Raw genomic sequence first — 72089 nt, 5'->3', positions numbered from 1 at the left:
TGTGATTATATGTTATATGTGCACATGGTTGTTTGATTGGGGGTTGGGTTGAGGCGGGTCCTGCTTTGTGCTGTAGGCCAACATACCCAGGGCGGACCGGATAAGCTACAGACCCGGGAGGGCACATAGCCAGGCCGAAGGCCCGGCGACCGGTCCGGATAGGCTGAAGGCCCCGAGAGGGCGGTCCAGATGATTTTTAGGTTCAGCGGATGGCCGCGGGAAGGCGAAGGCGTGACCGTACACTTCCTCGATTTATGATTATGGTTTCTGGGAACTCTGATGTTTAGACTATTTTGAATACAAATTGTAATAACTGAATGGTTTTATATGATTTAAAAAGTTTTAAATTGGCTCGAATTTTATGGATGTTACAAGTTGGTATCAGAGCCTTGGTTTTGAGTGAATTGGAGGAACACTCGTGTGAATCTAGTCTCAAATTAAGGAAAGATTTTCAAAATGATTTTTAAATGGTTTTCGAATTAAATAAAAGAGGATGTGAAGCGTATGATCAGCCGAAGCCAGTAAGTAAACCCCAAAATATCATGCATTTATTTGATTATGTGATATGTTAGAACAACATGCTAGTACTAGGCTAGGGATCTTCAGGAATTGCATGATAGAATTGCCTGATTACATTATGCCTGATAGCCTAGAGTTTTCCTTATATGAAATTGACATCATTACTGTAGTTGCTTAGTGTATGCATCACAACTGTACATAATTAAGATCTTATAGCCTGAGAATGTTTGGTTTGGCCTTGTTTCCTGTTCGTGTATGATGAAGGGCTTAGGGTAGGATCAGGTATTCAAAATTCTATAGGGTCCAGCGTTATGTATGGCTAGCATACACTAGTGCTGCAGGGTTGGTGGAAGTTTCATGGATGGGTGGGTAGTGAGAGGCTGGAAGGCTAGTTATGAGATATTTAGCTTTCCTCTAGGAGTGAGGATTGAGCGCTCGCTATGATTATGTATATTGTTAGGGCGTTGTGATGATACATGAAACAAATATGGGTAGGTGTGGAAGCTAGTATGGGCCCATACTACTGAAAGCACAGGACCCATACGCGTAGCAAGGAAGTCACAACCCCTAGGGTTGGGTTGGGAGTTAGTCCCCTGTAATTATATGGATTATCATAGATCTTTATGGAGTCTTACCAGAGTGGTGGTTATGAGACGTCTTGAGACCGGATCCAGGTTAGGATCGGGAGCTGGCAGCCAGGATAGGTCAGCATTTTCAGAGGATCGTGTTAGTGAGATCATCCGGGAGGAGGTGATCAAGATTGTCCGGGGACAGTTGCCGAGGATTTTCGGGTCTATTAAGACCTCCATGGTTGAGTAATTCTACGAGCGCTATGCAGCCCTTGCTGAGACGGCTGCCGCCACAGCTGTATCGACGACAGGGGGAGGAGCTGGTCGAGAATTCCAGTGCTGGGACATATTCAGATGAGCAGAGGACTACGGTTACTTGAGATCAGGGAGATATTCTATACTCATTACATTCCGCGGGCTGAGCGGGAGTGGCTCTGAAAGGAGTGTCTGGATTTTAGGTATCAGGGGTTTTGCTCGAGGCTAGAATGCGAGTCGCGGGGACTCCGGAAAGGAGTGATGATTATGTTCAGCTGGAGTTTTGCAACTGAAAGTAGAATGGTTAATTGAAGTATTGGACTGTCGTTTTATCGGGCAAGGATTGTGCCCTTTCAGTTTTCGAGCTCGAAGGAGTGAGCGGGCTTGTGACCCCAGGATCAGGTTGTGTTCCAGCTCGAGGTCAGTTGGTTGCAGGGATTGGCGACATTATTTCAGCGTCAGTGAGCGCAGGTGGGTCGAGGTGGCATAAGTATTTTGTGAGGTCCGATTTGCCTTGGATCTCTTGTATCAGGCGATAAGGATTGATTATGAGACCTATTGCAATGTTTGGATTGTAGACTATGTCTTGGGAATAGTTTCTAGCCCGGCTTAGGGCAGAGGTTGCTTCAGCTACTGCAGCTCAGCTGCGGACGTTTGAGCGGGTGAGTGAGTCAGGGTGCGAACCCTGAATGAAATGATTTCTAGAACCCGAGAGCGAGAGACTTGTTTGGAGCACCTTTGAAAAAATGGGTATTATGCGGGAGGTCTGCGGATAGGGTCCCACGGAAGGGTTAGTCGGAATTGTCATAAATTAGTGGTTTTAGCAACTGTTCGTGATTGACGGACGAAAGCACCAAGGGAAGTAGCTCGTCGCCGAGGTATTAGTTGGAGCATCTATCTTTTGGTCTTCAGGATTTGAGTGTGGGATCATTCAAGCATGAGTGATTGTCGGTTTCTCTGGGATTTAGGAAGTGTTCATTTGGTTCTTAGAAGTGTGTGATCATTTGGGATTGACTAGTAATGGAGCGCTAGATAGAAAGAGTTGGTTGTCATCGGATCAATTGTTTGGAAGTGAGAAGGATTGGGAATCCTCCAATCTTCATGTATTGTGAAGACTTAGTCAAAGCTAAGTGGGGGAGAATCGTCCCGGGATACAGAAGCAGGAGCGGTGTTGAAAATGGGTTAAGTTTCGCATCGTGGTCAGGAAGGAAGACAACCCAAGTGGTTGTTTGGTTTGAGGGTTGTGTGAGTGGGGAGTTCAGTAAAACTCCCTAGCATGTGTATCACGTCTTCTTGGTGCTTGATAGCAGAAGTTGGGGAACCAGGTTGGAGTTCTAGTCATGAATTGAGTTTAGTTCGAATATTCAGTCGAGGGTGTACTCGACTCTGAGGGTTTTTGGATTGATAGATTGAGGGTTTTGTTGGATGCTAGGGCTCCGCGGTACTTTTAACACGGGTGTGTGGGTTATTTAGCATATGTGGTAGACACGCGGATCAGGGAGCAGACCACAGATTTCCGAGAGGGTGGACGATCGACATGAGGCCTAGGGTTAGGCTGGGGTTAGAGTCCATAGAATGGATCAGGAGTTAGGAACCCCAAGTTGGTGAGAACAGTCTGCATGAGAGAGATCACCAGGAGGTGTGGTCCAGGGAGATGCTCAACTGTCTAGAGCGGTCCGGATAGACTAAAGGCCGGTGGGGCTTACCGTTCAGGCCGAAGGCTCGGAGAACGATCCAGACAGGCTGAAGGCCCAGATAGGCGGTCCAGACATGCTGAAGGTTCTGAGAGTGGTCCAGATAGACTAAAGGCCTGGTGAGGCGGTCCAGTCATACTGAAGACTCAATGTGTGCTAGTAGATCTATGTGCAGGTATTAAGTATGCTTCCATGTGATAACAATCAGTAGGTCTGTCCCCAAGTATTGAACATGCTAATGGAGTATGCTGAAGACTTTGTATGGGTTTTGTTAGTTATATGACCAGGTTCTGAGTATATATGTGTTATGGAGTAGCAACTTGTTCTACAAGTGGATAGTGTGGGGTGAGGTTTCAGTATTGTGACGCTTGTTGGTGTTATGAAGGACATTGATTAGGCCCTCTTGGGCAATGGAGGAGATGAGAATCTCCAGGATGGAGCGTTGGGACAACTGAAGTGACGACATCAGTGTCGATAGGTTATCGGGAACATTACAGTCATAGGTTGTGGGCATAGAGATTGTATTGATGATGTCTTTTGTAGGAGCGCGTTCAGGTTAGATCTTTCTCCTGATCGTCTATGGCGATACATTATGTGGATAGGGTTGAAGCGGTCCTGCTCTATGCAGTAGGCCAAGATACCCAGTGCGGGCCGACTGAAAGTCATAGGCACGGAGGCTCAAGAGGAGCGGTAGGGTTGAGGCGGTAGGCTAACAAACCCTGAGATTTTCAACTCGATGGTTGAATTGATTCGACATGTTGGTATTGTTGGATAAGGTGTCTAAGTCCGTAACTATATTTGCTATGTACTTGACCCGACCCGGCATGGTCCATTTGGGTTGCACCTCACCGAAACAATTTGTATGGATAATCTTTTGAGAATAGTATAGTTATGATTTATTAATATATTGTTAGTTATAATATATTAATATGAAATCATATTATTTAATTAGTATTGATCAAGAATTAATTTAGAATTAATTTAGTGATCAAAAGGAACTAATTAAATATGGACTCTTATATATAGATATAGAATGGGCCAAGTTCATTTAGGTTGGGCTAAGCATGCATGGATAGTCCATGGAGTTTTAACCCATGGATCCTATGGAAATGAAAGGTCATGGGTATTAGGGTTTACATGAATGTAACCCTAATCCTCCATACTATATAAAGAGGTCTTTGGCACATGAAATGGCACTAGTGTGTGAGTACAAAGGGTGGGCCGATTTCTACTTGGTGCATACTATTCTCTCAAGTCTTCCAATGTGTTTTGGTGATTTGTGATTCCATTTGAGGCATCCACATTATTGGTGCTAGGCTCTCAAGACTCCAAGCAATCAACCACAAGAAATGGTATGTTATTCTACTAAAGTTTTATATTACAAGTACCCAATAACATGCTAGTTAGGTTGAGAACCTTGGAAAATGAATATTTTCATGTATAATAGAGAAAACATAGATCCAAGGTTTCTAGGGTTGCATGTACACCATAGAGTGTTAGAATGCTCAAAACCCATCAATGGTATCAGAGCCTAGGCTTGTTTTCCTTATACTTGATGCAAACTGCTTGAAAAAGTCAAAATTATGCTAACTGTTCAGTGGACTCGCCGAGTCCATGGGGGGAGTCGACGATTCGAAGTGAAAAATCATCCTACTCGTCGAGTAGGTTCTTGCACTCGACGAGTAGAAGGCCATGTGTGCAGATTTTCGAGTTTTGCTGCTGGAAATGGACTAGAATCACTACCCTAAACTGTTTTGGACTTATAAAACTTGTTTTTGATGTGGTAATGATTATGCTAATCCATTTACAATGGTTATTATCAAAATTTCAAGTTTTATATGTGTTTATATGATTCTTGAAATTGTTGATATGAATGTTCATACTTATGAGTTTTAGTAGATCATATGAATTATTTGCAAATTGTTTGTTAGTATAATTCTTGATCTTAATGCCAATTAATGGACTCCATAACTTGTCCTCAAGTTATGGAATTCCAAAAGTCCTTTTCTTTAAAGTTATTAAAAACTCATAAGTTATTGAATATGAAGAGTCTTGAATAGTTTCAAAAGTTGCCCTCAAGTCTTGGAATTTGTAAAGTCTCACACACACTTTAATTCCAAACCCTAGAGTTTTAAAAGTTAAAATTCAACCCTTTTACTTTATAATATTATAAATTGATATTATATATGTATAAGAGCAAGTCAGTCTTACCGTTAGTAGGCCTCATTCACAAAGTCGGTCTATAAGGGGGGTATAAGGTTGTTGGCTATAAAATGGCAGCTTAATGGGTGTCCATTCTCACACACCGCTTCCTTGACTGGTGGAGGGTCGTTAGCCGAACGGGTAGGACAAGGACTATAATTCTCATTAAAAGTATAATGATGATGATAAAGTGACTAAACCCTTCATAAATTCTCAATCTTAGTTACTTTAGGAAAATGTGAAATTGGTGCTAACCCATGAAATTACACTTTGTACCTTACCAAGTCGTTAGTGGAGCGTGTATGGGTAACCGGCACACTAACATGGACTAGTAAGAGTGGCAAAGGGTGACTTAATATTTATCATAGATCGGTGGAGCGAGTTAATATTAAGGGTACCAAGTTAATTTGCATGGTTATTCACACCTTGTTTGTGATCCTCGGCATCCGAGTCACAAACTTGAGAGGGCACAATTGATATTTAAACATGCCATTGAAAAGTTCAATGAATCTCAAAAGATCTAGTAGTTTCAATCCAATTAAAACCTAATATCTATTTCGTTTTTCATGGTGGAAATTGGTGAATCGTCATTCGCCTACCTTCAAATATCGTATAGCTTGGAATACGGCATCCCTCTTCCAAGTTATAAGATATTGAGCTGGGTCCTAGCCTTAATATTACATTTTTATTAAGGATTTTATATCTAATCTAAACTTGTCTTTCTTCTTTTCAGATGTCTTCCAACAATGCTGCTTCTGGCTCAAACCCTACCGGCTCCTTCTCTCTCATGAACCTTTGTGGGAGAGTCATCTTTGATGGTTCGAACATTAATGATTGGATCGGGAACATCAGGATGGTCACTCGTTACGAGGACACGGAATATGTCCTTGACAAGGAGCTAAAAGAAATTGATGAGTCTACTGCTACTCCAAAGGAGATCGCTGACTTTAGGGTAGATGAGAGAGATGCTACCAAGGTGGCATGTATCATGTTGGCCACAATGAAAGCTAAACTCCAGAAGTCCTATGAGGACTTTTACCCTTTTGAGATGCACATGGACCTGATGGACCGCTACCATCAGAGTGCTCGTCAAGAGAAGTATGAAATCATCTCTTCCATGATAACAACCCGAATGAAGGATGGTGAACCCATCACGGGCCACATGCAGAAAATGCAAAGGTTTGTGGACCATTTGCTCAAGTTGAATGTGAACTTCCCCGAGGAGTTGGCTATTGATATCCTATTGCACTCCTTACTTACTTGTTATGATCAATTCCAAATGACATATCACATGAACAAGGAGGAGGTCACACTTAGCAAACTTCAAGGCCTTTTGAAGACCGTTGAAACTGGTCTTAAAAGGCAAATCGGCTGTTACCACTCCTACTCCTACTACCGCCCTTGTTCTAGAAATCGGGCAAAGTAGAGGGAAGAAGAGGAAGACCTCTTCGAAGGGTACCAAGGGAAAGTCTCTTGATGGCTCCTCTTTAAGTGGAACCAAAGGTGGTTCTGTCACTCCTTCTTCCAACCCAAAGGAAGTTGAATGCTTCTATTGTCATGATAAGGGGCACTGGAAACGAAACTGCCCCAAGTACCTGCAAGATGTTAAGGATGGGAAGGTCATCCTCACTACATTGTCTAATAACTCAGCGTATACTAATTATTGGTTCCTTGATACAGGTTGTGGTATTCATATATGTTCTGATTTGCAGGGCCTAGGAAGAAGTGAGGATGTGGAGCACGGAAAGATAAACTTGATCATGGGGAATAGGAAAGTTTCACCTGTCACCAAGATTGGAGTTTATTCTTGGTTGCTAAGTAGTGGGTTAGTGTTAGATTTGAATAAGTGTTGTTACTCATCTGAAATGGCGAGAAATATTATTTCTTTTCACGGTTTGTACAAACAAGGTTTTACTTTTTCATTTGATAATGAATGTGGTGGTATTAATGCTTTTTATAATAGTGTTCTTTATTTTAAAGCATTACCTTGTGATGGTGTATATGAAACTGTGTCGGTTGTAGACAACTTAGGAAATAATGTGTTGCATATCGATTCTTCCACTAGTTTGGATAAAGCATCCTTGTGGCATTGTCATCTTGGAAATGTCAATAAGAAGCGCATAGGCCAACTCCAAAAGGCTGGAGTCTTGGAGTCATTTGACCTAAAGTCGGATGATAGTTGCGAGTCTTGTTTGCTTGGAAAAATGACAAAGTCACACTTCACAGGTACTTGTGCTAGGGGTGAAGGTTTGTTGGACCTCATACACACAGATGTGTGTGGACCCTTCAGAACCGCCACAAGGGATGCTAACCGCTTCTATGTGACTTTTACTGATGATTACAGTAGATATGGTTATGTCTACTTAATCAAGCATAAGTCGGAAACCTTTGAAAAGTTCAAGGAGTTTAAACAGGAAGTGGAGAATCAGTTGGGCAGGAACATTAAGATGCTTCGATCCGATCGAGGAGGAGAGTATCTTAGTACAGAGTTCCTTGACTATCTTAAGGAATGTGGAATTGTTTCGCAATTAACACCTCCTAGGACACCACAGCTTAATGGTGTGGCTGAGAGGCGCAATCGAACCTTGTTGGACATGGTTCGTTCCATGATGAGTCGAGCTTCCTTACCAATCTCATTCTGCGGGTATGCCTTAGAGAATGTCGCCCATATCCTTAATCTAGTCCCTACCAAGAAGGTTGCCAAAACACCTCACGAGATGTGGACTGGGAAAGTATCAATTTAGACCACATCAAGATTTGGGGTTCGAGGCTTTCGTGAGACATGAGACTCAGGACAAGCTCGAACCTCGTATTGAGCGGTGTATTTTCATCGGCTACCCACAGAAATCCTTTGGTTACCTCTTCTACAGACCCAGTGAGAATGTGGTCTTTATTGCAAGGAGAGGGGTATTTCGAGAGAGATAATTTATAAGCCAAGGAAACAGTGGGAGGCAAACTGATGAGTCTGTACCTCTGAGGCGTTCCACTAGAGTTAGGAATGCACCTGAGCATTACTATGGTTTCCATATTACTGCGGAAGGTGATACATTTATCAGTGATAGTATACTGGTAAATTTGGATGAACCTAACAACTATAGGGAAGCCATGGTAGGCCCTGAGTCTACTAAATGGAAAGAGGCTATAGACAGCGAGATTCAGTCCATGTATGACAATCAAGTTTGGAACTTGGTTGACAATGTACCGGGTCGTAAGACGGTCGGGTGCAAATGGATCTTCAAGAAGAAGACTGACATGGATGGGAAAGTGGACACTTATAAGGCGCGACTGGTTGCGAATGGCTTCACTCAAACTCAGGGGATTGATTATGATGAAACCTTCTCACTAGTAGCGAAAATTAAGTCTATTAGGGTTATGCTAGCCATTGATGCATTTCAGGATTATGAACTATGGAAAATGGATGTCAAAACCGCGTTCCTTAATGGAAAGTTGGCTGAGGATGTTTACATGAGTCAGCCATAGGGTTTTGTCAGTGCAGAGTACCCTGATAGAGTGTGCAAGCTTGAGAAATCCATTTATGGATTGAAACAAGCATCTTGCAGCTGGAATCTTTGTTTTGATGAAAAGATCAAAGAGTTTGGTTTTTCGAGAAGCGAAGATGAGTCATGTGTATATGTCAGAGCTAGTGGGAGTGTAGTTTGCTTTTTGGTACTGTATGTGGATGACATACTACTCATGGGAAATGACATCCCAACTTTGCAGGAGGTTAAGTCCTGGCTTGGGAAGTGTTTCGCTATGAAGGACCTTGGAGAAGCTGCCTATATCCTTAGGATAAGGATATTAAGAGAAAGGAGTAAAAGACTAATTGGACTTAGTCAAAGAACCTATGTGGACAAAGTGTTGAAAAGGTTCAACATGCATAATTCCTAGAAAGGTGACTTACCGATCCAACATAATGCCAAACTGATCAAGGCTCAGAGCCCGAGTACAGAGGCTGAGATAGCTGAGATGAGTCGACTACCATATGTTTCCGTTGTTGGCTCGATCATGTATGCTATGACTTGTACCCGCCCTGATGTGGCCTTTGCTTTGATCATGGTTAGCAGATATCAGGGGAATCCTGGAAAGGCTCACTGGACTGCGTCGAAGAACATTCTCAAGTACCTGCGGAGGACTAAGGACTGGGTCCTTACCCTTGGTGGGAGTAATGACTTGAGAGTAGTAGGGTATAGTGATGCTAGCTTTCAGACTGATAGGGATAATTTCCGCTCTCAGTCGGGCCGGGTCTTTACCGTGAATGGAGGAGCAATTACATGGAAAAGTTCCAAGCAGGAGACAGTAGCTGATTCGACATGTGAATCAGAGTACATAGCAGCGAGTGAAGCGGCAAAGGAGGCGATATGGCTGAGGAACTTCATAGGAGACCTTGGATTTGTACCAGCTATAAAGGAGCCTATGGAGATTTTCTGTGACAGCAATAGTGCGGTTGCCTTAGCCAAGGAACTGAGAGATCATGGCAGATCCAGACAAATTGACATAAAATATCACTTCATAAGACATAAGATAGAAGAAGGACTCCTCGTGGCAAAGAGGGTATCGTCAGAAGAGAACCCGTCAGAACCCCTCACGAAGGGATTGACTAGGGTTAGACATTTGGAGCATGCGAGGCGTATCGGGCTGAAGGATGATATTAGTTTTACAAATTAGATAGCTATTTCTGAAACTTGTAAAATGTAATTGAAATTTGATGATTAAATAAAAGTTGTTGTTTATTTATGAGTAAGGTTTTGCTATCTTGTGTCAAGTGTTTACTATTGTTTCAATTTTGCATGTTTTGACTTCCAGAATAATTACTTTATTCAAACTCTCCACAGTTAGTTATATGTTGGAAGTAGGTATGAATCAAGACTGTCATGAATTGGGCTTGTAGACGTCTAAGGTGGTTAGACATAGCAAGAGTTGCTACAACATTCATGAGTGCTCATAAGTTATGAGTATTGGATTAAACCCACGCTCACTTGTATCACTTCATGGAATTTATCTCGAGTGATCGTGAGACGGTAATATCATATAAGTCTTCAAACCTAGAGATATGAGTTGTTTCCTATGAGTTGGTTATGTATTGATTGTACAAAAACGCATCAGTAAGTTGATGTCATAAAACGTGCCTTTGTGTATGATTCAACAAGTAGTAGAACAAGCATATGAGTCGAAGTTTATCTGTTCCTTTTAGTCCTTAGAGGATTAAAAACGATATTTGGGCCCCTCGATGATTTTGTTTTGACCTATGTCTCGGGCCCGGTCAGAACCAAATTGATGTGTTCAGTTTAGTTCTATGTCAAACAAATCGGAAATCGGGAAACAAACTGCTGGACAATAAGTACGACATTGTTCCATGTATTTGTTCGGCTGATATCTAGAACAGAGGATTATATGATCACTTATCTAAAATGGCACTTCATAGTTCAATGGAGTTTTAAGAGCTACGATTGCTGGTCGGTTCCTGAAGTCATACTTACAACTATAGTTATCAGACTTATCCAAGTGGGAGACTGTTGGATAAGGTATGTAAGTCTGTAACTATATTTGATATGTACTTGACCCGACTCGACATGGTCCATTTGGGTTGCACTTCACCAAAACAATTTGTATGGATAATCTTTTGAGAATAGTATAGTTATGATTTATTAATATATATTATTAGTTATAATATATTAATATGAAATTATATTATTTAATCAGTATTGATCAAGAATTAATTTAGTGATCAAAAGGAACTAATTAAATATGGACTTTTATATATATAGAATGGGCCAAGTTCATTTAGGTTGGGCTAAGCTTGCATGGATAGTCCATGGAGTTTTAACCCATGGATCCTATGGAAATGAAAGGTCATGGGTATTAGGGTTTACATGAATGTAACCCTAATCCTCCATACTATATAAAGAGGTATTTGGCACATGAAATGGCACTAGTGTGTGAGTACAAAGGGTGGGCCGATTTCTACTTGGTGCATACTATTCTCTCAAGTCTTCCAAGGTGTTTTGGTGATTTGTGATTCCATTTGAGGCATCCACATTATTGGTGCTAGGCTCTCAAGACTCCAAGCAATCAACCACAAGAAAAGGTATGTTATTCTACTAAAGTTTTATATTACAAGTACCCCATAACATGCTAGTTAGGTTGAGAACCTTGGAAAATGAATATATGCATGTATAATAGAGAATACATAGATCCAAGGTTTCTAGGGTTGCATGTACACCATACGAGTGTTAGAATGCTCAAAACCCATCAGGTATTTCAATCTAGGGTATTCCATCCCGAGGATGACCGGACCCTATGATCAATTGGACTTGGCATATTGGTATTCCCACCCGAAGGGTGGTATGGGATAGATATGAGTGTCGTACTGGTGGGCTGGTAGTGGTAGGTATGTTGTTGGTGGTAATCGCTTACGGGACTGTATTCTATGGAAGTGGTGGATGGAAAGGAACGACATGGTAAATTATCATCAGTATTAAGTGGACATCTTTTTCTGATGGTCTATTAGATGACATGTTGTGCTTGATCGGGCTGAGGCGATCCTGCTCTATACATTAGGCCAAGATACCCGATGCGGGCCAACGGTGAGTCGTAGGGGCAGAGATTCAGCAGAATATGACCCATGGTTCTATTTAGGATAGGAACTTCAGGTTCCCAGGGCTGAATAGTCTGTTAGTGGTAATGGGAAGAGAGCTACCGATTGATAGTATGAGTTGTCGGCCAGGGAGTCGGACCGAATCCAGGTTTCCAGACTGCAGGTTTTAGGTGGTGAAGGATGGTGTGCCGCATGGGATTGTGGAATTGTCTTCTCTGGAATGAAAAGATTCCCATTGGGTTTAGTCTCCTTCGAAAGTCGTCGGATGTCATGGTTGTGGAGGTGCCCCTTAGGATGTCGGGTTACCAGGGATGGTAAGGAATGATTTCCGAATTTAAGTGGGGGAGAGTTGTAACATCCCAAGTTTTGTCATTTGTAGTCCCTAGGGATGGAAGGGTAAAGCCATGAAGAGCCTAAGGGCTAAATTGTAATTTTGGGATCAGGAGGAGTACGATGCGCGTACATAAGGGTACGCTGAGCGTACTAAGGCGCGCCCTAGTACGCTGGGCGTACTCATAACATAAGGAAACCCTAATATCTCGGGTTGGGGGCTATATAAACATCCTTATGCCTCATTTTCTCTCCTCCTTCTCAGCCTCCATCTTCCAGAAAACATCCCCAAAACCTAATTCTTGTGTGTGAGAGTGAGTTGGTGGGTATTTTGAGCTCTTGAAGGTGAAGCCATTGCAACAAATACTTGAAGAAGGAGATTGGCTTGTAGATCTGAAGTTGTGTTGTGCCGTAGAAGCTCCAGAAGGTAAAAAGCTTCAAACTTTATGCTTGTAGGTCATATATCTAGCCTTTCTAGCATTATGGAACCATTTCTTGTCCCAAAAACCCCCCAATATGGTGCATGATGCATTTTGGACGAGATAAGCTGTCCTTTCTGGACCTTGAAGAGGTCTTAAGTGATAAAAATGAGGTCCCAATGGCTTAAGATGTCCCATGCATGTAGTAGAAGGGTCTTAATGGAATAAGACCTTGGACTAAGAGCTTTCTGGACGTCTAAAGTGATAAATTTCGAGACTTTATAGTCCTATGGCAGATTTGGTCAATGGATCTGGAGTTTGGGCTAAGGTGCTTAAGCCATTAAGCACTTATTAGGGTTTTGGTGAAACCCGGTGTACGCCCAACGTAAATCCAGTACGTCCAGCGTACCGGGTCAACCACCCCGATGGTGGTCAACATCTGGACGAGTATGCCCTGTGTACCAGAGGAGTACGCCCCGCGTACGTCATCTGTTGGGCCTTCCTCAATTAGGCTTCGGGTTTTGGGCTGTTTATGGACTAGTTGGATTTGGCATTTGCTGGACTTTATGAATATTATGTTTTGGGCCAACTTTTGATAATGGATCTGGAAGTGAGGCCCAATTAGGGAGTTGGGCCCAATTTGGTAAATAGGTCCAATAAAGGGTGTTTCTTAAGGGGTTTCAAGGTTATGGAATTGGCATTGGGCCTTGGCCCAATAAATAGAATGGACATGATGGATTGTTTGGACCCCTAGTCAAGATTGTTATGTTGTGTAATGACTTGGTATTATTATGTGATAGTTCGGGATTTTCGGTGAGTTAGCGGTTCGGGAGTTCGGTTCTTCAGTTCAGATCGGCATTGCGAGGTGAGTTATCCTCACTATATCAAACAGGGTCTAAGGCACCAAGGCCGGCCCTTTCTCGGATTGTATACTGCTATTTGTTTGATATGCTTATTGATCTGTTAGATCGGCGTCCTGGTAGTTAGGACGGTATTATGTTTAGTGACCTGGTTTAGGTCGGTATCCTGGTATATAGGATGATGCTATGTTGGTGACCAGTTAGGTCGGTATCCTAGTTGTAGGATGTTGTTATGCTATATGATCTGTTAGATCGGTTTGTTTATCTATAGACTGTTATGTGATTATCTGTTATATGTGCACATGGTTGTTTGATTGGGGGTTGGGTTGAGGCGGGTCCTGCTTTGTGTTGTAGGCCAACATACCCAGGGCGGACCGGATAGGCTGCAGACCCGGGAGGGCACATAGCGAGGTCGAAGGCCCGGCGAGCGGTCTGGATAGGCTGAAGGGCCCGAGAGGGCGGTCCAGATGTGCCGAGGCTCGGAGAGTGGGCCAGATAGACTCAAGGCCAGGCGCGGGCAGTCCAATCAGACTGTAGACTCAAAGAGTGGACCAGGTGGACTGAAGGCCCGGTGCAGGCGGACCAGTTACACTGTAGACTCGAGATGCATGGTTCTTCTGTATTTGTTGATATGATATGATTATGGTTATATGAGGTTGGTATTTTGGGTGTAACTCACTAAGCCTTCGAGCTTACAGTTTCAGTTTATTGTTTTATGTTTAGCGGATGGCCGCGGGAAGGCGAAGGCGTGACCGTACACTTCCTCGATTTATAATTATGGTTTCTGGGAACTCTGATGTTTAGACTATTTTGAATACAAATTGTAATAGCTGAATGGTTTTATATGATTTAAAAAGTTTTAAATTAGCTCGAATTTATGGATGTTACACATATGTTTCCGTTTCAAGAATATAAGATATTATCGTCTCAAAATTACTCGTGATAAAATCCATGAAGTAATTCTTTGAGTGTGGGTTAATCCAATACTCAAATCCCCATTTCAAAAGTACTCGTGAATGTTGCAGCAAACCATTGCTATGTCTAAACCCTTAGACAATCTACAAACCAATTCACGACAGTCTTAATTCACTACTTATCTCCAAAGTATGATCGACTGTGGATGTTTTGAATAATCCAATTATTCGGGAAGTGAAACACAATAATAACTTAATTAACTATGGTCTCAAAACTATTGAATATAAATAAAACACTTATTATTTAATCACCATATTAATTAGACTTTATTAATTGTATAATGTTTTGATTAATCAACTAAACACTTGAATTAGACATCAGTCATGCCATGTTCTAAACAGGCATACCATGTCTCTCTATGGTCCTTCCCTTGTGAATAGATCGATTGGACATTATTCCAATGATGCTCATTTCACAATTTCAAATTCTTATTGGAACTAGTAAGAATTCCAAATTCTTTTCATCACTAAATAGGTTAGAATCGAACCTTGCATGCAATATCCTTTTGTGATGACGTGGCCTAAAAATCACAAAGACTTTACCAACGATGTCACAAAATGCTCCACTGAAACTTTGTTACTTAAAACAATTTCACGGTAATGAAGTATCAAATTCAAGGTAACTCCTTAAACACCTTCCTTGCATTAAGGTTTCTAACTCATATGTAGATTTCAATAACCAACTCCCAACATGGAAACATTTCCATATTCCCATATGACTATCAATTCTGATCAAGAATTATCCCAATCAGAAACATTTCAATATGGTCCGTCCAAATATTACTATACTTCCAACTGTCCACAAGCAACCAATCTTCAGCGAACCTCAGATTGTTCTTGACAATTGTTTAACAAACTTTAGTCATATCTTGTTCTAGTCCTTTTTCTCTCTCAATGCCCTAGGCATTTGAAAAATCAGACCAAGCGAATATTATATCATATGTAATCAATCCTATATCTGAAGCATATGGGATTCGACACATAATGTCTTACATAAAAACACGATACTTGATCAGTCTCTTGCTATAATATTTCCATATATCGAATTTTCCTATGTTGAATCACTTCAACACGATATTCATATATGTTCATGACTAAGTTTCATTAAAATCCTTTAATCTAAACGTTTAGATTTGAAATGAAGTATAAGTGCTCTCTCCCCTATAACTTTCTATAGCGAAACAATTTTCAAACTTTACAACTTGCATATTTGTAACCTTTGTTTCCTACAAATAGTATTGCTAACTTGCAACACTTAACATAATAATTGTGCTCCCACTTAGCATAACAATGATATTCTTGCAAGCATAACAATTATGCTCCCACTAGCTTTGACATGTATCCAGAAATCCACTGGACTTCTAGAAATCAATACTATTAAGTTTCTTACTAAATTTCAGATTTCTGATACGTGATGTTACGATAAGTCTTCAATCAGACTTCTCAAGCTCATACACCTTTCATTAGATAGCATATGTGTGTATTTAAACCCATTTAGAACTTATAGCGATAAGTCCTGAATGTTCAAACTATTACTTGCCATTTCTCATAATTCGGACTATGAAAAGGGATGTTGTAATCATATACGAATTTGAGAACGTAATTATCACCACTGCTAACCATGATATCAATCAGATTTTCTAAAATCTTCTAGAGAAAGTGTTTCCTCATAATCATTTTCATGAATTATAGTGAAAACCTTTTTCACCTAGATTTTAGGGTGTATGTGTTCCTATCCATGTGAATTTATCAATCCCAACCTACAATCATAAGATAAGGTGGAGGACAAACCAAAACCAAATTTTTTTCCTTTCATGGACTGAACTTCGCATATTATTAATTTCTTTCCATCTGGTAACACAAGGGCCTACCATGTGTTCCATGTTGTTTAAGCAGTTCACTTCCATTGACCAATCACTGATCAACGTGATCTGCCTTTTGTAGTCAAATGAGAACCATAACACTCACATGCATTGTCAACTCAACTGGAAGGTGCATAGAAACAAGAATGTGTCAACTGAACACGATAGGTTATCAACCTCAGGACGTGTGCTAGTGATAACTAAAAGGTTTATTCTTGATTGACTCTTGAAACTCTTCAAGATCATTAAGACTCCCACTAACTTCTTGACATATATGTTTTTCTGTTAAGGAACATTCCTTGACAAGCAAAAACAAATATTCAAAAGTTAGTGTGGGTTCTTATCAAGACAACACTTCATTTAATTGGTCTTAGTTTATCTTTGTTTTTACCAAAACAACACTACTATCAATTCCAAATGTGCTAGAGTAAGAAAAAATTTACACTCCACATTTCATAAGGTGTTATAAACCTACTTAGTTTGAAATAAGTTTCTAGATATGATTTGTAGTTACTAGAGTGTGACTCTAAAACATTATTTGATACGAAATATGAATCTTCTCTCGATTAAACCATTTCACCAATATCTGAATCCTCTTCTTAGTTATATAAATACACTAAGATGTCCTTAGAGGATCAATTATGACATGGTTGCATAATCATTAAGATGATCATAAAACATGATACTAGAGTACTCTCCTTTCCTTTCAGATTGAAGAAACCTTTATCTTTCTGCCTAATAGATCCTTCTTATTCGTTCCACTACTCTTTGAAACTTTTCAAAGTATTAGAATTATGCTTAATCTTATAAACACAACCATATTTACTGAACCATCAGTAAATTATGACGAATAGACTTATCGTCCTTTGTGGTGGATCTGACCAGTTCACATCAATATATACTAGATCCTTTAGTCCTTCACTTGTCTCACACAAACATGTGAACAAGGAATTAATCTTAAACTTCCAAAGATCAAGATCCTCATACATCACACAATTCGAATTGTATAACTCCAAGTTTCTATCCAAATGAACCTTGGGTGATGAGAATTCCTTTTCACTTGGTCAATTATGACATTACCACAAATGATATAACAAAGAATCAAATCCATATTTAACATTGCTAATAATGGAAATATAACCACCAAATTTCATAAATACCATTGTAAGGAATTATAAAGTAAATAAGATAAAACGCAAAATTTACTTTATTGATAAGGTGCGGAAAAATTTGTCCTTACAATGTAAATATATATGAAAACTATGTTTCTACATATTTCCTAAGCAATCTATTAATCTATCATGACTAGGATTTGAAAATTATTAAAATGATTTGAAACAATAATCTAAAATTGTATCTAGTGAAAAAATTGTTGTGTTGAGATCTAGGTTGCTAGCGTTGTGTGGGACAATCTGATGCGAGTTTCAATATTTATTTGAGCCAATATATGTTATAGTATATTTGTGGCTTCCCTATCCTAGTGAAATCATGGAACAAAAACACGAGCTTGCTTAGTTTGAGGGCCGCAATATGTTTAGCATCGTGTACCATAAATGTATCCAGGAGAGCTTATGTAGTCATTGCACATTAGACTAATATCTCTAACGAATAAGGGTTGAAGATTAAGTTCCCTTGCTTAAGCATATATTTTTCTTATGTTTTTAGTTTCGAGTGAAAAAGTGAGTTATGAACAAAAGGAAAAAAAAGTGAAAAAAAAAGTTGTGAAAAAAAAAAGTTGAATAAAAAAGTTGTTGAGTGAATAAGAGTTATCAAAGGATGAAGATCTTGAAGAAAGTGAAGAATTAAGGCAATTTTCCAAGTAATTATTTATTGTATTTTTTTCTAGGTTATTTTTCTATAAGTATGTTTGGGAGCTTAATCAAAAATTACCTTGAGGTTAAGAAAGATTTCTAGGGATGGATTCAGAGGGATGCATAAAATGAGCATTGTTCGAAAGAAGTGGGCAAATGTTTATGAAGATTGTGTGTATTAGGATTAGGGAGGTTCTTAGGAAAAATTTAGACACAAATACATGCATTGCGGTCTTGGAGTAATGGAGAGGCTCAAAATGGATTTTCTTGTGCGATGTTGGTAGCTAAAGTCTTGATATGGTAATAATAAAATCAGTTTTGCTTGAGGGCAAGCAAAAGACTAGTGTGGGGTAGTTTGATAACGTCTATTTTATGCATATATTTATGATGATTTTTTGTTATTTTATACTATCCTTTAATGTTATTTAGAACTGAAAGATACTTAATACACTTTGAAATGTTAAATTACAGTTAAAATGGGAGCTAGAATGTAAAAGGGGGAGAAAGGAGCTAAAAAGACGCAAAAAGGATGTTGTTGGACAGCTTGACCCCTCTTCAGTGATTTGGCCATATCTCATGACTCGTAACTCCGATTGATGAGATTCAAAATGTTCTGAAAACTAGACACAATTTCGGACGACTTTCATGTTTTGAGAAAATGATGATTCCCAACGAACTTGTCGATTTTAACAAAAAATCTCCAAGTTGAATAGAAGCTTCGCGATTCTTGACGCTGACTTGGGGAATATGGGATTTTAATGAAGAACTCGTCGAGTTGGTGTCCAAAATCGTCAAGTTGACACTAAAAACTATATATAGAGCCAAAAATTAGCCCTAATGATAGATCTTACACCTTATATTGATTCCTGCGATTATAAACCCCCAATAAACCGTTTTAAGGGTCTAGAGGGCGGCCGGAAGGCCGTTAAGCTGACAAGAGTGAAGATCTGAAGGATTGGAGAGCAGATTCATGCCAATAATCATGTGGTTTGTTTTTCCGACCAAGATTAATGTTCAAACATGATTCTATATGCAATTACTTTCTGACTTGGGTGTTAAAACCTTTTACTTTGTGTTTATGATTAGATGAACCCTTGATTTTGTGGATTAATTGCTATTTGGATTGTTTTATTCATGTTTAATTAATCTTGTTAAGCTTTTTAAAAGTTCCTTATGTGTTAATAACAATTATTTTCTGTTGATGAGTAAGTATATTGAGTTGTATGAACATCTGCTTGATTACTTGAATCTTATGGTTTTGTGAAAACAAGATTGTAAGCCTAGTGTTGTGAACATAACCTAGGGTTAACTAGAAATAAGTAAATTTAATGTGTGAGCATGTGTGATGACCAACCACATATGAGTTAACTGAACCAACCAATTTGGTTAACTATTATTACAAGTCTTGCTTGATTCGAACTGAACACTAGGAAACCTGTTAGTTTAATCAACTGATCACTGCTTGAATTGACTTGTTTGCTAAAGGATTAGTAATAGTGAACATGAACCTAATCATTTTAGAAATTGGTGAACAAGAATAAATAAATTTGTGTGTGCCTTTATCTATGATTTTAAGATGTAATTTGTCTAAACCAAAGTACCTAAAGAGATTTGTCTTCGGTCAGTTTATCGAGATTCATTGTTTAATCAATTTTTTGAGATGTCATTTGCTTTTGTGTGTTTTGTGTAACCTATTATCAAAAATTCTAAATTAATTCACTACCTTTCCCCTTATGTTCGACACCCTTGCTTATCAAAGTGATACTATACTCGATCGGGGTTAACTGCATGTAAGGTGTGGTTTAGATGCGATAAATTAGGAATTATAAATAAAAAATTTGTTCATTAAATATACACATCACATGTCTTGGACTATTAAAATCTTACTGGCTCTTTTGGTCAAAATGATCACTCAATGGATCATAATTATATGTTGTAAATTTCCACCTCCTAATTTATTCCAACCAATGAATTATGCATCCCATACTGCCTAATTCATCATACTCCAACATCTAATGCATCAATCATAATCCTCACTAGTTTGGGTTTTAAACCCTAACTCTCAATGGATAGATTTCACCATCGAAATCGCTTCCAAAGCTTGTTAAAAGATTCTAGACTCTCTCAATAGCATTATACTAAAGCTATAGGTTGATTAATTCAACCATTCTAACTAAACTAACATATTCATCATTAATGCTTAAATCATAATAAAATGGAGAAATATTTACCTTAATGTAGAGAGGATGATAATCCTAGCAATCTACTATCTCTCGCTCCTCTTGGAACCCTCTTAGCTTCAAAATTGCCATTCTCCATCTCCAAATCGATTTGAGGAGAAAATGGATCGAAAATGAGGCTTAAACATATTTAAATTTGTTTCTTACACTGCGGAATCGTGACGTGGTAAAGTGCTTACTGCACCATGGTGTGGGCTATTAAGTCCCGGTCTGCCTCTTGCTGGGTCGCGGTGTCATTCTCACATACCAACTTACTTTGTCAACTGTGTCGTGGCACCCACATACCACGTCGTGGTGCAAAGTACATTGTCTTCTACTTACGAAAAAGGTTTCATCCCATTTTACCGTTCCATCCACCTTGCCATGGTAAAACCCTCACCACGTCATGGAGACAACATCATCGCAATCCCTTAGCTGATTTCATCCCAACTTTAGGGTAACTTTTCATCCAACTTCTAACCTTCATAATTCCTTCATTCCAAACTCGTTTTCAATTATCTTTATATACATGCGAATGTGGGTATGAGTTCTACAACACCATTAAGTCCCTTCTTATAGACTTAATATGAGTCTTAATCTATTAAGTCACAAACTTTCCCAAAAGCATAAAATTCCATTTTTACCATTTTGCTAAAATGCATCTTCTCATACCTTTCTTCTTTTGAACTCGCTAATCTAATCTCACCTAGGTGACTCAAACTTATCTTGGCCAATTTCATGAAGTCACAACTTCATAAACTTATGAAATTCTTCGAAATGATTATTTTTCCGTTTTGGTCAACATTTAACTAATAGTCAAATCTCTATAAATTTGGGTTCTTACACTACTCCCATGGCACAGTGTCTGGGGTGGTTCTAACAGTTTTGTTGTCTAACAACAACTAGGAATCAAGTCGGGAACTTGTTAACGGCATTCGTCTTCGATCTCCAATCAAGATCCGACACCAAGACCCGAAGACTAGGTTACAGTTCCCAACATATATATATATATATATATATATATATATACCATATTATAAAGAGTTTATAATTGTGGGCCCTTCAAAATTTAAGACATTTGTCTTAAAAATCAAGGAAAACCAGTTTTGGACCCTTGGATCTAAAATCAACGGTGATCATTTTTCTACACGTAATCCGTGTGAAACACTGTCAACCAATCAGAATAAAGAGTTCTCAAACACACATAGAAACAAATATAGAGAAGCACGTTGTTGCCCTAATTTACACCTCACCCTAATCTTTCATCGCTTCTCATCATTCCGCCGTTCTACACATTTACCCTAAAACTCCTCCTCTTTTTGGAAGCCATTGAAGCCACATAATTTTACAACACCGCCACCGGTAAACATCACCACTATACTCTACATCACCGCCAACGATTAACGACACCACCTAAATCTCGCTCAAAAACCTCACCATTCCTCACGACTGTCGTTACACCCATCGACATACGAATATGGAACCCCATCTGCGAATCGGTAGTCAAAATCTCTTTCCTTATGTCATGTGTGTTAACCGATTTTTGTGTAGGTTTCGATTTCATGTGCTAGAGCTCAAATAATATTGAAGTAGAGAAAGGTTGGGTTTTTTTAGTTTGTTTGATTTTTGGTTTTATTCTCAAGACTGTTGACCGCACCATGTTTTTTTCAGGTCCAAAGTTCTGGAACATGATGAACGAACCTCCGTTTTTTCTTGGTGTTTTAGAATTTCAAGAGGTTATATTTCTGTTTATCGCATATTTTTTTGTTGAACTAACCATTTCAGCCTATGTTATTTTTAATTACGTTATTTTTATTTATTTTTCTATCACATTCCTTACAGGTTCGATTTCGCACATAAGAAATACTGATTTTGTGATTTTATTCTGTTGTATATTTGAATTGCTAACAGATCAAGCAGGAATGAAGATAAAGGTAAAGATTAAAAAAATATAAATATTGAGGTTATGACAAAGTTGAAAAGTCAAATGCTGATGTCAAATATGAGATGTTGGAGGCAGGTGATGTTGTCGATGTTATATTTTGATAGCATGTGTGTTATTAACTGTGTGCTTTTAACCGTGTATGTGTGTGTTCAACTGATGAAGTATTTGGTTTTAAAAAAATAGTAATAGCTGTCTTCATGGGTTTCAGATCTGTTGTAGTGGGAAGGTCTTCATCTTCGGATGAGAAAAAATTTTCAGATGAAAAAGGGAATTTGGATCTGTTTGAAAAAGGGTTTTCGGATTTTCCTATAGTTATCTACATTATTTTATCATCCTGAAACATAGTTTTTAATATGCTGTTTGTTGCTATATTTGTTTCATTTAATGCCTTAATCTGGTGTTTTATTTGGTTTTCTTAGATTTTGAGTTTTCTGTATTTTGTTTATTTTTCAGGTTTTGATGATTGATTATTTTAAAGTCCATAGAATGAAGAATAGTACCGTGTTTTGTTGTTGATTTCTAGAAAAAAAAAGTGAAGGTGATGTTTGAGTTTCAAATGATGACGGTAAATATTTGCATTTGTGTTGTATTTTAGCATGCCAAATGCATTTTGGTTTCTGAATGTTTTTATATTTGCAGATTTTTGAGCATTTTTTTTGTCTTCAACCTTGTCAATCCGAATCCCATGTGGAAGAGAGGGATTAGTTTTATGTGATTTCCATAACAGAGCAAAGGATTTCGTGGATTTTATTTGTATGTCTTAATCTGTTCAGACTATTATTATCTTTTCTTCCAAATGTTCTACAGAAAACGATATATTCAAAAAAGGTTCAAGGTTTTTGCGATTTTTAGTTTTCTGAAACCGTGCTGAACTTTTAATTTGAAAGCTGAAGTTTCCTTTGAAAGTGAGAGAAAAACATTTTCATTCTTGATAAATTTTAATTGAAAGTAGAAGTGATTTAGTTATTTTTTTTTAGAAAAAGAAATTACAGTTTATTTTAAAGTTCCATTGAAAGTATGGTGTTGTATATATTTTTTTCGAAAGAGGTATGGGGTTGTATATTGATGATGTTATCAAGTGTTTTATTATTTGGATACATGATTTCCATCTAAAATCCATATCCAAGTAAGATTTCCATATGATGTTATGTATGCACTGTGTGATTTGTTTCAGAAACGTGTGTAAGTGAGAAGCATATGTAGAAAATGTGTTTAAATAAGAGTCTTAACAATATTTTCAGTAAACATAAATGAGAAATATCATACATTTTTATGTGTCTTAAAAACATGTTCAGAAGATATAACTGAAAAAAAATCAATAACAGGAAAAACGTGATTAGGTTTGGTTTGTCTCGAAAGCAGAAAATTCCATTTTAAAGGTTAAATACTTGGACCTTTTAAGTCAAAATTCTGCTATCAAGAATCTTTAAATCGATGTTTATATCACTTGAAAAAAAGCTATTGGGAGAACTGTCAACAGATGTCAACAATTGTAAAGCGCCTTCCTATTTCAATTTTTAGTGGCTACGTAAATGTTTGTGTGATCAATGGTGTAAAAGTAAGTCTATTTTTATGATAAAATTGTCCTTCATCGCATCATATCATCATTTTCTTAACGAGCCTAACCGACAACTGCGAGCCAAGAAACAAAGAAGAAAAGAAGGTGGAGTTTTAGTTTGAATTTTTTGTGGCTGATGGCATAAACATACGAAAAGATGAAGGAATTGGGGACAATAAAAATTTAAAAATCATGTTGGCTTATATGTACTCATTTCTTATGGGCTAATTTATTTTGTGGGCTACTAATCATTTTGATTATTGTTTGTCATTTATAAAAGTAAATCAAACTTGAAAAATAAATGACATTTTGTTATGCTATGAAAATAATATTAGTAAATATGGATAATATTTTATGTTACACTACATGAATAAAAAGAGTTAACATGGGACACCTTGTATTATTAATATAAATATTTTGAATACATAAGAGTACATTCGAGCAATTCAAAACTAGAAGTTATATCGTACGTGTTAAAAAGTTATAATGTACATGTTAAAATACAAAATCAAATAATGGGGATTTAATAATCTATGAGAATTGGGTTCAATTGGATTGCGGCAGAGAAGAGGTAGATGAAAAACAAAAAAAAATTACATGGTGAGCTTAGCGATGACTAGAATATTTAAACGAATGTGTCAATAATTTTTTTTTTGGCTAATAACTGGCTTAACAAATAATTAGTTATTTGATATTAAAATGAAAACGAACTTATTTCTACATGTTATCGAACAAACTAAAAATGGAAAGTAGATGTCAAAAGGACAAATCAGGATCAATAAACTATATTTTGTAAAATAAATAAATGAATTATATTGTTAATTTTTGTATTTAGGAAAAATATGATGTCGATTCTATAAAGACATCAAACAAAGGCAAAACTGAAACAATAACAATGTGTGGTATGCATGTCTTTTTGGAATATGAGTGTTTATATGTAACATTGACCAAAAAACACCCAACATACATATATATTATAATGCTAATTATTAAAATTTCAATCAAAAAAACATTGGGCTTGTATTTATCCATTCAAGTTAATAACAAAAATAACCACAATCTGAGAGATTTTTGTTAACCGACTAACATGTTTATAAAGTAAATTAGTTGTCGAATAGATATTATTCGCCGCCTGTTAAAATAAACTATTCGTCGGATGTTGAAAAGAATCTAATCACCGGATGTCGTATTTTCAACCCATGTTTTTTATCCCGAAACAGCCAACGGAAAAACATTAATCGCCGAAAGAAACTATCCCCGCGCCGCCGCATTGCGCGGGTATCCTACTAGTATATATATATATATAGGGAAAGGTTATTTGGAAAACAAAAAAACCCTAAAAAAACCCTAAAATTTATAAAAATGCATAAAAAAATACCAAGACATCACAAGACTTTTTTTTGAATTTTTTTATCAAAAAATCGCAGCATTTTTTACAATTTCGCTAAAAAAAAATAAAAAATCAATTTTTTTTTTTTTTTTTTGTAAAAAAAAAAATTTTTCAAATTTTTTTTTCAGCGATTTTGACTTAAAAGTTGCGATTTTTTTCAAAATTTTTTTTGTGATCTCTAAGTATTTTTTTATGCATTTTAATGATTTTTAGGGTTTTTTGTTTTCCATAGAACCTAAACCTATATATATATATATATATATATATATATATATATATATATATATATATATGTTTGTTTGGCAAATGTGATAATTAAACTATTTTAATGTTTGTTTGGGAAAACAAGTAAATGAATCATTAGACGAGAGAAAAATAATACGAGTTAGAAAAACCTTGCCGAAATAGCGCCTCAACGAGTCATTTTGGTACTAACTCAAGCGATGATTTTCTGTTTGAACAATTTTAGTGAATAATCTTTAACAAATGAATCTTTGAACCGTTTTTTCGATAGATTTTTGTGATTCATTTTATTTTGTATCATCTAAAGATTCATGCATTTGGTTTGTCAAAAAACATGTATTTGAATCATTTCTCATAAGATTTATTTATCTCATAAGATCGTGAGCTTATATATCATTTCTCATAAGATTTATTTATCTCATAAGATTGTGAGCTTATATATATATATATATATATATAACTTAAAACTTTAAGACGTATGAATGATAAAGAACCAAGTACAATTATGCAATACATAATTTCACTCTTATAGCTTAAACATATAAAGATAGCTAAATAAAGGGTTAAGACCTATATTTTTCTAGAGCATGTGAAAGGATGAATGTAAAATATATGTTGGTGTGTAGTTTTGAAAATGAGTAATGTGTACCCTTTCATTTAAGGGATTATAAGTAAAAATATAATCCTTTTTGGCAGAGTCAATGTTAAAGAAAGTTGTATTTGACTCAAATACGGATATGTGGATTAAAAGATCATCAAAATACGAGTTCGTATGAAGAAGTTATGGTCGTTCAAAGTTGAGACAAATTTTCTACGAAAAGCGTGGCACGTCTACAGTAAAAGTACAGCTCGCCTCCATCGTCTTTGAAATAAAATAAAGTCTTTAAGGAGTCGTTTACACCCTAATTCATACCAAAACACCCTCAGAAACAATAGGCATGAAAGAAAGCACAAAAGTTGGGATTTTTACAAGGAAATAACTAAATGAGGGCTCAGACTTCAACTTCTTCGTCTGAGTGCCAAGGGTAAGCATCTAATTTGTTTAAATTACAAACTATGTGTAGATATTATTATGAAACCTCGTAAAACCTATGATTGTTGTATGTGTGATTAAGTAGTAATCACACAGGTTTATGCTTGAAATCATGGTTAATGTATGATTTCATGCTTAAACTCAGAAATCGAGTTTGAAATCAAGCTTTGGTGAAAATGTTGATGATGGGGAGGATAGCCCGAATTTAATGAAATTGTATGATATGTGAAATTGAGCTTTTGTCTTAATCAATTAATTTGTATATATAAGTTATATGTGGAGCATAATTTGTTTTGATATAGAAAGTTCGTTATGTGAGTAAGTCATGGATGAGTTATAACTTTCAATTGGTGAAATCTGATTTAAGTTTATGTCTTAATTGGTTAAGAAACTTGGATAAGTAATTTTTGGAGCTTAATGAGTTTTGCTACATAACTATGTATTACCTATTAGATGGAAAAATTGAGTTAAACACATAAAATAGTGATATTTTGAGTTATGATATTAAAGAATTATGTGTTATTTTTACAACCATTAGAGTTCCTGAAACGAGAGTAGCTATGAGATTTCTAAATCTAGAATTCCTTATACATAAAGCATAACCAGGTGAGTAACCTTATCATTCTCTAGATGATTAATATCTAAATATGTGATATTTGTTGTGTACATGAAGAGTAGAATATAATATTAATTGAATTTGTATTAGGTGAATAATTGCTGTAACTGAGAATTTAGTTGTCTAATGATATCAGTTAATGAGTATAGAATAATTGAGATATATAGCATATTATTGTTATATGATTTGAGGTGCAAGTATAATTGAGATATATAGTACAATATTTTGTATGAATTAATGAACGAGTATTGCCGAGATGTAATTTAGAGTATTGATATACAAGTTAATGAGTTGGTGTATTGATTTATAGTTAAATCTACTTATATGAGATTTATAAATGACTTTATATATATATATATATATATATATATATATATATATATATATATATATATATATATATATATATATATATATATATATATATATGTGTGTGTGTGTGTGTGTGTGTGTGTGTGTGTATCAAGGTTCTAAATAACGTTTGGTGTGACTTTGGCGGCAATGTCAAACTTCAAGCTTTTATGAACCGTGTCGAGACATGTTGTTTGTAAGGCGTTACTTAAGAAGTAAATTTTGTATATAATTAGTATTTTGATATGTATTCTTTACTATTATTCATTTTTATATGCATATATGATTTAATGCAGCATTTTGTTAAAGCTTGGCGTCAAGTACAAGCTTGGAAGCCATGATATGTAGATTGGATGCACATGCACTAGATTATACCAAAAAACAACTTCTTTTTTTAGTTATATTTTTTTAGGTCATTTTTTGTCGAAAAAAACGAATATATCATTTTTCATGATTTTTCATGCTCTTTAAATAGAGATCTATATTGATATATAAAAAACGAATATATACCAAAATGCATAATTTGTTATCCTCTTTCCATAGACATCCAAATTGATATCTAAAAAACAATTTTTTTTTCGAAAAAAAAAACTCACTTTGTTTTGTTGTTGTTTTTTCAATATTTAGGTTTATTTTATCCCAAAAAAACTAAATATACCAAAAATATTAATTTTTTTTATTCTCTATTAATAAACATAGGGATGAGTTTTAGAACCGGACCGGTTCGGAACCGGAACCGGTTTTCCTATATTATAAGAACTGGGAACCATGAAGTAGTAAATATATTTTCGATTTTATTCTGTCAGAACGACAGAATGCCAATCATAAACTACTAAATACATTCTGAAAGAATACACAAAATCGATTCTTGAATTAATAATATATCAAATAATTACATTGTATGATTGTGATTCATTGAATAATAACAACATTCTGAAAGAATAACAAGTGTAATTCCTAAAAAATAACAACATTTTTAATTACATTGTATGAGTGTGGTCATTCTTTAATTCATTCTTCAAGCCTTTCCCATCAGGTCTTCAAGCCATTCTTCAAACCACTTCTATCACAAATTCATTGCCAAATATTTAGTAGTGATACACTTGTAACAACTGCATATTAAACATATAAATAATTAACTACAATTCTATCAGAATACAACAATAAATATTCTTATAGAATAAACTATTCTTGCAGAATGGTTTTGAATATTCTTACATTTACTATTGTAAGATTTTGTTTGCCCAAATTAAAAGTATCAACAAGTACTACCAAAATCGAAAAAAATAAATAAAGAAACAGAGAGGTACCTTAACCAAGAGCGACCGGAGGAAGTTAGGTCTAAGATAACTTCATATTTCTAACATATTATAATTAATTCACGTTACAACCACAAATCCAATTACATATATACGCAAATGTGATTTTATTTGGATGAAATTTCATGAAATCTTTTAGAACATAAACAATTGAAATTAAAAGATTAAAAAAAAAAAAAATCAGAATTTAGGATTTTTACGTACCATTAAAAGAACTTGGGGAAGAAGCGGATGAAATTGAGAATCAACTATATGGTCGGAAGCAAAAGATTCAACGACGGCAGTCGTGCGAGAATGTCGATTAGACAATGCAATGGCGGAGAGTCAATCGCCGGAGGTTGGTGGAAAAGTCTAGGAACACTACATCAGATGCATACACACACAGCCACCAACTGGTGGCCGACAGTGGTAAGAATGCACACCGACAACAAGAGGCTGCCGGTAGTTTGTGGTTATGCTACATCCAGCAGAAAAGAAAGAGGTAGAAGACAGAAGAAGAAATAGGGACATACTAGACTTACCAAACGAGTAATCTGCCTTAGACCTTCCAGCCTTTCTTCTCTCCGGTTGTCTTCTAGAACTCCGACAGCTAGCTCCGGCGAGTTTCCCGATCTCGCCCTCTCTCCTCGCTCGTTGCTAAAGAAGGCCGCAAAAAAGAAAGAGATGTGCTAGGGTTGGAACGGAACAATATGCACGCCTATAAACGAGAACACAAATGACTAGGTCAAATATATTTACTTTATTTCCTTAATTGCAAGATTTCAATTAAATGATTTCCTTAATTAAAAGTACAAAATGTCCAAAATACCCTTTAATGATTTATTATTTCTTGAATTCTCATTGGTGCATTTAGGCACACAATACTTGCTAGAAACATTTGAACCTAGCTCTCTCTCTCTCTCTCTCTCTCTCTCTCTATATATATATATATATATATATATATATATATATATATATATATATATATATGAAAACCGTTTAGGGGAAAAATCCACAAGCCACGTTTTAAAAAAACTCGGCCATAAAGGAGATCGTTACATGGCTAAAAATCGCTTAGGGGAAAAGGAGAAGAGAGTTGATGTAATGAATAACATCGGATATGACTTTATAAAATGGTCTTACAAATATTCATAATGAAACTCAAAAGCCTTAAAAATATAAAATATTTACAATAGATAGTTAACCCAAACAAATAAATTCATAACAAATTGTAGGCATAAATATATAAAAATTGCCGCTAAAGAGTACAAACATCGCCGCTAGAGGCAATATATAGCGGCGACACTATTGCCTATACATTGCCAATCATTGTCGAATTCGTCGCCACTAAAGTTGTCCGTCGCCGTTGGTTCCTGCATGGTTGTGAAAACGACGGGGTTTTAACCGAAAATGGTGGTTCGTAAATCGAAATCGCCAGAGAGAGAGATCGAATGAGTGATTTTTGGTCACGTTATTTGGAAATGAGGGGAAAATGTCTCGATGTAGAAAACGATCTTTAGCGGCGACAGATTTAGAGGCAATTAGCAAATATTAGTGACGAGACATTGTGCTAATTGGAGCCTTGAAGGGATGCTTTCTTGAACTATCACATGGATTGTGGTTTACCACAATTAGCAGCGACGCCACCGATAGTGACAGACATCAAAATACGGAGTTCAGATATCTCCGCTAATGGTGTCGTCGCTAATGGTTGTATTTCTTGTAGTGTAAAATGTCATAGAAACCAAATAAAGCTTCACAATAGGCTAACATAGAATTACTATTATCTTAAGTTTCTTTTTTGAAAAAGAAAATTATAGAATGAATAAAGTTCCTTAAAAGTTATATTTAATATTGATTTTCTCCTAAAGAAAAAAAACATGTTATTCGAAAAAATATTTTTCCCAAAATAAATAAGTACAGAAGTTAAGTGCAAATGTAGCCATCAAAGAAAATGCGTGTCTACAAAAAAGTTGGACTATTAATGATAACATAGATATTTCAAACCGTAGTCTAGCTTCCGTAAACATATATTGTGCATTGAAATCGAAGGGCCAACCCCTTTGGTTTTACTCACACGACTCTTATACTACTTATTACATATTTTGTGGTTATAAATATCATTGTAATCTACTTCTTCTTCCTCACACATATAGAAAGATCAATGGAGGTGAACAATGATCCAGCTGCAATGGCCACGGTGGCACCAATGGCTCCACTCACGACTGAACGACCTATTAGGAGTGATCTTGAGTCATTCATTCCTAAACCCTGTAAGCTCTTGGAACTTCATGACTCATTAATCATTTTTTCTTTAGTTAGACTAACCATGTGTTCTTCAAAAGATATGGCGAGAGCTATGGTTGCACCTGACATGGAACATCCTGAGGGCACACAAGAACACGATGCTCGTCACATGAGTGTGCTCCAGCAACATGTTGCCTTCTTTGATCAAGACAACAACGGTATTGTTTATCCTTGGGAGACTTACACAGGTAAATGCCAAACTATTTATAAAATTTAAATGGTGTTGATCCAAGTTCGAATCTCAAAGGCTTCACCTGACCTGTGGTTCAAAACCAAAAATATCAAATTAAAACAAAAAAACTCTTTTTACATACCATATCTTTGATTTCGTTATATATTCAAGATAAACAAATTCACAAAAAAGTACCAAAATCACTAGAATAGTTAGACTAACCATGTGTTCTTCAAAAGATATGGCGAGAGCTATGGTTGCACCTGACATGGAACATCCTGAGGGCACACAAGAACACGATGCTCGTCACATGAGTGTGCTCCAGCAACATGTTGCCTTCTTTGATCAAGACAACAACGGTATTGTTTATCCTTGGGAGACTTACACAGGTAAATGCCAAACTATTTATAAAATTTAAATGGTGTTGATCCAAGTTCGAATCTCAAAGGCTTCACCTGACCTGTGGTTCAAAACCAAAAATATCAAATTAAAACAAAAAAACTCTTTTTACATACCATATCTTTGATTTCGTTATATATTCAAGATAAACAAATTCACAAAAAAGTACCAAAATCACTAGAATAGTCCTTTATTTAATTATGGAGAACCTGTTCAAAGGTACCCTTAAAGATAAAACTCGCTACAAAAAGCCGCAAGTACACTCAACCTAACTATGTTAATCACAACGATTAACACAATCCAAACGTAGCCTTCAAGAATTTCCAGTTAAGAGATGAATTCAGTAAGCGACAACCCATTTTGTAACCAGGTCGGATTTACGACCCGCACCTTCATAAAGTATGAACGAAACGAGTCGCGGTCCTTGCCCTTTCTTTATCTCAACATTTTAAGCCCTCTCTTTACAATTTCTTCCAAATAGACCACCAACCTTTAAGTTCCAACATGTTTGACCCCTCAACTTCAATTAATAACTGAAACACCAAACTTTCTAAATTAGTTTACAAATATTCCTATATATTTTAGATTGAAAGAGTTAATTGTTTGATTTCTCAACACAAGAGTTATTTCATTAGTATAGCAAATAGAGTGGACGCCAACCAATAAATGAGAAAGAGACCACACGTATTCAACTATTTCATTTTTCTCGCTTCTTAAGTAGCACACCATGTTTTTTTCGAATTATGTTTTACTGAATTGAGGGTATAAGTTTATATATGGGTTTTAATAGATGGGATTTTGAAGATCTGTACACCATGTGTTGATGTGGGTATAAATGAACATAAACAGTGCACGTATATATAGTAACATACTTGACATAAAATGTTAATCTTGTGACCTAATTGGCATACATTAATGTTAGTTTAGTGACATAGTTAACCTAAAGGCTAAAGATTGCATAAATTAACAACCTAATTAATTGAAAAAAATAGTTTGTCACCCAGATTAGTGGTGCGCCTATACCGACTTTAAACTGGTTTCGGTTATTCAAAAACCGATTTTTAAAAAACCAACTTTATATAGATTGTTTTCGAGTTTAATCGGTTTAGTTTTTCTGGAAGTGAAATTTTGTTAAAAACAGGTTTTAATCAATTAAAACCCTGTTTGATTCGGTTATTTTAGAAAAACCAGTTAAATACCGGTTTTAGTTATTTATCAAAATATATGTCAAACCAATGGTTCAATTGTAGTTGAACCGGTTATTTAAAAACGGTTAGGTTTTGTTGGACTGATTAAAAAAAATGGTTTGCTTTGTGCACCTCTACCCAAAATAACAAGAATAAGATAGTTGGTTGATATATATATATATATATATATATATATATATATATATATATATATATATATATATATATATATATATATATATGTTCATGTGAGACGACCTAATTTTGTGAGACCGTGAGACGCAATAGTAACCACTCATTTAGTAGATAAAAAAACATTTTTAAAATGCAAAATAATTGAAAATTTTCGAATTTTTTTTTTCAAATATTATTTTCAAATACATTGCCAATCATTGTCGAATTCGTCGCCACTAAAGTTGTCCGTCGCCGTTGGTTCCTGCATGGTTGTGAAAACGACGGGGTTTTAACCGAAAATGGTGGTTCGTAAATCGAAATCGCCAGAGAGAGAGATCGAATGAGTGATTTTTGGTCACGTTATTTGGAAATGAGGGGAAAATGTCTCGATGTAGAAAACGATCTTTAGCGGCGACAGATTTAGAGGCAATTAGCAAATATTAGTGACGAGACATTGTGCTAATTGGAGCCTTGAAGGGATGCTTTCTTGAACTATCACATGGATTGTGGTTTACCACAATTAGCAGCGACGCCACCGATAGTGACAGACATCAAAATACGGAGTTCAGATATCTCCGCTAATGGTGTCGTCGCTAATGGTTGTATTTCTTGTAGTGTAAAATGTCATAGAAACCAAATAAAGCTTCACAATAGGCTAACATAGAATTACTATTATCTTAAGTTTCTTTTTTGAAAAAGAAAATTATAGAATGAATAAAGTTCCTTAAAAGTTATATTTAATATTGATTTTCTCCTAAAGAAAAAAAACATGTTATTCGAAAAAATATTTTTCCCAAAATAAATAAGTACAGAAGTTAAGTGCAAATGTAGCCATCAAAGAAAATGCGTGTCTACAAAAAAGTTGGACTATTAATGATAACATAGATATTTCAAACCGTAGTCTAGCTTCCGTAAACATATATTGTGCATTGAAATCGAAGGGCCAACCCCTTTGGTTTTACTCACACGACTCTTATACTACTTATTACATATTTTGTGGTTATAAATATCATTGTAATCTACTTCTTCTTCCTCACACATATAGAAAGATCAATGGAGGTGAACAATGATCCAGCTGCAATGGCCACGGTGGCACCAATGGCTCCACTCACGACTGAACGACCTATTAGGAGTGATCTTGAGTCATTCATTCCTAAACCCTGTAAGCTCTTGGAACTTCATGACTCATTAATCATTTTTTCTTTAGTTAGACTAACCATGTGTTCTTCAAAAGATATGGCGAGAGCTATGGTTGCACCTGACATGGAACATCCTGAGGGCACACAAGAACACGATGCTCGTCACATGAGTGTGCTCCAGCAACATGTTGCCTTCTTTGATCAAGACAACAACGGTATTGTTTATCCTTGGGAGACTTACACAGGTAAATGCCAAACTATTTATAAAATTTAAATGGTGTTGATCCAAGTTCGAATCTCAAAGGCTTCACCTGACCTGTGGTTCAAAACCAAAAATATCAAATTAAAACAAAAAAACTCTTTTTACATACCATATCTTTGATTTCGTTATATATTCAAGATAAACAAATTCACAAAAAAGTACCAAAATCACTAGAATAGTCCTTTATTTAATTATGGAGAACCTGTTCAAAGGTACCCTTAAAGATAAAACTCGCTACAAAAAGCCGCAAGTACACTCAACCTAACTATGTTAATCACAACGATTAACACAATCCAAACGTAGCCTTCAAGAATTTCCAGTTAAGAGATGAATTCAGTAAGCGACAACCCATTTTGTAACCAGGTCGGATTTACGACCCGCACCTTCATAAAGTATGAACGAAACGAGTCGCGGTCCTTGCCCTTTCTTTATCTCAACATTTTAAGCCCTCTCTTTACAATTTCTTCCAAATAGACCACCAACCTTTAAGTTCCAACATGTTTGACCCCTCAACTTCAATTAATAACTGAAACACCAAACTTTCTAAATTAGTTTACAAATATTCCTATATATTTTAGATTGAAAGAGTTAATTGTTTGATTTCTCAACACAAGAGTTATTTCATTAGTATAGCAAATAGAGTGGACGCCAACCAATAAATGAGAAAGAGACCACACGTATTCAACTATTTCATTTTTCTCGCTTCTTAAGTAGCACACCATGTTTTTTTCGAATTATGTTTTACTGAATTGAGGGTATAAGTTTATATTGAGGGTATAAGTTTATATATGGGTTTTAATAGATGGGATTTTGAAGATCTGTACACCATGTGTTGATGTGGGTATAAATGAACATAAACAGTGCACGTATATATAGTAACATACTTGACATAAAATGTTAATCTTGTGACCTAATTGGCATACATTAATGTTAGTTTAGTGACATAGTTAACCTAAAGGCTAAAGATTGCATAAATTAACAACCTAATTAATTGAAAAAAATAGTTTGTCACCCAGATTAGTGGTGCGCCTATACCGACTTTAAACTGGTTTCGGTTATTCAAAAACCGATTTTTAAAAAACCAACTTTATATAGATTGTTTTCGAGTTTAATCGGTTTAGTTTTTCTGGAAGTGAAATTTTGTTAAAAACAGGTTTTAATCAATTAAAACCCTGTTTGATTCGGTTATTTTAGAAAAACCAGTTAAATACCGGTTTTAGTTATTTATCAAAATATATGTCAAACCAATGGTTCAATTGTAGTTGAACCGGTTATTTAAAAACGGTTAGGTTTTGTTGGACTGATTAAAAAAAATGGTTTGCTTTGTGCACCTCTACCCAAAATAACAAGAATAAGATAGTTGGTTGATATATATATATATATATATATATATATATATATATATATATATATATATATATATATATATATATATATATGTTCATGTGAGACGACCTAATTTTGTGAGACCGTGAGACGCAATAGTAACCACTCATTTAGTAGATAAAAAAACATTTTTAAAATGCAAAATAATTGAAAATTTTCGAATTTTTTTTTTCAAATATTATTTTCAAATACATTGCCAATCATTGTCGAATTCGTCGCCACTAAAGTTGTCCGTCGCCGTTGGTTCCTGCATGGTTGTGAAAACGACGGGGTTTTAACCGAAAATGGTGGTTCGTAAATCGAAATCGCCAGAGAGAGAGATCGAATGAGTGATTTTTGGTCACGTTATTTGGAAATGAGGGGAAAATGTCTCGATGTAGAAAACGATCTTTAGCGGCGACAGATTTAGAGGCAATTAGCAAATATTAGTGACGAGACATTGTGCTAATTGGAGCCTTGAAGGGATGCTTTCTTGAACTATCACATGGATTGTGGTTTACCACAATTAGCAGCGACGCCACCGATAGTGACAGACATCAAAATACGGAGTTCAGATATCTCCGCTAATGGTGTCGTCGCTAATGGTTGTATTTCTTGTAGTGTAAAATGTCATAGAAACCAAATAAAGCTTCACAATAGGCTAACATAGAATTACTATTATCTTAAGTTTCTTTTTTGAAAAAGAAAATTATAGAATGAATAAAGTTCCTTAAAAGTTATATTTAATATTGATTTTCTCCTAAAGAAAAAAAACATGTTATTCGAAAAAATATTTTTCCCAAAATAAATAAGTACAGAAGTTAAGTGCAAATGTAGCCATCAAAGAAAATGCGTGTCTACAAAAAAGTTGGACTATTAATGATAACATAGATATTTCAAACCGTAGTCTAGCTTCCGTAAACATATATTGTGCATTGAAATCGAAGGGCCAACCCCTTTGGTTTTACTCACACGACTCTTATACTACTTATTACATATTTTGTGGTTATAAATATCATTGTAATCTACTTCTTCTTCCTCACACATATAGAAAGATCAATGGAGGTGAACAATGATCCAGCTGCAATGGCCACGGTGGCACCAATGGCTCCACTCACGACTGAACGACCTATTAGGAGTGATCTTGAGTCATTCATTCCTAAACCCTGTAAGCTCTTGGAACTTCATGACTCATTAATCATTTTTTCTTTAGTTAGACTAACCATGTGTTCTTCAAAAGATATGGCGAGAGCTATGGTTGCACCTGACATGGAACATCCTGAAGGCACACAAGAACACGATGCTCGTCACATGAGTGTGCTCCAGCAACATGTTGCCTTCTTTGATCAAGACAACAACGGTATTGTTTATCCTTGGGAGACTTACACAGGTAAATGCCAAACTATTTATAAAATTTAAATGGTGTTGATCCAAGTTCGAATCTCAAAGGCTTCACCTGACCTGTGGTTCAAAACCAAAAATATCAAATTAAAACAAAAAAACTCTTTTTACATACCATATCTTTGATTTCGTTATATATTCAAGATAAACAAATTCACAAAAAAGTACCAAAATCACTAGAATAGTCCTTTATTTAATTATGGAGAACCTGTTCAAAGGTACCCTTAAAGATAAAACTCGCTACAAAAAGCCGCAAGTACACTCAACCTAACTATGTTAATCACAACGATTAACACAATCCAAACGTAGCCTTCAAGAATTTCCAGTTAAGAGATGAATTCAGTAAGCGACAACCCATTTTGTAACCAGGTCGGATTTACGACCCGCACCTTCATAAAGTATGAACGAAACGAGTCGCGGTCCTTGCCCTTTCTTTATCTCAACATTTTAAGCCCTCTCTTTACAATTTCTTCCAAATAGACCACCAACCTTTAAGTTCCAACATGTTTGACCCCTCAACTTCAATTAATAACTGAAACACCAAACTTTCTAAATTAGTTTACAAATATTCCTATATATTTTAGATTGAAAGAGTTAATTGTTTGATTTCTCAACACAAGAGTTATTTCATTAGTATAGCAAATAGAGTGGACGCCAACCAATAAATGAGAAAGAGACCACACGTATTCAACTATTTCATTTTTCTCGCTTCTTAAGTAGCACACCATGTTTTTTTCGAATTATGTTTTACTGAATTGAGGGTATAAGTTTATATATGGGTTTTAATAGATGGGATTTTGAAGATCTGTACACCATGTGTTGATGTGGGTATAAATGAACATAAACAGTGCACGTATATATAGTAACATACTTGACATAAAATGTTAATCTTGTGACCTAATTGGCATACATTAATGTTAGTTTAGTGACATAGTTAACCTAAAGGCTAAAGATTGCATAAATTAACAACCTAATTAATTGAAAAAAATAGTTTGTCACCCAGATTAGTGGTGCGCCTATACCGACTTTAAACTGGTTTCGGTTATTCAAAAACCGATTTTTAAAAAACCAACTTTATATAGATTGTTTTCGAGTTTAATCGGTTTAGTTTTTCTGGAAGTGAAATTTTGTTAAAAACAGGTTTTAATCAATTAAAACCCTGTTTGATTCGGTTATTTTAGAAAAACCAGTTAAATACCGGTTTTAGTTATTTATCAAAATATATGTCAAACCAATGGTTCAATTGTAGTTGAACCGGTTATTTAAAAACGGTTAGGTTTTGTTGGACTGATTAAAAAAAATGGTTTGCTTTGTGCACCTCTACCCAAAATAACAAGAATAAGATAGTTGGTTGATATATATATATATATATATATATATATATATATATATATATATATATATATATATAGGTTCATGTGAGACGACCTAATTTTGTGAGACCGTGAGACGCAATAGTAACCACTCATTTAGTAGATAAAAAAACATTTTTAAAATGCAAAATAATTGAAAATTTTCGAATTTTTTTTTTCAAATATTATTTTCGGAATTTATATTTTCCAAAAAAAATAAAAAAAATACCAAAAATAAATAAATAAATAAATATATAAATACATTTTTTTTACATATTCTAGTAGAATATTAGAATATTCTATATATCTGAAAAATCTAATACAATATTCTAACATTCTAAAAATCACATTAGAATATTTACAATGTAATATTCTATTAGAATATTTCACGTATTTTTCAAAAAACGGTATTTTTTTTATATTATTTTTTTTAGGTAATTAAAGTTCCGAAAATAATAATTAAAAAAAGAATTTTCGGATTTTTCCTTTATTTTGCATTTTAAAATTATTTTTAGATTTGGTCTCACGGTCTTACAAAATTAGCGTGGTCCCAAATAAACCTGAACCTATATATATATATATATATATATATATATATATATATATATATATATATATATATATATATATATTCGATTAACCTTATTTTTAACCTCCTATGCCTAATAGGAGCTTGTAATGTTTAGGTTGTGTTAATGTTTTTTTTTTGGCAAAAAGTCTTTTTGATCTCTTAAAAGACCGTTTGTTTTTCAAAAGACAAAAGACATAAATATATTTTTGATCTCTTTTTCCAAGAAAAAAATTGATATTGGAAGAAGTTTTGTAAGTTTTAACCTATATGATATTTTTTTCCGCCACTAATGTTGTCATCACTGTTGTCACCGTAATCGTCGCCACAATCACCACCACTGCCATGCCACCTTCATCGTCATCGCTGCCGTATCCACCTCTACCTCCGCCGCCACCACCATCTCTGCCACATCCACCACCAACACCACCACCGGTATTTTTTATGAAAACTTAAAAAAAACAATTTTTTTTACGAAGACTAAAGATATTAAAAAAGACGTTGGATCCATATTTTATTTTATGGACATGAAAAAAAAACGAAAGACATTTTACTTCTTCAAAAACAAACATCACACTTAATGTTTAATATAAAATTATAATATATATTTTTTTACCTAAAAAGAGAGTCGATAATCAACTTGTAACTTTCATCCTATTAACAGGGTTTCGAGCGATTGGATTCAACATATTTATCTCTTTTCTTGCTGCATTTGTGATTAACGTGGCATTTAGTTACCCATCTCTCCCGGTAAGTTGAAGTTTAGTCTATATATAAAAGCTCACACATATGTTCTATTAAAAATTAGTTGTGAGACTCGTATACTATACGAGTTTATTCTAAAAAAAATATGAAGATCTAAAAATTTAGGATGTTTGAATTTTTAAGGAAAAAAAAAGAAGAATATTGAATTTTTGAAATATAATGTTTAATTTGTATTTTTTTTTCTTTTGAATTTAAACAAAATAATTTAAATAAATATACAAATAAAATAATTGGATTCTAATTAGAAATTATTATATATATATTAAAGTTGTGGAAGAAAGGAATAGTAAACTTGGGATACTTTGTCCAAGTTTGGTCCCTTGATTTACATATCCGGTCCCTGTACTTCTTTAATTAATTTATTCATGTCCTTTTGTGTGTGTTCCATTCAACTTTCCATTTTTTTGGCAGAATTGGTCTCTGTATTATTGTTGGAAGTTAGTAATACTAAATTTGGATGTTTTTTGGCAATTTTGGTCATTATTCTTTACCCATTTTGACACTTTTGGTCCTTGCAATCAATATTTTTACACTTTTTTGGAACCTTTTAATATTTAAAGTTTGGCCACAAAACTTTAACGGTTTGACAACTTTGATCCCTTTTCTAAAAAGTTGCTAATTCCTACCCCTTTAATTCTTTAGCCATTTTCACACTTCTGGTCCTTGTAGTCAAAACTTTTACATTTTTTGTTCGGGGCAAAGCCCGGACTTTTCATCCTTGCACTTTCTATGTCTGTCATATTTATCAATTCGAAAACAACATTGAAAGCTTTTGGCCCCCGCGTAGCTTGGGTAACCTTTCTAGTTTAAAAATTAAAAGCAAAGTTGCATTAATAAAATTAATATGCATCTATAGACATTTTTACAGTTGATTATTATATAGCATGTAATAAAATGAAAAAAAAACAATAAAATGATAAGTGGAAAAAAAAATAAATCAAAAAATCTTAAAAAAAGACATGTGTCAAATGTAATTAGAACATGACATACCACAAAAAAGATCTTTATTTATTACGATTAGATAAAGACAAAACTGCACAAATGGTCCATATGGTATGTCAACAATTGTCATTTTGGTCCAAAAAAGTTTGGAATAGTACTAAGAGGTCCAAAGTTTTTATTTTGTTGCAAGTTTTGGTCCAATTTATTTTGAATTTTTTTAAAATACCGATCTTGCACTTCTATTTTCTTTTTTCAATTTTTTTTATTACAAAACTCAAAAAAGAAAAAGAAAATACCCACTAGACTCTGCCACCACCACCACTGGAATATCAGAACGTTACCAACACCACCGTCAGCCACCACTCTCAAGAAATATCACCAACATTTGATGAATTCAAATATAATTTTTCCAAATCTGAAGAACAAAACATTCCATTTTTCTGATGTTCAAACTCAATCTCAAGAACAACCAGTTTACAATTTTCTAATTTGCAAACTCAAACTCAAGAACAACCAGATCTATAAACCATAACAACAATTAGATTTTTAACAACAATACATTGCTAGATTTGTAAACCACAAGAACAACCCGAATTGTAAAAGCACAAAAACTATTTACATAAAATCGTTCCAACTCTAACCAAACGAGAACCTCTTTATCTATCTACTTGGCAAGTTCGATTTCGGATCTGGAAAGACGAAGAAAGGCGGTTTGAGCTTTGACAACGAACAAATCTTTTGCTCCATCAACGAACACCTTTTCTAAGCTCTTCGACAGTGCTGAAAACCTTTCGACGGAGCCGCCGGTCTTCGAATCTTGAAAGAAGAAGCTAGGGTTTTTTCAAACTGGATGAACATATTGGGACACCACATGCCTGAAACCTCGACGAAGACAATAGTTTAGGGTTTTAGAGTTGTTCAATTCTGAAACCTCCATGGTGGCGGTTGTAACTCGGTGATGGCGTTAAGAATCGACGTTTGTCGTCGTTCTCAGCTAGGGTTTCGAAAACCTAATCTAGATGAGCTAGGTGGCGACGCTAAAGGATCTGTTGAAAAACCTCATCAATGGTGGCTCACTGGATAAGGAGAAAGATGAAGGTGGTGGAGAGAAGGGTGGTGATCTGAGTGAGAGGAGAGAAGGGTGGCGATCAGTAGCGGATACAGGGGCATTTAGTGGGGTGCATCCACCCCACTTCACATAGATTTTTACCTAAATTTTATATAGAAAAATTGTAATTGTAATTGATTTCCGGTTAATGCACCCCATGATAATAGTAGTTTTATACTATGCACCCAGTTACAATGATGTCTGGATCCTCCATTGGTGGCGATCTGAGAAGTTGATGGTAGGCTGGGTTGTTGGTGCAGCTGAATTTGTAGTCGTCAATTTGTGGGGGAGGAAAAGTGATGTTGGGTGAGTCGTGTGAGTGTGAGAGAAGTGGGCGCCATAAAATCGAGGTCGGCGTTCATATTTTTCCGACAGTATAGAGAAAGGGAGTTGGAGGAGGGAGGGAGTATGGGTGGGGTAGGATTATATTTGTTTTTTTTTTGTTTAATTATTAATCAGAAAAATACAAAACTAATAAAAAAAAGAGAAAACCAAATAGAGAGGGCAAAAATGTCATTTCACACACTTCCAGTTATGAAACGAACCAAACTTACAACAAAATGAAAACTTTGGACCTCCAGCAGTGCTAATCTAAACATTTTAGGACCAAAGTGACTATTTTCAACACACCATAGGGACCATTTGTGCATTTTTGTCAAAAATAAAACAAAATATTTCTTAATTTTTCTTATTAAAACTCAAAACTCATAATCAACTAATCTAAACAACTATGACATTTTTATAGCATGATTTCTAAATCCTAGGTTGATCACATTATATATATTTATAGTTTTTTAACTGGTTCAAACATAATATGAATATTCTAAATAAGACTAGATTAATGAAGATCGATGTAATATAGCTATTATGGCTCTCTTCATTTGTTTGAAGCTAATCAAAATGAAGGTTAATTACGAGTTTACGACGAAGACTACACTCTCGATATTTTTAAGTAGTTTTGAGGTTATATAATGCAGGGTTACATACCATCTCTTTTGTTTCCAATTTACATAGCCAACATACATAAATGCAAGCATGGAAGCGATACTGCGACGTATGACACAGAAGGAAGGTACTATTTTTAAGAGTGAAATTTATATTTATGCAACGTTTTTTTTAAGACAAAACCTTATAAATGGTCCTTTAGCCTAGCGGTTTCAGGTGGTCTTCTCTTTTTGAGGTCAGTGGTTCAAGTCTCATCGTGGATATAGGTGGAATTAAGTGCTAGTTTAGAGTATATTATATATTTGTATTTGTCGGTTCAAATATATATATATATATATATATATATATATATATATATATATATATATATATATATATATATATATATATATATGGGAAAAGTGAATATACCCTTAAGGGTATATAACATTAGGTACCCATTTATTTAAAACTACGTAGTTTCGATTATTGGATTGATTTTCTGGGAAAAAAAATACAATTTCCATAATAAATTTGCTGCGTTTCCTAATTAGACTAGAGTATTGATAACATCAACTTACGTCGTCCTCCTTGATCGCCGGCTGCTTATCACAACGATTTCAATTCAAAGAAAAAAAAACGATTTCAATTCAAAGTAAAAAACGATTTCAGTGAAATCGATTTCAAAAAAAAAAAAAAAACACAATCTGTCGATTTCGAAATTCACAAATAACGATTTCATTCAAATTAGAATTCAATTCAGGGAGTCATTGATTTCATTCAAATTGGAATTCAAGTCAGGGAGTCATTGATTTCATTCAAATTGGAGTTCAATTCAGGGATTCATTCAAATTGGGTTTGATTAGACGTTCAAAAACTACAAATCCCAGTTTCCCTGTTTTTTCTTTCCAGAGCACTTCCAAGTAAGTCATTAATCTCGTGTTTTATGACCTATGTTATGTGTATCTGATTAGTAAGTATTAACCGTATTACTTTCCCAATATATTTAACTTTTGCAGTTCTTTATTCTCGGTTCTCATTTGTGTTTAAAATTGAAATTTGGCTGCCACTATATGTTTTAAACGAAAGTATGATGCTACAAAACTACAAATTCCCCGTGTTTTGGTTAACAGTACTTCCAATTAGTTTTTCTAAAACTGACATTGATATGATTATTAAAGTTTTTCAGAATTTAATATTCAATATTATTGTTTACAGGGTTCTTTATTACCTGATGAATCTTTATTTGTTCATGGATTTTAAAAGTGACATTGTTGTTTTTAGACATTGTCATTGGTTGTAATTGTGTTTTTTTATGTATAATGTTTCCATTATATTCAATATAAAACAATTTTTTGTTAATCTTTTATTTGGAAATATGCATCGTTGTCTATTGCAGGCCATAATGAGTGAAGCTGAAGCAAGTAATCACGCTATAGAACCATATATAACCAAAGATATTGGGACAAATGATTATGTTGAAGCAACATATGAATGTGAAAATATAAACAATATCGGTGTGAACATTGAATTTGATGAAGATGATGTTAATGATGTTAATGATGAAAGGATATTGGGAAAGGTTTTTGATACACCCGATGATGCCTATACATTTTATAATGATTATTCATTTATGCATGGCTTTGGTATACGTAGAGATGACACAATTAAAAATCCTAAAACAAATGAGCCTTTTCGGAAGATATATGTATGCAACAAAGAAGGCTTCAAAAGGATGGACAAAGATGCTTCAAGCGAAAATGAGAAAAAAACGTCGTAGAGATGTTAGAACCGGATGTCAAGCAAAGCTTCGAATAACAAGACAGGAGGATGGGAAATGGTTGGTGGACTCGTTTAATGACACACACAATCACGACTTGACCATGACACCTACACAGGTGATAAAGCATCGATCTCATATCAATTTCCACCGTTCAATAGTATTTTGTGAAAAAACGAAATTATGAGGGTACTTTGTGAAAAAAACAGAAGTATGATGGTTTTTTGTGAAAAAAACGAAATTATAAGGGTATTTTGTGAAAAAAACGAAATTATGAGGGTACTTTGTGAAAAAAACGGAAGTATGATGGTTTTTTGTGAAAAAACGAAATTATAAGGGTATTTTGTGAAAAAAAGGAAATTATGAGGGTACTTTGTGAAAAAAACGGAAGTATGATGGTTTTTTTTGAAAAAAACGAAATTATAAGGGTATTTTGTAAAAAAAAACAAAATTATGAGGGGACTTTGTGAAAAAATGGAAGTATCATGGTTTTTTGTGAAAAAAACGAAATTATTAGGGTATTTTTTGAAAAAAAACAAAATTATGAGGGTACTTTGTGAAAAAAACGGAAGTATCATGGTTTTTTGTGAAAAAACGAAATTATAAGGGTATTTTGTGAAAAAAAACAGAAGTACGATAGTATTTTGTGAAAAAACAAAATTATGAGGGTATTTTGTGAAAAAACGAAAGTATAATGTTATTTTGTGAAAAAACAAAATTATGAGGGTATTTTGTGAAAAAAACGGAAGTATAATGGTATCTTGTGAAAAAACAAAAGTAGGAGGATATTTTGTGAAAAAAATGAAAGTATAATGTTATTTTGTGTTAAAAATGAAATTTTTTTGCAATTTTGTGTTAAATATGAAAGTAGGCTGTCATTTTGGTTAGTGTTATGTTAGTCTAGACATAAGTTTGATGGTTTTTAAAGTTGTTGGACGATTTTTCCCTTGTCCCAAAGATGGCAATCCTAAAGAACTTAAGGAAAGGGAAGTTCAAGTCACAAACAATACGACCAAAAACAAAAAATTTTAATTGCTAATTTTGATTAAAAATGATAACTTTAAGTACATTTGTCATTTAAAAAAAAAGGATAAGTACATGCTATACAACAACCACATATACAATTCTTTCAATTCTTCAAGTTTCAAGAATACTTTGTTTTTAAGAAATTCTAATCACAGACTCTATTGCAGCTACAAACACTTTATCATGAAGAGAAGGCAAAGATTCCAACAAGGCTTTGCAAATTTTACTTTGGACAAAGTTTGTTTTTGTTAAAATCCTTTGATCCCAAATATTTTGGGCTCTTAACATGTCCATTATTATGCAAAAATGATTTCCAGATCATGGAACCTGCAACAAGGGTATTTCAGTCATTAGTTAGTAAGGATGTATATAACTTATAAGGACAAGATTTATTACACGAAGGTATTTAAAGGAAAAAAATGAAATATTATCTTTTGTAATGAGAACTCAAACAAGTATGCGTGACTTTGTTATGAATACTTTTAAAAAGATAACAAATTTTAAAAATCTACAAAGAAAAAAAAAGTTAAAAACGGGTGTACTATTAACACCATTTTTTGCATTAAAAATAATGCAAACACGTGATCTATTTCCAAATATATCCCATTTTTGAAGTAACTCCATTTTTAGTGCAAACAAATGATGAGTAACTCCATTTTCAATGCAAATAAATGAATTGGCGAAAAGTAGTGCTCCATTTTTTAGTAATCTTGCTAGCCCTTACTCCATTTTTGTATTGAAAGTGGAGTTTGATTTAAGTATCTTAACACCCACAAGGTGAATCTAAAAATAAAACTAGTACAATACAATTTCTTTAAGATCATATATAAGTAATATAACTCAAACCATGTTGGCATTAACTACCTTCCATATCATAATGCTGATATCAAATTGTTTAGCCTTGAAAGATGACCATGGTGATATTGTTGCACCTATAGCATCCTCATCTTCCATCTTACCTCTTCCTTTTTCTACTCATGACCTAGAATCAACACATAAACTGATAATTTTCATTCAACATATACACCTACAGAAAGCACCTGAATATAAAATGAAAAAACAGTTAATGTCTTGCAGGAATGAAGTATTAGAAAGATGAAAGGGTTAAAGTTGCAACCTTTTGGCATGATGTTGACCGATGAAATTTCAACAAAACTGAACACACATTGTTTCAACAATTTGATTCATACAAAAATGAAAAAAAAAGTGTATGATAGGAGATGACATTTTGTCGAACATTTGGTGTGCTTCTTTTAAAATAGTTGTAAATGAAAAATCCTGTGAGATTCACAAATCACAACTTAACATAAAAAATCTATTTCACATACTCAATCTCAATCATGAATCAATTTTGACTCCAAGTGAATAAGTCTCGATTCTTCAATGATCAAGCTTTCATCCATAAGAAATCAAATAACTTTACAGTTCTACTTTTCTGAATATGTAGCTTCAGATTAAATCAAAAAGAAATTGGGAGATTGGGAGAACAAATTGAAAAAAGAATCGACTTACGATCAGGAGTCTTGAGAAAAAGAATTCGTTTGATTTTTTATGACAAATGAAAGTTGTTCTCTACCTCTGTCGGTAGCGTGTAAGCTATGTATGCCAGCTTTGGGGAAAATCCAACTGTTAGGAAGAATCGAAGGACTCACAATAATCCAATGAGTTGCGGCAAACGCATATCTTCGTCGTAGGAGTGAAAGAGAGTTAATCATGATCGATTTTGTCTTCTCAGTTGATATCCGATAAGGTATGAGGAGTTGATATGTGATAACGTATGAGGAAGAAAGTAAAGCACGGTTAACTTCAAACGACGTCGGATAATTACTTTGGGTACCTAATTTTATATACCCTTAAGGGTATATTCACTTTTCCATATATATATATATATATATATATATATATATATATATATATATATATATATATATATTCCGAAAACGCAAAAACTAAAGGTGGAACGTTATATCAAAATTAACTCATTAAGGGCATGATCGTCGTCTTACTAATCTCATTTAATGTTTAATTTTTTGTGTTATTGGAAATATTAATATAAAGGCCTAAAAATTAACATAATAAATCAAATTTTCAGATTTAAAAAAAATAATAATAATTTTCAATTTTTTAAAAAAGTGCAGATTTAAAAAAAAAAATTGAAAACATGAATTTTTAAAAATAAATTGAATTTTTTTTAAAAAAAAAAAACAACAATTTTTTAAAAACAGTAAATTTTTTAAAAAAGCTAGAATATTTAACAAAAAAAAAACTATAATTTTTTAACCAAAAAATCAACCTTTTAGGTTCATATATATGCATATTTTTCAAGTGCATATATGTCACACCCCCAAACCAAGGATGGCGGAAACGTCCGGGGGTGGAGGACTTCATGTATAGTATCATAACAACAATTGTAATAGTAATTCAAGCAAACACAACCAACATATATATAATTGAAAAAGTTACATCATTGTATGAATTACATGTTTACGAATCAATTACAATATGTTGACAAAATATGAAATAGTAGACGCCTTAGCGTCCCATCCTCAAAAGCACTTGGTTACCTGTTTAATGATCTTTTTGAGTGTCCGGCTTCGCAACGCAAGGTCCATAAACCCCGTTAAACCGTGTTTTAGTGTCGTACACACTCCCGATGAGTGTGCAATAATGTTTTATCGTTTTGGTTCAATGTTTACTTAGGAAATTCAACACACGAACTTTCCAAATGATGTTTCTCTCATTAAGATATTGCATTGTACAGTAATTACATAGTGTAAACCCTAATATACAAGGGTTAATTGAATCGATTGGTTTTGACTTGTTGACTTTGTTTGACTTTGACTTGACTCAATTTTGACGGTTGTCACATCATCCCCCCGTTAGAAGGAATTTCGTCCCGAAATTTGCATTTGACTGGGACATCAAGAGTTTGGGAAAAGATGTGGGTATTTTTGTTTCATTTGATCTTCGTGTTCCCAGGTGAACTCAGGCCCTCGTTTAGCGTTCCAACGGACCTTCACGATGGGAATACGACTTTGTTTCGTTCGTTTGATTTCCCGATCCATGATTTTGACTGGTTCCTCCACGAAGTGGAGATTTTTGTTAACTTCGATTTCGTCGAGTGGTATTACGAGGGTCTCGTCGGATAGATTTTGTCAATCATATTTTCGGGGTAAAAAAAATAAAGTTTTATTAGTTACCTATAGCGACGACTTGTCGTCACCACATGTTTAATCTATTACGATGACTTGTTGTCGCTATAGGTTTTTAACAAGAGCCAACGACATACCTATAGCGACACACAAGTCATAATTTGCATGTGTGAAGACTTGGAGTACTTTCTAACTGGTTCATGTGTGAAGACTTGGAGTACTTTCTAACTGGTTCATGTGTGAAGACTTGGAGTACTTTCTAACTGGTTCATGTGTGAAGATTTGGAGTACTTTCTAATGAAAACTGTGCTACTGGGGAAATTGGAAACTGGTACGTAGCTTCAAAGTCAAGAATATGCAGTAGGCATGTGATGCATTAAATGCATGAGGCACACAAGTCATAATTTGCAGCAACATATACGTATATGTGTGTGAATTGAAAAAGAAGGTTACGGCTCAAAGAATATATATATATATTCATTTTCTCTTCATTTGTTAGATACACAATAACCATAACATCATAGACTATATATATTCAATTTCATTTGTAATTTTCACTAGTTTATATTCCGCGAGTGTTACCGAAATCATTTATCAATTTTTCAGAAGTGCTTAACTTGTTTTGTTGCATTCCCAACAATTTGCTATTAATTACTTCTCCCACTTTACTTATATAAATCATCACATTCTTACCGCGACTTTTAACTTCTCCCTCACAAATGGATCCACCTGCAGATCATCAAAACCCCATAGATGACCTCGATTGGTTTCAGTACTTTGATCATCAAGATCTTTTCAGGTATATATAAACGTCACTTATTACACCATCTTACGCACAGAAAAGTGATTTTGTCGACATTGATCAAAACATGGTTTGGATTTGTAGTGATTAAAAAGAGTCTTTCATCGTGTTGGATTTGATTATCTTGAGTTTTTTTTTTTTTTTTTTTTTTTTTTTTTTTTTTTTTGCAGTGGTGACATGCTCAACCATCATGATTACGAGTTGTCGGAAAAATTGCATGAAGTGCTCGATCAGAACGTTTCCACAGTACTTAACAAAGATCAAAACATCATTTCTAGAAATGAGTTTCACGATTTTGATCCCCTTGAAGATATAAGCTTATGGGATTGTTGGGAGGATGGTAATTTACCATTGGTTAGTTTCAGTGAAGACTGTAAATCCGGTGGTGAGGCTACATGTAGTTCTAGTGCTGCCACCACTGATCACGGTGGCCGGAAGGTGGCAAAGAGATTGAGACCATTGGAGTTTGAAGAGATAGAGAAGTATTTTGGGATGCCGATAATCATGGCAGCAAAGGAACTAGGGATAAGTTTAACAGTGTTGAAGAAAAGATGGAGAGAGCTAAACATAAACAGATGGCCTCATAGAAAACTTAAGAGCCTTCAATCCCTCATTAAAAATGCCAAGGTAAATTATGATAATAACCTTCTATACATTACTCATGCACTTGGTAACCAAAGTAGTTTTGGTATTTTCTAAAATTTTAATCGTTAGTTTCTTTATAACTAAACATAGGTCCTAGGCATATGCCACATCAAATCAATGATTTACTACGATCTCCTGATTTATATTTATATAAACTTAACTTATTGTAAATTTTGTGAACTCACATGAAAAATATATTGTATCTACCTTTAAAAAAAAAAATTTAGGAGTTGGGATTAAAGGAGGAGATAGAGACGTTAGAAGGGCACAAGAAGATGATGGAGAAATTGCCAGGTATGGAATTGACAGAAAGAACAAATAAGCTTAGGCAAGCTTGCTTCAAAGCTATTTATAAGAAGAGAGGACTTAACAATCCTTAGCCATTTTGTTATAATTAGTGGATTTTAATCTACATTGTATGTGTTTTTCTCTTGATAGTTTGATACCCTTTTTAGTTTCATTTTATGTATTTGTCTATTGATTTTTAATGCAGAAAATTTTGTATAATTTGGGTATTATAGTTTGTATTATGTATTTAGCCATATTCTAGATTGCCGACACGACTACGCCGATGACTCTATACCAGAGGTCTATATAAATAGACTTATGAATTTAGTAGGAATAACTTGATTATAATCTTGTGATTTGTTCCATGTCTGATCCACTCCTAAGATTCACTTGACATGCCCCCAGTTATGTGTAATTAAAATTTTATTAGACTGTTGATCCTAATGAGTCTACCCTAAGTCCACAACCAAACAAGGAACATGTCCTAAGGCGGACTCACCATTTCTAGGTCAATCATTTCTTAATTACACATAACTTCGAGGTACACCTAAAGAATCTTAGAGTTACCAGTTGTAAATTGTTTGTAATACCAAGTAGTGAGATTCAATGAAATAAAATACATGCCTATTTCATTGATAAACCTTTTAGTAAATATCCTTACCATTTATATACACATGTATAATTTCGCACTTTAGTGAACTATTCTTGGTGTTTCTGTTAACGTCTTGGAGACGGAGTTATGGTAGTGGGTAGAAGTAGGTTTTGTACGGGCGTTAAAATTTACACATCATGTTGCTCGTGCGAGAATAGGGGTAGAAGAGATAATTAATAGACGCCTAATCCTATAATTACTTATAGGGGTGATCCTTATTAATTATGTCTATAGTCACGTAGTGCATATCAGTTATACATAATTTTGAGATAGAATAGACTTTCGAATAAATGACTCTACTCTAAGTCCACAACCAAACAAGGAACAGGAAGTAGAGCAATAGTCATAGATTCTGAGTCTATAATATCTTTAATTATGTATAACCTTGGCGTATGCACTCAGTTATCATATGCCTACTAATAGAGGTCTTTAGTTTTCGCATAAGCTGGTTATAGTATCACCAAATACTCCTATAGTATTTTTAGGTGTTTAGATTCGATTCTTAAAGTATTCCCTGTAGGGTGTAGTTAGGTTGTTAGATTTGTTGCCCATTATGACTGTCCCCCAGTATATGCAAGTCACTCCTCGGACAGATATAGTTGATCAGGCTATATCCTTCCCAGACTTGATTTACATATACCAAGACATACCCATAATGTACAACTCCTCTTCTTTTACTTTATGTTCTTCTAGTTATGACACTATGTGAGCATGTATGCATGTATTTATACTTTTAATAAGAAACCATTCATTTTCTAAAAGTACATTTATTTGAAAAATGCACAAATCACAGACTATTAGTCCCAATTGTGTTTATAGTTTGTATATCTTATGTGGTTTGATATACTTAATTCACTATAAACTGTGCTCTGATACCAATCTGTCACACCCCCAAACCAAGGATGGCGGAAACGTCCGGGGGTGGAGGACTTCATGTATAGTATCATAACAACAATTGTAATAGTAATTCAAGCAAACACAACCAACATATATATAATTGAAAAAGTTACATCATTGTATGAATTACATGTTTACGAATCAATTACAATATGTTGACAAAATATGAAATAGTAGACGCCTTAGCGTCCCATCCTCAAAAGCACTTGGTTACCTGTTTAATGATTTCCTGAGAATACAAGTTGTTTGAAAAAGTGTCAACACAAAGGTTGGTGAGTTCATAAGCTTTTGTTTGGTATTATTAAAAGCCTTTCATTTGTAAAAGTAGTATTTGTTTTAGAAAAATCCAATATTTTCCTTAAAATGTATATGTAGTCTTAAATCCAAAGACCGAAATGTATAAGTAACTTTTCTTACTTATAATAAATAATGTAAGTTTAAATCGACATAAACTCGTTTAATTTTAATGAAGTTCCCGTAAATTCCAATATTCATTAATACTTTATGTGAGTTTATTAAAACCTTTTCTTATAAAAGTAGTGTTCGTTCCAGAAAATCCAATATTTTCCTTAATGTGTAAATGTAGTCTTAAAACCCAAAGACCGAAATGTACAAGTAGTGTTCGTTCCTTATAGTAAAACAATGCAAGTTTAAATCGACATAAACTCGTTTGATTTTAGTGAAATCCCCGTAAATTCTATGTTTGTTAATACCACATGTGAGTTATTATAACCATGCTATGACCAAGGTTGCCTAAAACGACGTTCTTCAAGCGTCAGAAATGTTATGACATTTGTCACCCCAGACCTATCGGTCTAACTGTTGCATGCAGTTTAGGTGTGGGTTTGTCAAACCCAATATAGATCTATACACAAGTATCACGCTCTCCCTCGAGGAGACTCTGGTTATAATACAGGACTTATTTGTAAATTGAATCGAATGTCTCACAGAAGTCATTAACGAATTTACGTGTAGTGTAATGAAAACTTGGTACCGTATGGCCGTACCTTGCTTAATGAAAATATCCTTTGTATAAATGTACCCTTTTTAAATGTATGTGTTATGTAATGTTTCATAAAGTCATTAACGGAATTACGTGTTATGAAAACTTGGTACCGTATGGCCGTACCTTGCTTAATGAAAATATCCTTTGTATAAATGTACCATTTTTAAATGTATGTGTTATGTAATGTATCATAAACTATACCTATTATAGTTTATCAACCAAGGGTAGTACGTAGTAATGTATGCAAACTATATTCAAAATAGTTTATTAAATGTTTGAATGTATCGGTTGTACTTTGATTATAATCACTTGTTATTCTTTATATTGTATATGTCCAAATCCATTTGTAAACTGATGTGTGTCTAAATATTAAGATAAAATGTCATATATTGCAATAACATATAATCACATAAAGATATACACCTTGCTCAACATGTTACAAGGTGAAATGAAATTGACAGCAACTTTTTGTTGTATACAGTTTCTGTTACTGTTCTTAGAAAATTTATAGAAAAATCATCAAAGCTCTAAATCCAAATCCGCAAATTCTGAGAGTTTGGAATATGAGTCTAGTTTGTTCGTAAATTTTATCATGATTTTTAGTGATCTCTAACAGAGGTGAAAATGTTCATAATCACAGACTGGTCCGGGTTTGCCTTTGAAATGATAGGCAGTTTTGTAAAAATCACCATAAATTGTAGAAAAATCATATGGAGATGTGCAAGTAGCCATTTTAAAGCTAAGAGTTTGAACTACTTGCACCTGTAACAGTTTTGAAAAATAAAATATTTAAGTTGACCAAAACAGTCCGTGATCGAAGTTCATCTTTTCTGATGTAATCTGATAGAAAAAGTTTAATTGTGTTCTTGATGATTTTACTTGTATTCCCCCCTTAAAACTTAAGAAAAACATGTAAATGTAGGGGTATGAACTCACCTTATGTGATTTCAGTAGATGAAAGTGAGATAGAGGAAGTGTTCAACCCAAGAACAATAAGAAGATGTCTTGATGATTCGAGAATCTAACACCGAATAAGATGGAATTTGTGTAAGATATCAATGATTTGAGTAGAATGGAGTTTAATAATTATGTGAATGAGGAAGATACTTACTAATTGAAGAAAGAAATCCCTGGAGAAAGCCTTGAAGTTCTTGAAGTTGTGAGAAAAGATGAGAGAATTTTGGAGAGTGTTCTTGGTTGCTAAGTGTAGAATGAAAGGACTTTATGGAGAATGAGGAGAGAGGATCAATCCTCCAGCTCTTAGAACGTGGGAAGAGCTGGAGATTGGGTGTAAAGGTCCACTAAGGTGACAAGGAGTAGTGGGAAAGAGTGGCTGATCATAAAGTGAGGTGGTGGTGGTTTGCTTTTGCCATAAATTATGGAAAAGCAAATATTCCCTCAATAATTAGTTCAAGCACTAATTCTTTTAATATATTTTTATAAAAACCCTGGAGATTTATATATTTTGGGGCCTTAGTTTATAAAATAAAGTTTTGGGTGAAAATCTCACGTTAAAATAATGAAAAACGGAGTTAAAACGAAGTCGTAGTCGAAAAACCGGTAAAAAGGGGCCGTCTGCGAGACCTCTCGCATGGGCTGTCTGAGAGGCTTCTCATGCGAGGCTTCTGTCCTGAGAGGCTTCTCATGAGAGGCTTCGGTCCTGAGAGGCTTCGGTCCTGAGAGGCTTCTAATGAGAGGCTTCGGTCCTGAGAGGCTTCTCATGAGAGGCTTCGGTCCTGAGAGGCTTCTCATGAGAGTTTTCGCTTCTAATAGGAGGGTTTTGGTTCCTTAAGGTTATTTTACCCGTTTTTACCCCGTTTCAAGTGGTTTTTGACCCGGTTAAGGGTCATGATGACCCAAATGATTACAAAAAGTTAAAGTAACTTTTGAGAGAGATTCGAGAGAGATTTGGGAGAGATTTTAATAGAGAGAGATTGAGTGAAAGAGATTGAGAGAGGTTTCGTTTGTGATCTTTTTGAGTGTCCGGCTTCGCAACGCAAGGTCCATAAACCCCGTTAAACCGTGTTTTAGTGTCGTACACACTCCCGATGAGTGTGCAATAATGTTTTATCGTTTTGGTTCAATGTTTACTTAGGAAATTCAACACACGAACTTTCCAAATGATGTTTCTCTCATTAAGATATTGCATTGTACAGTAATTACATAGTGTAAACCCTAATATACAAGGGTTAATTGAGTCGATTGGTTTTGACTTGTTGACTTTGTTTGACTTTGACTTGACTCAATTTTGACGGTTGTCACAATATATGATATTTCTTAAACTATAATACTCGTAAGTAAATAATAAAAAACTTTATTTTAATTTATTAATCTGTAAACACAATAGTACAAATATTTTATTCGATACAAAATAAAATATAATAAACAAAAAACACAACAAAACTTCAAAGCGTGTTCATGTTTTCGTGTCAAGATTTCCTTATTTTTTTAATCTATCACTTTTCACATGTAATTCATATGTGTTTCACTTCTCATTTACAAACGAATCACATATAATTTATATGTAATTCACTTGTGATTTACATGTGAACTACATGTGATTCATATGTAATTATATATAAGTTACATGTGAATCACATTTAATTCATATGTGATTCACTTGTGATTTACATGTGATTCATATGTAAATTACATATGATTTTTATCGATCGAACAATGTAATGTCACCAACTCTCTAGGTTACTATAGAGGAATTACATGTGATTCAAGAACAATAATTATGAAAAAAAACATATAAAATAGTAGAAAGGAAGAAAATTTAATAATAAATCAAATATCAATAGCATTATAATGACCAACAAAAGCAACTACATTCTTTAAACACTGAGAACAAGCTATTAGAGCAAACAAATTATTAAGATTTGATCATCTGATTCTCAAAAACACTAATGACCGACCAAAATCTGAATGCAAATAAAACGATCGTTTTAGCTAACACTCTTTGTTATGTTTGTATTTTAAAAAAAAACATTAAAAAACCATTATGATTCTATTGCCATTTTATAGAGAATTACATATGGCTACTAACACAATAAATTGTTTGATAGATACTCAACCAATGATAAACAAAAACTGAATCAGACTATTAGTACCAATTATCATCATCTCAAAGTAACCATTGAAATCAAGTGTATGTATTTGTTCATGCAATAATAAACACATTTGGAATTTAATTTTTTTTTTCCATTGGAACAAACAAGCTACCAAGTAGTAAATCCCTTGAGTTTTAGAACATCAAAAAGACAAATTCTAAATCGATCAAAGAAACATATTTATAAATCAACAAAACGATTGCATATAAAAAAATCAACAACAAAACTGACTGAAATCATCAAAAAATCGATCAGATATTAAAAAAAATGTGTCGAAAACACATGATAACATTTGAGAAACATCGAACGAGAGATGAACCGAAGATGCGATTTGATCGTCAGAGATAGCTGAAATTGATCGTCGATGACAGCAAGAGAACGTGAAACAAATCTGGGAGGTGTGATCGTTTATGAAGAAAAAGTTGATATAAACACATAAAACATAACATTACATTCAAAATCAAACATATTATAGATAGAAACACACACCTGGAGATCGGTGCAAGAAGATCGAGAGGTAGGTTTCTTCTTATCCTTGTCTTTATCATTGTTGAGTGCGACATTATTGCCTATAATCAAACATTTTACTCCTTTGCCCGACATTTTTCACTCGACGAAATCCTAGCTCGTTCGAAAGATTAAAGCGGCAGATCGGAGATGTAACACCTCGACTTCAACAAACACTAGAAGAGAACGATGAGTACAGATCTGTAAACTCATATCTGACTTCAGAAAGGCGAATCAGAGTTCAAACTTCAACATCTCAGAGGGGGAAAATAAGGCGGAGGATCGGTTAGACAGTGAATCAGCATGTCGATGATTATGGTGGTAATTAGTGGCAAAGAAAGATCGTGTAGAGAGATGATTCAGATGGAGACGATGGAGAAAGGAGGCAACTGTGAAGAATATGCAAGATGAGAGAGAAAGAGAGAGAAACAAAACATATATTTGTGAAAAAAAGTGAGAAGGATTGTTTATATATTTTTAATTCCCAATATGCCCCTATGTTTATTTGGAAAATGTCTAAGATATCATTGAAACAAGTGATAATTACAATTATGCCATCATCAATGCAAGCCATTTAAAATTTCAATATAACGTTCCACTTTTAGTTATCGGGTTCTCGGGAAACTATAAGTTCTCAAATGATCATTCGTCTCTCTCTCCCTCTCTCTCTCTCTCTCTCTCTCTATATATATATATATATATATATATATATATATATATATATATATATATATATATATATATATATATATATATATAGTTCATAAGTTTAAAAAAATCATAGATGGTCTTTGTAGTTTCAAAACTCTTAAAAAATGGTCTTCCACCCCCATAAAAAGACTTATATATCATTTTTAATATATTTTTCAATTCCTTTATTTAAATCTATTTTTTTAAAAGGAAAAAGAAAATAAATAACTTGGGTCCACATCTCTCTCTCCGTCTTTCTCTCTCTCTCTCTCTCTCTCTCTCTCTCTCTCTCTCTCTCTCTCTTTTTAATACCCAGAACACAATCCACCACCATCATCTTCTTCAAAACCTAGCCCCACCCCTCTTCTTTTCTCACCCATCGATCCTCTCCCCCAATCCAGTCGAGCACCATGTTCACATATTAGATGGAAGAAAAGGAAACCCATCAAGCAACACAACAAACATCATTGTTGGAAAAATCAACCCAAACATCTCCGTCGAGCTCTACCATCCACGAGACCATAGCGCCGGAAAAAGAATAGATCGATCATCTGGCTGCCACCAACATCTTCAGCCTTAGATACACCGGAAAATACACCGAAAAATCCAAATTTCAAGCTCGTTTTTGTGTTGTGGTTTTTTATCTTAAAGGTTAATCTCCAAATTCTCATTGATTGGTGGTTTTTTATTTTGGGGGTTAGCGAAATCGACAGTGTCGTCATCTAATTCCCGTACTCCACCACTGCAACCACTAGGGACCACCCCCGCTGCAACTAGCAGCGACCACTATCATTGCAATCTTTGATATCTTTTCAAACCTGCAAAAACAACCCATATCTGATGGGTAGAAATCAAAAGTCTAGAATCGATCCTCACAACATGCTTTCAAGCTGGAAATCTACAGACCCTGATTAGTATTCTTGGTTTGGAGTCACGTGAAACTCACATGATAAGGTTTCTGAGCTGAGGATACCAAGAGGTAATTTTTCTCATTCTAGTTCTTGTTTGAGTAATCACCATTTTGACCTTAAAAGGAATTGTTCTGCTAAAAAAAAGGAAAATTTTCGTGGGAAAATGTCAAATGTAGTTGGGAAGCTCTTGGAACTTAAGGCTTTTTCAATTCCGTTTAAGAATCACCGGTGAGTTGCCTAACGAAATATGGGGGTTTAAGAGTCTTGAAGTTATCGACATCAAAGGGAATTTGATTACTAGAGATTTATCAATGATCGATTTCTCCAATTTAAAGAAATTGCAGGTTCTTAATTTAGCGAATGAAAGAAGTTTGGTGGATTGTGGTGTCGGTGGGCATTTAAAAAAAAAAAAAAGAGAGAGAGAGAGAGAGAGAGGGAGAGGGAGAGGGAGAGGGAGAGAGAGAGAGAGAGGGAAAGGGAGAGGGAGAGGGAGAGGGAGAGAGAGAGAGGCCCAAGTTATTTATTTATTTATTTTTAACATAGATTTAAGTAAACAAAATCATATATATATATATATATATATATATATATATATATATATATATATATATATATATATATATATATAAAAGAACATCTTACCAAAACACCCCACTATTCTACTTGTAAATCTACACCTTTTGTCCCTAATGGGACTTAAATGCTGAACATTTGGCTGAGAGACATATATCCATTAATTGTTAGCAAAATATATAAACTATAAGAACAAACCATATTATTAAATCACAAACATCTAAAAGAAAGTAATACATTGACACATTGATGCGCCGTCTTCTTGATGTAGTTTTGATTTGGATGTTTATGCTCATTTATGTTAAGTTCATATAAGTTTGTTTTTTGTCTTTGTTTGTTTTTTTTATGTTCTTTCATTTGTGTTTGTTCATTTATGTCTGTTCATCTATGATCTTTTATTCAGTCTGTTTGTTTAATACTGAACACACATGAACAAAATATATGTTTGTTATGACCGTGTATGTTTTTTTTAGTTTAGTACCAGAAAACACATAAACAAACGAACATGAATAAGGTAATTTCTTAAGTGAACAAATGTGAACAAGAAATTTCGTTTGTTTATATGTTTGTGGGTGTTCGTTTGTTCATTTATATTTGTAGTTGGGACCATTACATGTAACTGTCAAGTTGTATACACAACACAATATTAACAGTGAAATTATATTCATTTTCTAGGTATCTTCCAGCTAACTTTGAGAACATGTTTAGCAAATACGGAAAAACAATGCCAGATAAACTAACATTTAAAGAACTATGGAGCATGACCGAAGGAAATCGTGTTACATCTGACATATTTGGATGGTTTGTGCTTGATCACTACAGACACAATCATTACACATAAATTCCAATGATAATTTAATATGTTTTATCTTCTATAGGATAGCGAGTAAGTTAGAGTGGGGGATTACATACTTTCTTGCTAAAGATGATGAAGGATACCTGTCAAAAGAGAGCATGAGAGGTATCTTCGATGGCAGTTTATTCGAAAAACTTTCTAAAAATAACGCAAGCAATGGGAAAAAGATACGTTGACAATGACACATAAACCTATTGATAAACATATTGTATGATTGATATAATTCGAACTAAAATATTTGAGTACAATATCATAACTCATTTGTATTATATATGTGGGTGGAACTTGATTTTTTTTAATAGTGTATCATTGTAAAAGTACTTTAAGAAGACATTATATGGTTTTGATTGTTATCGCACATGTATCCATGGTGTTTATGATAATTTTTTATATCCACCGTTTTGCAAGCATTCTAGCTATCGTAGAAAATGAAAAATTAAGCTGGCATTATATGATTCGATAACTTTTGATCATATAGTATACGTTCATGTATTTTTTACTACACTAATACTATTTCTCTCCTATATTGCTTTCATGTACTATTTGTTGGTGATTTTAGTGTTACCGAATCTTTTGTGTGATTAGAATAAACACAAGTGCAATTATAGATTAAAAATATGATCTAATAGAAGTTTGGTGGTGCATAGTGTAAATTTGTATATAAGAGTTTGATCATAAATATATGATGAATGTGAGGGTTAAAGGGGTCTTGGACCTTACAAAGTGTCCCCTTTTTGTGTAATAGCTCTTTCTTGGTATGTGGTCGCCTGCCATTTTTCTAGCACAGTAGTTGTATAAGCAGTCATGTTCAGGGGACGGAGAAGGGCAAATCTCTTAGAGGTGGAAAAACATGTTCATAGGTGGTGATGTAGTGGAAAAATCAAGGGATTAATCCGGACCATGAGTTATTAAGAAAAGGGAAATAGATTTATTAAGGTAATTAACTTTTCGGTTTGTTCACATCTGTGTAATTAGTTCTTTTTTGTACACATCTTGGTAACGAAATTTTTGGAAGTGTTCACATATGATCATTATGACCGACTATAGCAGGTTACATCTGGTCATAATGGTCATATGTGAACACTTTCAAAAAGTTCGTTACCTAGATGTGTACAAAAAAGATATAGTTACCCAGATGTGAATAAACTGAAAAGTTAATTACCCTGATAAGTCAATTTTTTTTACCTTCTAATTTTGATTTCGTATAAAATTTAACCTAAATGGTAAATATTTTTAAAACCACACCATTTTGGTAAATATCTTTTTAAAATACACTACTTTGTTGATAAAAAAAACACTCCAGATTTGACATTGAAAAATACGCATCGTTGTTTTATAGAACTTTATTGTTTAACATATTAAATAATAAAAAATTAAATTTACTAGAGAATAAAAGTATCAAAAATAGAGACCAATAAAAAAACACATCGTTTGATGAGTTAAAGCTTAGAATGTTATTAATAAAGTTCCAGGTTTTGATTTGCATTTCAAGTTGTCGTTTTCAATGGATCTGGTTCTCTAATTTTTCTTTTTGGCATCAATTTTCTTTTCCTGCAAGGGTTGTGCTGGTGGAAATTCGATGAAGAGACAGTGGGTTGTGGTGTTGGTTTGCCGAAGTTGAAGGACCGAAAAATAAAGTGATGGTGAAGACGTCGATGTCACTAAAAATGAAAAGAAAATAGAAGTTGGGGAGGATGCGAGATGAGATGGTGACCGGTGGGAAATAGATTAAATTTCTCAAATGTGGTTTCAGGTTTAGAATGAAGAGATACATATATGTGGGGTCTATTAATTTTTTTAAATATATAAAAAATACATACATAAATAAGAAAATTAATTAAAAAATAAATTAATAAGGGCACAACAATCTTTTTAGGTACGACAGAGACCAAACACGCATCAAAAATAAACAATAGGGACCATCCGAGTTAAAAATATAAGTTAGGGACCAAACACGCAAATTACCCCAAACCACAGGGACCATTCGTGTAATTTACTATTACCTTTTTGGAAATGTTCATATATGACCATTACGACCAGATGTAACATGCGACAACCGGTCATAATGGTCATATGTGAACACCTCCAAAAAGTTCGTTACCTAGATGTGTACGAAAAAAAATAGTTACCCAGATGTGAACAAACCGAAAAGTTAATTACCATAATAAGTCTATTTCCATTAAGAAAATTATTCAAAAATATTTAAATTAGATACACAAAGTTCAATGTAATTTTGTTTCTTGGGTCCACCAAAATAAACAAGGTGGGAAAATGTAAAAAAATGAGGCGGCAAACATTTTTCAACACCATGTTACCATGTGAGGTATCAATGTAGTCTTGTCAATAAAAACCAAAAAATTATCAAATATGTCTTCCTCTTGATATAATATCTTGATAATCTTAGATCTGTTAACCAAAACCAACAACTAAATAAAGTATCATATGTCAAACACACACAAAGATTTGGAACAATTCAAACAAAAATGATACGGATTCAACTACAAATTCAGTTCTTTGGTCCTCTATTATCTTGTTCCTGCTACTTCATCTACATATATTGATACACATTTAAACATAGAGACTAAAATAGATACATACGAATATATATAGCCACCCCTACACACATAAATACACACAAACATACCTATACACAAACACACATAAATACACCTATATATGTGGATTTTCGTTGCACGATCTTCAAATCAGAACATAAAAGCCCCAAAGCAGAATTTGAAAATTGAACAACATCAAATTCGTATAATCCCTAAAAATACAAAACATATCTCTTTAATTTCATTTTTGTTAAAACAGTAAACAAATTCAGGTTCCTACCTAAAAAATCAAACCTTTTGCAGCACAAATTGGAAAAATAGGGGCTAAATTACTGATGTAGGTTTGGGGTTTTCTGTCATCTTGTTGTGAGTGGCAGAGATGAGAGCATCGGGGAGTATGGTGTTTAGATCTATGTAATATAGGTTGGAGTGACGATGGTAGCTTGTTAGAGGTAGTGAGAGCGGTGATGGTGTCGAGGATTTACAGATCGATGAGGATGAGAACTAACCTTCGTAGATTAAGAGTGCTGGTGTATTAGGGATTCCGTAGGAGTAGATGGTGTCCGAGGAGAAGAAGCGGATGTCCGACACACCCTAGCACCGATTTGAATCGAGAATGAGACAACGAGCTTGGAAGGCAACGACGTACCAGAGTGATTGGAAGAAAAGATGCAAGCATTTCAAGGTTTTAGTTCATGAGTCTGAGAGAGTTTTATTCATAGTATGAGAATTGAGATGGAATGAGTCAATAAGGAACGAACCCTACCAAGAAATGGTTTCGGTTTGACAAATTTGCCCCTAAAATGTCTGGAATTTCCGTTGACCTCATTTGACTGATTAAGGCGCCTAGGTCCGATTAGCCCTGGCTTGGACCGACTTTGACCAACCCTGATTACATAGACCGATTAGCAATAAACATTATTGGTGGACGTCGGACTAGCACCTAGTGTAACGCCCGCAAATTTGGGCTAGACATTTAAGATATAGTAAATGATCTTAGCTATAGATGTACTAATCGCAATGAAAATCTCGTAGATATATGGAGTGCTTAAGTCCGACTTCGTATGAGGAAGTTATGATTTATTTAAGTTTCACGTTCGAGATGATACAATGTATTTGTCATAAAAAGTGAACCGGATATAGGTTGCTTATTAGCCTAAGTGATCTAAACGGAAATCAAAGTGCTCGTCAGTAGGAGCGGTTGGATATAAAGAACGCCAAAATCTGACTTCGTATGAGGAAGTTATGATTTTTCAAAGTTTCGAATACGAAACAGTACACAACAGAAATCGAAATAAAAATCAGTTGATTGTTAACCAAAACAATATAAACGAGAGTTGAAGATATCATAAATACGCATCCATCGATATAAAGACAGTCGAGAACGGAGCTCGTGTGTGAAGGATATAAGCGAAACTTGGTCCCTAAGTTTCAAAACGCGACGAAATTTGTTCAGAGTTGTAAAGTTGAAATAGAATAGAATCAATCGATAGAGTCTAAATGAAAGTTGTAGTACTCGTCAATACAAAGTCAACGATATAAAGAATGTTGAAAACGGAGTTCGTATGAAGAAGTTATAATTTTATTATAGCATATTCATACAGTAAAATAAAATATAAATCATATATATATATATATATATATATATATATATATATATATATATATATGTGTGTGTGTGTGTGTGTGTGTGTGTGTGTTTATAATTAAATATGAATTGTAAAAACTATGTGATTGTATGACCATTTTCTGTCCATTATATTAAAAAAATGAGTGGTTAAGATGACAACATCATGATGGCAATTAATAAGAAAAAAAATTATTTTATATTTTAAAATAATTGATATGGGTAAATTTGAAAATTTGTTCAACAACAATTTAGGAAATTACTAATAATATGGGATTTCGTTTCATAACTTGGGGTGATTTTTGGGCCTTAACTGTTAGGCTTGCTTGTTAGGTTGGACCATAGACTTACTTGTTGTGGGGCCACTTCTGATGTTGGGCCCATATTGGACCTTGGATGTGATAAGTTTTGAGCATATCTACATTCCTATGTGATCATGCAACCCTAATTTCTTTGGATCTAAGTTTTTCTCTATTGAACATACAAATATGAACACCAAAGCAATAACCCTAGATCTAGGATATACAATTTTGAAATTCACATGTATATTAGGGTTAGATAATTTACCTCACTTATTATATTGTAATAACAAGAACAATCCTTGCTTGATCTTTACTTCTGAAAGCCTAGTGCCTCAAGTGTTGCACCTCTAATGGAACAGTCAATGCAAAGGATGAGTGTGAGAGATGAGGAAATTGTAAGTCCCCAATCTGCTTGAGTATCAATCAGATCCGTTTGATGGTGCGGAATCCCAATCAAACGGATGATGCCAGATCAAAATAGAAGAGAAGGAGAAGAAGAATAACTTGAATCTTGAATGTATTGAAGATATGAATGATGCTCCTTACACAAGATTCTCTCACACACACTATTCTTCTCTCTCTAGAACATGCTCCTCTTCTCTAGCCGTTCACTCCTTCTCTTTCCTTACGCATGCACTCCTCACCTTATATATAGGATCACCAGCCATACACCCGTGTACGACCGTACACAGGAGTACGGCTGTACACAAATACACAAAAACTACATAAAAATATATTTTCCTAGAAAAGCAAAGTATAAACCAAATTTAGACCCAACAATCTCCCCCTTGGTTTATAGCTTTCTTTTCTAATTGACCCAACAAGCTCCCCCTAAAAAGTAGCTGGCTTTTCTTGTCAATCTTCGTTGGGAGCTTGGCTTCAACATTAATCTTCAAATTCTTCACAGTTTCAAGATGAACATGATGAATCTTCAATACATGACTTCATCTTGAGCACTTGGGCTTTTCTTCAGAATTTGGCATTGAACGGACGTTGGTGAGGAGGCTTCTTGAAAAGATTCTTGAAAGATGGCGCTTTCAGCTTGAGAATATTCAGAGAGAACAATAGAGAATGAAACTTCTGGATCACTTCAGCAGGTTCAAGAATAGCAACAAATTGATTGATGAGGCTTCAATGCAACTTGTCACATAATCTTCAAGTCAGCTTCACCTTGTTTCTGGGGTTGAAGGATTGAATGTTGAAAGAATAATCTTCATTTCTTACTCCTTCGAATGAGAATTCTTCGATGCTCACGGATGAAGCCTTGGCTCAGAAATCTCGATACAGTCTCCATGAGTCTCATCTACATCTGAATTCACTTTTCAAGACAAAACAAAACTAAAAGAATACTCAGCACACAATATTTTTGGATTTTTTTAAAAATTTTCTGAAAGAAATAAAACAGAAACAAAATATTTTTGGATTTTTGATTTTCTTGAACAAGAAATAAAACAGAAATAACACTATTTTTGGATTTTTGAATTTTCTGATTTTTGTTTGATTTTTGAATTTTCTGATTTTTTTTTATTTTTTTAATTCTCCCCCCAGATTTGTGCATAGAGGAGAACTATGAACAAATTTAACAAAAACAAAAATATTTGGGATCAAAGTTGTCAAGCAATCCAATATCGTTTATCAGCACACGCCTGCATGTCTAGATCTGGTCAATCACCGGTATTGTGATCCACTTAAACACAAAGGATGTTGACAATTTGGACAGATTATAAGTGACAAGTCAAATGATATATATTCCTAAATGGACATTTAGCTGACGACGACCAAGGATATTGTTGTCCACTTAAATTAAGCAGCGAGATCTACAACAACCTCTAAATGATTCAATTTTAGTTGCACTAGAACATGTTTCCCACTTCCCGATATACCCCGGTAATCAAGAACTTCCAAAGAACTCCTTACTTTAGGTGAGTATTCAATCATTAAGAAAGAAGTCGGATATAGAAATGCATATGTTGTATCCTAGGTCGGATGTCTTCCAATCACACAGAGGGAACAACATATGACTAACATAGATAGAGGGATTGAGAGGTAGAATGTTGCATATGCTGTGTCCCAAGTCGGATCTTCCGATCACGCAGAGGGGACATCATATGGCTAACAGATAGAAAGAATTTCATAGATAAGGAGGTGCGTAGAGATAGAGTTTCATATATTGCATTCCAGGTCGGATATGTTCCAATCACGCAAAGGAAGCAACATATGACTGACAGATAGAAAGCAAGAAAATAATTTCCTACATACCTACTTTATCAGAACCCCCCGGTCGCCCTATCAGAACCAGAATTAAGGACATAAGTCTGTACATCAAGGAAGAGTTAAGCCACAGTTCTAGATGCGTATTAATTTAGTGTATCTCGTGGGTTCCCTTGTTTATCTCACTGCTCAATCTACCCGAGCGTCGTATGGTCAGTCCAAATGAAACTATCTAAGTCTATATTGTCTAGTCCTTTCATGGTCAATCAATGTCTAGTCCTTTTGAATCCTTTGTGCCTACCAGCACATTGAATACAGAGTCTAGACAATTCGGCTTTAGTGCATTACACGCATCATAAATTGCCCTTTAGCACTATACTTCATATCACTTCCCAAAACAAATACCTACTAGAGAAAAACTATAAGAAATAAAAAATTGTCTTAAAAATGAATCAGTTTAAGATAAACTTAGGAGTATAGAGAAGAAAACTCAAACCATAAGTCACCGATTGAATTTGCATCCAGAAGGTCTGAGAACAGCACACATAATCTCAGAACAGATCCGAAAACTCTTCATGTCATTAAGCACTTACCCCATGTGTGATCCTTTCCTTTCTAACTTTCCCGCAAAGGACACATACTCTCAAACAAAGTTCTGAATGTTGTACAGTTGAGAGATGCTTCCTATCATGTGCCTGGAACAGCCACTATCAACAAACCGAAGTCTGATGATATGCCTCCATAGCAGCTGTAGCACAGAGCGGGATCAGTTGGTCTTTGGAACCAAATCCATTTTGAAACTGGGCTGACCTTTGTCATCAATGCAAGGTACCCTGTAACGCCCGTAGATCCGGGCTAGTCAATTTAGAGACGATAAGCATCAAAAACGACTTTTTGATGGAAGATTATTTAGAAGGATTAATCTTAACCAAGTTGTAGTATATGTCTCAAGGTTTCCGGATATATAAAGAATGCCGAAATCCGAGTTATAACGAAGAAGTTATGACCTGTCGAAGTTTCGCGACAAACCGGCACGGTGCCGAATGACGTAAAAAGTGAGTTTTTGATAAACTACTTTTTAGCCTTAGTGATCTAAACGAAACTCGTAGTGTTCGTTAAACCGAGAGAAGGTATGAAAAGAACGCCCAAATCTGACTTCGTATGAGGAAGTTATGATTTTTCGAAGTTTCAGCTTAGCAGTAGACAACTAAAAACTCGAATTTTAGATTGAGTGATTTTTAGCCGACATGACCTAAACGAGAATCGAAGGTCTCGTAAATAGTAGCACAACGGTAAAAAGTCTGACGAAAACGGACGTCGGATGAAGAAGTTACGAATTTTTAACGGATTTCCTGTCCCGGTCTGTTAAAAATAATAATATAAAAATTAAAGTCAAAATTAGTCGACGAAGTCTAAACAAAAGTTGTACAGCGTAATTTTACCTACGCGTTCATATAAAGAACGTAAAAAACGGAGCTCGTATGCGAAAGTTATGGATTTTAGAAGTTTTTGCACAAAAATCGAGAAAATTCGCATAGTCACGTTTTTGCCACGTCACCCTCGCTTAGAACGTGCCACGTGTCCGAAATTGGTGAGTCATGCAAGCCACGTGTCCGAGCTGCTGATTCATCCGATCTCGTGAGCTGATCCGAAGTGGTCCACTGAGAAGGCGACACGTACCCTCTAGCACATGTCCGAACCCTCGCAGCATGCCACTGATGCCCCTACTTCGGACCTAGGCTTCGGTCCAATCACAAGAGGCCAGCAGCCACTTCGCACGCGCAGCCCTCGTGCGAGCCCTCCCCTACGAGCTTCGGATCTTCGCCACCTGGAGGCGTCTCAGCCGTTGGATCAGGAGGCTCGCCCCTATAAATAGGAGGGTGCGAGACCTCACGGGGGTATTTTGAAAACTTGTCAATTTTAGCCCCTAAACCCATATTTCTTTCATTCTAACTTCCCCCAAAGCCCCGGTATCAATTATAAGCCCCGGAATACGCCACGAAGTGCCCGAGAAGCCCGGAAAATTTATCTTTTCGGTTTCAAAGCCCGACCTTCGCAGAGCCCGGTTTCTCAATAAAACTCCCGGTTTTATTAGAAACGATCGTTTTAGGAAACGAATTGCTGCCCGATTTTCATTAAATCAGGTGAGTGTATAGTCACTTTCATCTTACACATAGATATGAAGTATTTTATATAAAATACGTGATATGTGTATATATGTTGTTTGTTTTTTTAGATGGATGTTGAATGAATGTTTTATACATGTTTAAAATGATTTAAAATGTATATATATTTTATCTTCAAATATGTTGGGTAAAACATGGGTAGATAAAGTATGAGGAATAAAAGTACAGTATAGATGTACGTTGGTAGCTATCAATTTAGTACAGTATAGATGTACGTTGGTAGCTATGTATTTAGTATGTTGGCAGCTATGGACTTAGTGCCTGTTGTATAAACCCTGGAGACTATGAGACATAGTGCCTATTGTATAAACGCTGGCGACGATGTGACTTCGTGCCTATTAGATAAACCCTGGCGACTATGAGACGTAGTGCCTATTGTATAAACCCTGGCGACTATGAGACGTAGTGCCTATTGTATAAACCCTGACGACTATGTGACGTAGTGCCTGTTGTATAAACCTTGGCGACGATGTGACTTCGTGCCTATTTGACATAACTTGTTGAGGGAAAGCAATGTTGTCACCCCGGTGCTTGTTTTATTTGACATAAATTGTTGAGGGAAAGCAATGTTGTCACCCAGGTGTTTGTTTTATTTGACATAAATTGCTGAAGGAAAGCAATGTTGTCACCCCGGTGTTTGTTTTATTTGACATAAATTGTTGAGGGAAAGCAATGTTGTCACCCAGGTGTTTGTTTTTATTTGACAGAAATTGCTGAAGGAAAGCAATGTTGTCACCCCGGTGTTTGTTTTATTTGACATAAATTGTTGAGGGAAAGCAATGTTGTCACCCAGGTGTTTGTTTTATTTGACATAAATTGCTGAAGGAAAGCAATGTTGTCACCCCGGTGATCGTTTTATTTGACATAAATTGCTGAGGGAAAGCAATGTTGTCACCCCGATGTTTGTTTTATTTGACATAAATTGTTGAGGGAAAACAATGTTGTCACCCCAATGTTTGTCTTATTTGACATAAATTGTTGAAGAAAGCAATGTTGTCACCCTATTGGTTGTCTTATTTGACATAAATTGCTGAGGAAAGCAAAGTTGTCACCTTATCGGTTGTTTTATATTAGGATGTCTGGTTTGACATAAATTGCTGAGGAACCCCCGAAGCAATGTTGTCACCCCTAATGAAAATCCTTAGGCTAGGTCCCTTGTGATAGTTGTTTTAGGGACCTAAGGTGAGGATAACGGCAATGGGTAATTATGGTTGTTTTTGGTTGATGAAATTAATAAATTATTTGTTGATTGATAAACTTAAAGAGTTTATTATTTATTGTGGGTTGAAAACCCTATATGCTCACCAGGCTTCCAAACCTGACCCACTCAGCTTTTTATATTACAGGTAGTGGACCCCAAGCATAGTCGGATGATGACAATGAGTGATTTTTGGATTATAGGCCAGTAGTTGTAAATAACTGTGTAAGGCTTATAATGTCTTGTTTATGCTTTTGATCTGTATCGGAACATGACATCCCGAGGTTTTGTTATGAAATAAGAATATATATTTCTTAAATAAAGGTTTTGATAAACTTTTATCATGTTTTGTTTTGGGGACCAATTCCGCAACATCTTTTAAAAAGATTTCTCTGATTTTATTTTAAAAAGCATAAACGAAATCGGTCTTTTCTGGCCGTGAAATTGGGGATGTCACATACCCTCTCCCATGACATATCCTGTTTATCACAAACAGAAGATGAAGAAATATTACACGCATTAGATGATTTAGGAGATTGAACCTTTGGTACCCATCTGTAGTCGGGTTTAACCCATTTCTTTTTCGAGCGGATGGGTGCCTCGGCACTTGATTCAGAACTTGAAGCCGATCTTCGAGATGACTTTGACCTAACCGGTCTTGGCTTCACTGGAGCATCTCTTGGATTGGACTTCTTGGCTGGCATTCCCTTCTTGCCCTTGCGATTTGGATTCTTGGCCTTGGGAGTTGAACTCTTGCCCTTCGTGGCATTCCAGTCGCCATTGTCTGAACGTGACCTTGAGGGGTTTCTTTTGTAAAATCTCCCTCTTGGCGCGTTCTGCCACCCTTGTGCATAGTAGGGAACGTATGCGCGATTTGGACAATTTCTGGCAATGTGTCCTGGTGTTCCACAGCGAAAGCAAGTCTTTTTCTTCACTGGGAAGTTGTTTCTTCCTGCCCCTGGTGGCGTATCCTTGCCTCGTTTCTTATTGTTCCCACAAGCACAATTGCAGCAAGTCGTCGGTTTCGCTTGTTTTGGTGACTTGTATTTTCCAACAGCAGGTTGATCAGAAGTAACTGAGTTCGAAGCAATAGATTTAGAGTTCAAGGAGTCATTGGATTGTTCAATAGTTTTCTCCTTGTTCTCATATTTTGCTACTTTACCTGCACATGAAGTAGAAACATTAGAATCGTTCAGCTCAACACTTTCTGGCACAACCACGGCAGAATTATCAAAGATATCATCAACTATATCGAAAAAATTTAAGTCATCAGACTTTGACACAATTTTATTGTCAGACACACTCTCTTCGGCTGCTTGCTTGCAATGACTTAGAGATTGATCTGCATGGGAAGCAGAAACATTAGTATTTTCAACATTAATACTACCTCCTGACACAAATCCATATTTAAGATGTGGCTCTCTGTCCATTTCATCTTTTGTCAAAGGGTTATACTGATAGGTGTGATTAAAAGGAGGAGGCACTTTATCATACCCTAAACCCTTTGACTGATTATTTTTAAATCTCAAATTATTTTCCATCATTGATGCAACTACTTCACTCGACATATCAATTTTTCTAAAATTAAAATCTGCATTTTCAAATTTGTTTTTCTATGTGTCAAGCTCAGCAGTTAACTCAGCAAGTTGTTCTGTCACAAATCTATAGTTTGCACATTTATTACTGTATTTTTCCTAAAGTTTCCTAAAGTCATTTGTTTTTGCTTCTAATTGTGCTTTTAGAGGTTTTTGTGCCTTCCTAAGTTGATATCCTTCGTATTTTAGTTCCTCGTTCTCTCTTCGTAATAATTCATAGTGTTCACATAAATTCTCCAAGGAAAGTTCATTGACTTTGATGTTAGAAGAACTCATTGTTTATAAATTTAAAGTCAAACGAGAAAGTCAAAGTTTAAAGTCAAATGTCAAACTTTAAAGTCAAAGTGAAATTTTGAGGTCAAATGTGTCACACCCCCAAACCAAGGATGGCGGAAACGTCTGGGGGTGGATGACTTCATGTATAGTATCACAACAACGAGTATAATAGTGCTCAAAGTAAATACAACCATCATAAATATAATTGAAAAGGTTACACCGTAGTATATGTTTACATGTTTCAAAATCAATTACATTATGATGACAAAATGAACTGTTTGACGATTTAACGTCCCATCCTCAAAGTGCTGATGTTTTCCTGTTTCACTGATTTCCTGAGAATACAAGTAGTTTTAAAAAGTGTCAACAATTAAGTTGGTGAGTTCGTAAGAGTTTTGTTTGAGGAAGAAACCGTTTTCCTTGTAAAAGCGAT

At 34.9% G+C, this 72089-nt stretch overlaps 2 protein-coding genes and 2 long non-coding RNA genes across 5 annotated transcripts; 3 read left to right on the top strand and 1 right to left on the bottom strand.

Annotated features, from left to right (window-relative positions):
* The first annotated feature begins 21523 nt into the window (after positions 1-21523).
* LOC145158993 (uncharacterized) lies at positions 21524-23099 on the top strand. 2 transcript variants are annotated; one of them, XR_013737416.1, is made up of 4 exons: positions 21525-21908; positions 21981-22045; positions 22221-22819; positions 22894-23099. It is a non-coding gene; the product is annotated as an uncharacterized LOC145158993 (long non-coding RNA). The 2 variants fall into 2 exon arrangements; XR_013737415.1 differs by having other exon boundaries at positions 21524-21908; positions 21981-22819.
* A 7773-nt stretch (positions 23100-30872) lies between these two features.
* Positions 30873-59969, top strand: LOC145158986 (peroxygenase-like). Its single transcript, XM_079077861.1, has 11 exons — positions 30873-31016; positions 31089-31238; positions 31462-31611; positions 34028-34144; positions 34217-34366; positions 36800-36916; positions 36989-37138; positions 39734-39819; positions 42862-42956; positions 59526-59651; positions 59729-59969. Exons 1-11 carry the CDS (start codon positions 30908-30910, stop codon positions 59880-59882), a joined length of 1404 nt encoding a protein of 467 aa, XP_078933987.1. The 5' UTR covers positions 30873-30907; the 3' UTR covers positions 59883-59969.
* On the top strand, positions 49717-50593 carry LOC145169078 (protein RKD4-like). The gene is made up of 2 exons (XM_079087655.1): positions 49717-50195; positions 50441-50593. The coding sequence occupies exons 1-2, from the start codon at positions 49746-49748 to the stop codon at positions 50591-50593; spliced, it is 603 nt and encodes a 200-aa protein (XP_078943781.1). The 5' UTR covers positions 49717-49745.
* On the bottom strand, positions 52258-54225 carry LOC145158992 (uncharacterized). The gene is made up of 3 exons (XR_013737414.1): positions 54168-54225; positions 53993-54077; positions 52258-52279 (listed from the first exon to the last, which is right to left on the bottom strand). It is a non-coding gene; the product is annotated as an uncharacterized LOC145158992 (long non-coding RNA).
* Positions 59970-72089: the final 12120 nt, after the last annotated feature.

The sequence above is a fragment of the Lactuca virosa genome, chromosome 1, assembly GCF_052849685.1.
Source record: "Lactuca virosa cultivar CGN04683 chromosome 1, Lactuca_virosa_CGN04683_v6, whole genome shotgun sequence".
Lineage (NCBI taxonomy): Eukaryota > Viridiplantae > Streptophyta > Magnoliopsida > Asterales > Asteraceae > Lactuca > Lactuca virosa.
Note: the sequence above shows the minus strand (reverse complement) of the source record. Positions and strands in the feature narration are given on the sequence as shown.

What these genes read in the sequence shown, in the direction of transcription:
- LOC145158986 (XM_079077861.1), top strand. Translation starts at nt 30,908, where the DNA reads ATGGAGGTGAACAATGATCCAGCTGCAATGGCCACGGTGGCACCAATG. An exon ending in GTCATTCATTCCTAAACCCT is followed by an intron (nt 36,917 to 36,988) that starts GTAAGCTCTTGG and finishes GTTCTTCAAAAG; the next exon opens with ATATGGCGAGAGCTATGGTT. An exon ending in ACGTATGACACAGAAGGAAG is followed by an intron (nt 42,957 to 59,525) that starts GTACTATTTTTA and finishes TTCATTTTCTAG; the next exon opens with GTATCTTCCAGCTAACTTTG.
- LOC145169078 (XM_079087655.1), top strand. Translation starts at nt 49,746, where the DNA reads ATGCTCAACCATCATGATTACGAGTTGTCGGAAAAATTGCATGAAGTG. An exon ending in CCCTCATTAAAAATGCCAAG is followed by an intron (nt 50,196 to 50,440) that starts GTAAATTATGAT and finishes AAAAAAATTTAG; the next exon opens with GAGTTGGGATTAAAGGAGGA.